Raw genomic sequence first — 70,992 nt, 5'->3', positions numbered from 1 at the left:
GATGAATTTTATACAATTCATAAATATGTTAGGAAGGTAATGGAAACAATATATTTAAATGTTATTCCATCTGCAACTCATATTATGTCAGTCCATCAGTATGTTATTTAAATTTTAATTTATTGTAAATACCAAAAAAAAATTATCTATGTCCCGTATCCATTATTTGATTTATTATACACAGCAAAAAAAAGTAATTGTGTAAAGGTTATTGTGTAGTCATTAGGCTTTACAAAAGAATCATCAGTCATAGCAGGGTTGGGCGAAAATACATTATTTCAATATTTCATAAACGCTGAATTATTATCTTACTAAGCGCAACATTTGAAGGAAACCTGGCTACAATTGGCATAGATGGTTAAGGAAATGGCTCACTAATGATATTTCTTGTTGTCTGTTGAATCATTAGCTTTTAATATTATTTCTATTATCTTCTTTTGTTAAACATTGACTGTATTTATTGTTCATGTCGTTCATGATCGACATGATCTAATCTTTTACTAAACAGTTTGTCTACGAAAACAATAATAGTAAACTGAAAAGCGCTTATGCCGATACATAAATCTTACCCATCTTATCTTATTTATTATAACGTTAGTACGTTATTTATTTTACCACAGAAAACTATTAATATGCTTTTTAATAGATGAAAATAAATTATAAAATTAGAAATATTTTATAAAATATGTAATTATTGGTAAAATATTTACGAATACGTTATATTTTATTCGGGATAAAATATATTTATTTAAAGTCAGCATTAAGAAATTGGAATTCAATACAATTATGTATACACATAAAATTCCATACGTTGGTGATTAATAATTATTGATCAACATCTCTAATTTATCGTCAGTGGTTGTGAAACATCTTGTTAAACAATCTCTATTTTAATACCCCGTGCCATGCCAAATTTTTTTTTACTCTTTCCGTATATTATAGTGAACAAAAATATTCTAAGTATTATTATGTATCAATAATTTTATTGCCTTTTTGATTTTTGGGAAATTCCACACTTCAAATTTAAAATTAAAAAAAAATGTTTATCAATTGTAATATAATAAAATAACACACGTTACCATTATCAAAATAACTAATAATATATAATCACTTAAGATACATAATAACTTTTATATTTCTAACCACAACTTTTACAATAAATAAGGTTAATTTTGAATTCATATTTACGTGATGGTATATATTTTTCATGAAATATTTTGATTTTATGTTAATTTGTCAGGGATTTTGACGTGTTGTTTTAAAAAACACCCTTAATTTTAAAACCTATACATTCATCATATATCTTTACCTTGAAGTTATATTTTATTGCTATACAACTGCCAGATATCGTAATAGATATTAAGTACCAAAAATACCAGAAAAATACATTATTTATTGTCAATATTATGATAAGTTAAAATTATATAATTTTAAAATATAAACAAAAAGAGACAAAGTAATTTATTCAAAATGTACAATACATAATAAAAATAAAAATAATAATATACAGAATAACAATTTAATAATTAATGGCATTTTAGAATACTATCTTAGTATTAATAACTAATAAGTATACTATTATTATTTAAATGATACGTGATGGTGAAATTTAAATATTTACTGAAATATGTTTATTCATATCAACAATCCAATGTGAAGGATCTTTTAATTCAACATTTTTGTAAATGCGTTTACAGATGCTATACCAAACAAATCCAATCACTATACAAATAGCTACTTCAATATAGTAACCGTCCACAATAGTCACACAATTATGGCTCTGTTTTGTATTACAAATCTAAAAAAATCATAATAAATATTTCATAAATATCGTACAATAGTTAAAAAAATAAATTAATAATACGATGGTAAACAAATACAAATTAAATTAATACAAAAAGTATTACATTTTGAAAATCTGTCGTAGAACAATCATGGCCATCGTTTGAACACTTCTTGAATGTTAAAATATCAAACATTTTTAGAATAACAGTATTTGGTGTTATCCATCCTAAGATTCGAAAAGAATTTAATAATGTTAAGTAAGTGCCTGCAAATCGTGAATCAGTAATCTTAATGAAGAAGGCCGTATACGAAATTATCATGATCCCGTTTAAGAGCTGAAATTTAAAATATCAGTGCTTATATTTTATAGAATAATTATCAAAATTATTCAATTTGATTTTTATATACATTTCATTATTAGAAACTATTTTTATAGGTATTTATGAATATAAATGTAACCTACAAATAATTGAAGACTTACATCATTTATTCCAATTATAAAACCGGATATTAAATAATAATATACAGATACATTCACAACCCCATTATTTGTAATTAAAAGAGGCGTATAATAAATCAGAAGAGCATATGGTATATTCCAGAGTAATCTAAAACACAAAAATCGTTTTCTTAAATTAAAATCAAAATAAGTTTGACTTCATAGTTCATATTTTTATTGACATAGCTATTGCTATTGATATAGCTGATCCAGCATAGTTTTGCCCATGTAAAATTATATACCCGTAGATTTGCCACAACTTAAACTCTGTTTAATGTAAACTGCGCACATTTTTAACACAGTTAATTGGACGATTTTGATCAAATATAAAATATAGGTCTAAAATTATATCCAAACATAATAAGAATTAATACTCTACAAACATATAATTATAAGTTTTTTATAAGCCAACTAATATGAGTCCTTCTCAAAATTCAAAATTTAAAAAATTGGATTCGATGTGCACCATCTTTGAGTACAAGATTTCAAAATCACGAGTGCGATAGACTCGACTATGGATCGTTTACAGTTCACACGCGCGCACACACACACAAACATTGTCTTTTGTTTATATAGATTTATTTATTTAATTTCTTTTTTAAAAAAAAAAACAAAAAAAAAACAATTATTTCATAAAAATTATTTTTAACATATAATAATGTGTTATATTCGTATAGAAAATTCAAATGAATATATAATATATGTATTAAACAAATAATTTTTTTTTTTGTACCTTATTAGCGTAAATTTAAAAATCAATTTGAGTGGCTTTGGTCCCCCAGTATACTTTGATGCTGGAATAGGTAAAATTATTTTCAAGACAATCATGGCAGTATTAATTATCATAATGCTGTCTTTTGAAACACCAGCATCAACTAATTTCAAGTACGATACCGCTTCCATTGTAGCATACCCAATCTATAATTTGAATAACAGAAAGACTATTATTGTATTATAGAATTAATTTTATTATATTATATAATATACTAATATATCTAAGATTAAAATATAATATTCATTATTAACATATTTGATATATAGCGAACATTAAACCGACATTTCTTGAATAAATCAATTTGTGTTAGTTATAATAGCACAAGGTTTTAGATTTTTCTTAGTCACGATGTAAAAATAATTTTTTAAAAGAAAGATTTTAATATTTATTACGTTGATATAAAACGTACCTTTATAATATATTTTATACGCGTCAAGAAAGATTAAATGATCATAGAAATTTTCAACATATGTACTAAGACATCCATATTGATCCAGGTATTGCAAATAATTGACAAATATCAAAAAACTTTAAAAAGAAAACCAAGTATAAGTCTATATAAACAATACCTAAGTTATATTTTTTACATAAAATATGTGTTTTTTTTTGTATGACACTAATTTTTGTTTTAAATTCATTATTAATCGATTTTATCTTTGAAAAGAAATGTTTTTAATGTACCTATATGATGACTTAATACGTAAGTACATTGTAACTTGTGGTTTCAATATTTTACGAATGTCCCAGAAATATTTCATGGTTGGCCTAATATTACTTATAATTTATAGGTTACAATTTATAAATATTGAAAAAAAAAAGATAAATAATGTATAAAATATATTATAACAATTTTCTATGAATAATGAAACTTTGAAAATATTTACTTTATTTTATATACTATAGCTAAAATTACACCATTATATGGTAGGTATATATTGATTTAAGAGTTCATAACATTAATTTGATATGATAAAATATTATAAAAATATAATACCGTATGCAATGTTTTTATAATGCATTAGCTCAACCAACCATATTATAAATAGAAAAATAAATATGTCATAAAATATCTTCAAAAATAGAGACAAATACACTCTGCTCAGTATCTGTTCATAATTATTTTCCAAAACAATAATTTATCATTAAATTCAAATATATTACACCCAATACAATGACGAATTGAACAGACGATACAGCAGGACAAGTTCCTTAATTTTTATATTTTGTGTTAATTGTTAATGTATCATTAGAATATTTATATGACTGCAATTCAACCAATAAATGAAAATCTAAATGTTTAAATTAAAAATTTCTCACATAATAAACTACTTTAAAATCTTGTTTTAATTATTCGAATACTATACATTTACCATACAACATTATTGTCAATATTTGGAAAAAGATTTATAATTTATTGGCTATACTTTACGTCAAAACTAATTGAGAAGTTTCATTATAGAAGTATATTTTAAATTCGTTTAAAATATTGGACAGTATAAATGCAATGCTTATAGTCACTGTTAATAATAATTATAACAATTTGATAATTAACTGTACTTTTTTATAAGATAATTTTGTAAGTTTGTAACAGAAATAAAAAAGATGTTAAAAATACAAAATTTTCGGAAAAATGTAATTTAAAACGGAGATGGTAAAATACCTATTTTTATTTTACTCATTAATGTATACTTATTTAATCATATTAGATAACATAAAGTAAAAATTTAAGCAAGTGAGACTGCTTTGATGCACAACAATAGATGTCTAGTGGGTAACTGTAATATATGTGTTGAATTTAAATTAATGATAAATTATTATTGTACACGAAAAACGGTCTTGACCGAAGACTGTCTGTCAGCCATAATATATCATATAATAGCTATATCATAAAATATACTTAATGACGCTCGTCTCCGCTCAAAATCTTTTTTCGCATACAATGATATATTATTGAATTCAGATTTAATACACCCAAAACTACAATAATCGACTTGGAACCTAAAATAACAGAGAGGTACCCACTTGCTTAGATGCGCCACAAAAAACTGAATGGATTTTATTTAGTACTTGTTTTGCGTATAAATTGCCGTTTTTCTTTAAATTTTTGTTGATTATTTCAGGTTATTTTAAAAAAATAACGAGAATTATTTATTTTGATTTCTTAAAAATATAAATTAGATTCAATATTCTATTTTAAACTACTCTCAAAGTTGAAAATCAAAGCATATTTGCAACTACCCATCGCGTATATAGACACAAAAACTTACACATAAATTAATACATTTATGATTCATCGTTCCGCCTAAAATCTAAAATAAAATCCTGATAATTTAACATACTTACGTCTTATATACTACAGATATTTCAAAATTTCATTATATGAATAATAAAAATAAAAAATATCAATGTTTAACTAAACTTATATTTAATACGTATTTACCGACGATGTTAGAAGAGCTATTAAAAATATGCCCATGCCAGGACGCTTTATTATATTCCATATTAATTTATAACTTTGAAAAATAGTGATCTTTACGTCTTCTAAGTTAATATCCTTTTCTTTTTTAAAAATGGCAACTAAAGTTGTAATTGATATCATTATGATGCTCCAAAAAAAAATAATATCTGTAAAATCAAAGATAAATGAATAAATACTCGCCATAAAATGTTCTTAATTTTATGAAATTATATCTAATTGATAATAATCACAAAATAATAAGTCATTCGTAAAGCGAGTAATCTACAATGATAAAATGATCTACATACAAATACAATATCAATTTTAAATATTACTAACATATATTATACTATAGTATTGTATCATACAAGTACATTTAATTACTTAATTTAATTGTTATAACTTATAAATTAATCATTTTGGATTTTTGTCAAGCAATCAGATAAAAAATTAAAAATAATTCAATTATTAACAAACTACAAAATATTAAATATACCTTATTAACTATTATCTTTAGTATCTTTAAAAACTTCGATTAAGTATCTTGTGTTGTGGGTTAACTCTCTTTTACAACATCCTATTCGTTTATAACGTTATTTTAATGCATTTTTTTTATGTTTTAAACTATTTATAAATAAAAATTATTTAATTTGTTTCAATACTTTGTTTCAAGTGTAATGTAAAAGTACATTATAAAGTATACTACGCAGTATCTTAAAAATAAATCCAACTTAAATTCTAACCAAAAGAATTAATAAAATTAAGAATATTGCTTATGAATTATATAAGTACCCATATATATGCTGTGTATACCATGATCAATACACACTATGTATACTTAGTAGCAAAAATTACAATACAATTTTGTGTTGTTTTTTTTTTTTTTTTTGAAACGTTGATTAAAATGTTTAAACGTTTATGTATAAAATGACTTAAACATAACCATGTGTTTAGTAGACATTTTAACCTCGACTATTTACCAAAAAAACTATTCAAAAAAAAGTGCTTAATCATCTGCTACGCGAATGCCATTAATGTAATATCATAGCCATTAGACATTAAGACTACTTATCATTTGCTTAAGATTTTCGTTTAAAACATACCCAGTGTTATCCATATCTTGCTTAAATTACAATACAATAATTAAAGTTTAGTTGATTTTTAGTTTCGACTTGGGTCAAATTAATGTAAATCCTCTACTATGTCTAAAATTAAAATTATATAAATCTATTTTATAAATCAGAAACAATAATTCTCTGGTGTAATGGCACATACTAATTAGCATCTATAAAACACAATTTTAAAGTCTTTGGTTGGAAATAAAAAACATATATCGTAATATTTTGTTTTTACGATTTTCTAGACATTTGTCAAAATAATACATAGAGCAGATATTTTAAAGTCAGGGGATGCTATAGTCACTATAGTATAGTGTGTTGGCCCTTGTAATTATTGACATAAACAATTATTTTTCTAAGGGTTTTATTGAAAAACATACTTATCAAATATCATTAACGACATTCACCATCTTATAATTACATAGAAAAAAAAACCAATATCTATACAGACTCTCTACACAATAGATCCCGTTCTCCCATCCTTTATACGCATCTGTAATCGAAGTTCTAAAATACGATTTAAACAATTTATAACATATACCTCTGATATTGAATATTCCTCCTGAATCGGGCGTGAATCGTAAATATTTATTACAGAATTTCTCGGATGAAAGAAGAATTGGGAAAACGGATCCAATGAAAACCCCCGCATTGAGACCTGCAAAATTGCAAGACCCGGCATAACTGGTATTATTTCTGTAAAATAAAAAATTAATCTCATAGTAATTTGTTATACATAACTATTTTTCTGAGTGGACCGTAGGTTTAAATATTATATTTAAATACAATTATTTATATACATATATAATCTATAATCATTATAATCTATGTGTAATATTTGTTTTATTTTAGTTCAACTCCTCGAGTCGACTGATTGGTGTGTCATGAATATACATATGGTGTTATTATCAGCAATAGTTATCTATTTAATTGTATTATACTGAATACCATGAAAAGTAATAGCATGCAAAACCCGCTTACACACACTAATAGAGAGGAACACTTAATCATAAACAATAATAATAAAGTTATATTTATTGTTTATTGGTATTATTATTATATTTATATGTTTTTTATTATTATGGATATTGACAGTCGCTATGTCGCTATAGATACGATCGCTACCCAATCGTATTTTATAAAAAAGATCAATAATTATTATCTCACTCACTTTTTCAACATAGTCAATGCCCAGCTGTCAACGACTATATCTTGAGTAGTATTCAAAAAGTTGATGACCAAAAACAAGCATACAATCATCGTAAGGTTCGGTTTTCCTGATTCAGGTAACCATTCATCCATATTATAAGCAAAACATAGTAATAACGCACCTGTTCCATATTTGTCATTATTATTAATTACCATTACAAAAATTAATACAAAATATGGACGATGGTAAACTCTTCCGATTTTTAAATCTAGTAGATTCTTCAATATTATCTTTACCCGAAAGAAATAATATGTAAACTCTCCCAAGTTTGTATGCCAATATTATTATAAAAATTAAATTAAAATCTATATTCAATTTAACCGATGTTTTTTTAAATTTAATTGGTACCTACGTCAAATATAATTATAACCAATTATAACCCATAGCTAAAAAAATTGATTTGTATTATTTACTATTATTTATATAGGTACTTAATTTTTTTAATTCGTAGTTTTATATTAGTATTGTATCATTACAATTCATGTATAATATACAAACGAAATAAGTATTACAAAATACAGACTCAAGAGAGTTAACATAAATCATATTATAATTTTCAAGTAATATTGAATTAGACCTGGAAAATTTTACCATCAGGAGAATTTAAAAGTAGATACTAACTTATTTAATATTTTTGATCGATAAAATCAAATTAAAAATAATAATAATTGGCATAATTGATGCAATAATAATATTTTATTAAACTGATTCGTACAATTTAAATTTAATTTAAAATTTAAATAAAATTATTTTATTAAACTATTAATATTGATCTAAAATATTCAATAAGTTTAACTAAGGTGCTAAAAATGTTGCCAATTTAAACAAACCTATTAAGTATTGAACAGGTATAAACCAAGATTTTCGTTGGCCTATCCACCGTATGTAGAATGAATCAACAATTGGTGCCCATAATATTCTTATAGAATACGGCCATAGAACAAAACTAAATGAACCCTTTAACATAACAATAATAATTTGACAATACTTCTAAATTGTGAATTGAATATTATATTTTCTCTTCTTATTAGTTATCGATGTTGAATTATTATATTGATAAAAACATAATTACGTAATATCGATTATACCTTATTTTAATTACACGCGATACATTAATATTAAGTAAAACATTTAAAATTTAATATTTGAATTTAAGATTTTATAATTGATATTAAAAACTAAAATATACTTAACACAATATTTATAAAATTAAAATAATGAGCATACGTTTAAACTTACTTGATCGTTATAAGTTACCGAATAATTACTTTGAATAATTATTGGTAAGATCGATGTTAAACCAAAAGGCACTCCTTGTATGATGTAAAGTAATGTTAATAAAAAAATATTACACCAATCTCCTTTCGGATTTGGTTTTTGCCAAGTTGAGTCATTTGGTGCACCTACAGATTTTTCTATTTCAATTCCATTTTTTGTTGTTTTTGACATGTTTAGTCTACAATAAATTTGAAAACTTTGTTACTTATTATCTATCGCAGTTCAATCGTTTCACTAAAAGAATAAATGTGAACATACTTACTTGATGTTGATTTTGTCTTATCGTTGTTTTCTGACCTTTACTACAATACAAATTATAATCTCAATAATCTCAAAATAATTTTTAAATTACATCCGTATTGATTTTATTTTGATCTATTAATTTTATAAGTGGGTAATCAGTTGAACTCAAAAATATTAAAATTTGCATTAATGAAGTTTTTTTAGGCAATTTCATCAACAACGAAGAATAATTATTTAATATCTACACAGGGTGTCTCACGGAGATCTGACAAATGAAATAATGAAATAACTTTTGTTCTAATTAATATTTTTATAAAATTTATTTCAAATATAAGTCATAGACACTTGCGCTACATTTTTGGTATATATTTATTATTTTTTAATGCAGAAAATAAAAAACTTAAAAATTGACTAAAAATAATTAAAAATATCCAATTTGTAAATCTGATTTAAAAAAAAATGTATATGGTAAAAACATTTTTTTAAGTCCAGTTGCTGATTGTTTACAACTTTTTTAAATATCAATATTTTCGTTAGATAAATTACGATCTAGTTTATGTTAGAAACATAATTTCAAAAAATTTAATTTTTTTTAAAAATATTTTTAAATAGGTGCGTGTTAAAGTATTTTTTTATTGTTTTACATAAACTAAATCGTAATTTACTCAACGAGAATATTGATATTTAAAAAAATTGTTAAAAATCTGCCACTGGACTTAAATAAATGTTTTTACCATCAAAATCTTTTTTTAAATAGATTCACAAATTGGCTATTTTCGAATATTTTAGAAAGTTTTTAGTTTTTTTATTTTTAATATTAAAAAATAAAAAATGTATAGTAATAATGTAATGCAAGTGTCTATGAATTATATTTATATTTAAAAATATTGATTAGAATAAAAGTTATTTCATTTGTCAGACATTCGTGAGACACTCTGTATCTTATATGTGTGTATAAGAGTATGACATGTATTATGAAATTGGAAGTCATAATAAAGTTAAATTCTATTCAAAACACTACTACACATCATAAAAATCATCTTAAAACACCATTATAAAATCATTTTCACTTCTTAAGTACACTATATTACTTGCTTATATCGTATTTTATATATCGTACTTTATGTCTAAAAAAACATTAGCATTTTTTTTCTCAATTTTTCTTTTGTAGGTGTAATATCCTTGCAAAATAATTCTACTAAATTACCATAATATCACAAATTCAGTTGTTCATTTACCATAAAAAAAAATAATTATTATTTTTCTTTGTAATTGCTACAAAATAGCTTCCAGTAGACAGTGTCATTACAAAGAAATATTTGCACAAAAAAATAAATGTATGTTCTATTTAGTATGCAAAAGTTTTGACTTCAACCATTATTAAATATATCATTACTTAATCACAGACAAATTAAGTTTTAAGAACAGTATATAAACATTTATCAAATAAGATTTTATACATCCTATTAACTTTTGATATTGTTTGTGAAAAACTACACTAACAAATAAAACTGATGAATTTTACCTATATTTAGGTAGCAAAAAAACAAGTAATCAGGTTATCACTTTTGGCCTTCGTATTGAACACGTGATATTACTTCGCACTCACCTTTAGTGATAGTGGCACAATTGACTAATGCTAACAAATCGATATTTAAAACAATCATATATTTGCATTAAAATATTTCAATTTCAAATAAATTATATAACAAAATTAGCATTTACAAAAGTATTACTTTAAGTAACTATACATACAATATTAAATTAGTGTTAGGTTTTAAACATAAATTATCCTTTATATAGGTATGATATAATATTGTACGTGTATATAGATATTCGTTAGATATATGAAGCGAAGGAAACTTAAACATTCCCTGGTCTGTTATAATCTAATAACCAATGAGAACGATCCTTTGATTCAAAAAATTTAAGATGCCTTTTGTAAACGGCATACCAAACAAATCCAATAATCAGACAAATTACTACTTCGACATAATAGCCATCCACAATTGTGTCACACTTTCCATCGTTTATTCTGCATATCTAAAGAAATTAAAAACAATAGTTTGCTGTAATCAAATATGACGTAAAATATTTATAAATACAGTTTTACAACTTATTAAAGGTTTAAATTAAATTACAGTCTTGAGTAAATTAATTATGCATTCAATAGGTATTTAACTTAACTTAACCTACACTTACATTCTTTAAATCTGGCGTAGAACAACTATTTGTGACATCATTCGAACACGAACTAAACGTCAACGTATCGACCATCTTAAGAAACGATGTATTTGGTATTACCCATCCTATGCTGCGAACAGTGTTTAGCAATGTCATGTACATGCCTCCGAACCGAATGTCACTAATACGCGAGAAAAAAGCTACCATACAGGTTACCATAATTTGAGCCAATATCTGAAATAAAACAAAATTTAATGACTCTATAATGTATTACATAACATTTATATAGATAAAAGTTTAATAAGAGAGTTTTCACCTACATTTTAAATTCCCTTTAAATATTAATTTAGATATCAATTAATAATTACTAGAACTGTTGTATATTAAATTATTTGAATAAATTAAATAAAAATTCATTAAATATAGGTAATGAAGGAACAATTTTAATGCCTGACTAGAATTTGTTAAGTTTAAATTTTAAATATATACATTAAAATACAATATACTTATTGGAATTTTCCCTATTGAATATTTGAGTTAGAAACGAGAATCCATAATAGACTTCAACGGCAAACGCGACCACAACGATAATATTATATAATTTTTTTTAGTAAAATAATTTATACAATTTGTTTATAATAAACTAAATGATATTAGAATTGAGATTAGCTAGAAATCTAGAAGAAAGCAGCTTCTCCTACTGATGATATTACTAATATTATATAAATTAAAATATATTATATTGAGTATACAAATTTTCATCATTATTAAAATATATATAAATTATTATATAATTAACTAAATCGATGTGCACTCGATTGTTTCATAACTTAACATAATAAACTGCAGCTATTGCATAATTTAGTGTTTTTTGGTATTTTAATATTTGACTGTTGGTGTCAAAATATATTATATTTGTATTACATTTTTATTGTTTATTTTTATTTGTCAATAAATCTTTTTTATGCCACGGAATTATTGGTTTTAATTAAATATATAAAACCAGCTTGTCTGCAATTTATACAATTATAATATAAATTATGTTTTTTTATTATCCTAATTTTTGTATACACATATTAATGTCTGAATGTATAAAATATAAACTAAATTAAAAATAATAATAATATAAGTAGTTTTACAGCTATATTTATAATCAGGTCAACTGATCGAACTACAAATAAAATAACGTAGTTTAATTTTTCCTATTATTCTATTTTATTCAATCAATTAACGCCAGACGACAATTACAAAGTTAGTTAATATATAAAAGTTATTGGACATAATTATATCAAGGGTGCACAGTATGTGCATAAGCTTTCAAGCTTTCTGGTGTAGAGACATCTAAGCTATCAAACAATACGACGTAATATATATTACATATACAGTGCTCTGTGAATAGATGCCGTTCGACATTAAAGTGAAGCACACGAGGTCTTGGTGTCCATACAACCGTAATTACTTGACGCCCATACAATGCTTATTGAATTTTTTAGAAGACATCAAAAAAAGTATTTTCTTAAAAATATATCTATTCTTGATAAATTTTAAATATAAATAGTAGGTACTGTACACATTTTTATCTTTGGTTTAAGAAGATAAATGATTTCAAAATCCCAGATTTATCGTTTAAATTAAAATTGTAGACGTACCCTGTTTACTGCAAATACAAGTCCCATAACTAAATAATAATACATTGGCACTTCATTACTTTGAATTACATTTGGAGTGTAATAAATCAACAAAGCAAAAAAAATACTCCAAATCAATCTGAAACATCATAATTTTTCAAGAAAATCTTATACATTTTAATCGTTTTATAGATTAGTAGATTACTTTCCGGTAATGTATAGATGACTTAAAAATATGAAGATAAACAATTAAATTCAACGATAATAAAAATACTAAGTTATTTAATAATAACGGACCAAACACATATCATTAGTTTTTTTTAATGTAAACACGTGCGTTTTCTATACCTGGCTGGCATCAGTTTTAAATACAAACTTATCGGTTTCGGGCCCGTAGTGTATTTGGTTACAAAAATCGGTAGACACATTTTCAGAATAAACATAGCTGTAGTTATTATCATAATGTCATCTTTGGATACACCAGCATCAATAAGTTTCAAATTTGTGACGGATTCTGATGTACACAGTCCAATCTATAACATTTTATAAAAAAATGATGCGATATTATAGGGTGGTCTAAATGATTAGAAAGAATATTAATTATAAAATACATTATTATAATTATATTATTATCACGTTATTATAATCGAATTAAAATTATTACATCCATTTATTTTTTTTATTCTTTTGATGTTTTTCATGTTATACACTTAAAAACAATATTAAATATCTATGTTAATAAATTAATTTTAATAGAATTAATAAAAATTGACAAACGATTATAATAATAATAAGTGTAATATTTTAATTATGATATTAGGTTTGCAAGCATCATATGATCTAGTTTTCCACTAAAAACTTTATAAACATATTTACCATAGAAGTCAAGATAGCCATTAATAATAATTTCATGTGTTTGATTTTGAAAATATCCCACAACAGTTTATAACTCTGAATAATATCGATCTTAATTTGGTCATCTTCTTCTAATTCGCTGTTTCTTTCTTTTTTAAATATAATTAAAACAGTGACAAACAAAAACACTATGCCCCAAAATAATAGAAAACCTGCAAAACAAAAATTTAATTTAATTAAAAAGATAATTTAGTTTAGAACTAACTCAGCTTAGTGTTTAAATTTTATGAATAAATGATTGCAATAAACAACAAAACGATTTTCCTGGTAATTTTTTTTTTATATATATATATGTACTACTCTTTAGAAAATTTACAAATATAGTCCCGTTGCAATATAAGTAGTATTATGCTCCTTATACCAACATTATTTTTTTATCTTATTATTTACTAGATATATTATAATAGACAGTAGAGATTAAAGCGGGGTAACACAAGAGGAGACTCATCAATACCCTTATCGGCCTTGTCTATAACTGCGCTTAAAATGCCCTTAACTAAAAGTATACAAAAAATATTTTTTACCCACTTTTGATGCTTAATATTCCTCCTACGTCTGGGGTGAATCTTAAGTATTTGTTGCAGAAGTACTCAGATGAAAGAAGAACTGGACAAACGGAGCCAATATACAAACCGAATGCTATACCCGTGCTATTGCACGTGGATGAATAACTCACATTATTTCTGTAAGAAATTTAAAGCCACGATTATTAGTATTTTTTATTTATGTAATATTATAATTTTAAATTCATTACTTACTTTTTCAACAAACTCAATGCCCAACTATCGACTACTATATCCTGAGTCGCAGCTAAAAAATTAATGAGAAACAGTACGCATACGATCATATTGAGGTTTGGTTTACCTGACTCGGGTAACCAGTCATCGATGTTATCGGCGAAAAAAAGAAACAGTGCCCCTGTTCAAATTTATAAAATATGTTATTATAATAATTAATAATAGTATTTGTATGTAGTACACTAGTATGTCAATTATTACTATATACGTAATATTATTTCGATTGACTGCTACTGATTGCATTAATGTTCATTTCGCTACGTCCGCCCAACACAAAGAAAAACTTTGAAATTCTTTTAAAAATAATTTGTTTAAATTCGTGTATATCCATTTAACCAAAAATTTTAAGAAAAAATCGTTAGATGAGAAAATATTTTATCAATATTATCAATAAATATGTCGTTCTCCTTTGCTCATAATTATTGAGGGTAGAACGAGTAGTTCTATAGTATAGAAAAATAATCGAACTAAAAGTGTACGTTAGTATTTTAAAAAAAACCAATCAAGAAAATATGGTTTTGTGGTATTAGGGGGTGCTGAAAATATGCGTACCCACAATGTTTTTTTTGTATTTGTGTTTAACCTAATACAAAATTGTAAAATAGTCACAAATCCTCACTAATTATTAAAAAAAAAAAACAATTATAAGACTAAAGCTCACATTTGAGAGACTGACGAAAATGTTCGTACTGCAGGATTAAAATCATTGATTTAGAAGGACGTCGTATACTCACAGCATCCGTATGTATTATCTCTCTTTATACACAATTCTTACTATAAATCATTTGTAGTTAATATGAAAGCAAATTGTCTTATTGAATTTTTAAATAATACTGTAAACTGTCAGGCGTGAACACACAAAACAATTTCGGGGGGGGGAAGATTTTTAAAAAATGTACATAAATATTATACTATTTATTTTTAGGTCAGGTCATTTATTTATTGTTCCTGATATTTCGGAGGGGGTTCAAACACCCAAAATCCCCCCTACGTTTGCGCTTGTAAACTGTGTTCGAGAGAGTTTTTCTTTTTATTGTAACGGACTTTCGAAATCTAAGAGCTTAATATAAATATGTTTATTTCACATTCAAAATAAACTCTAGTACGTAAACAACCCAAAATTGTATACATTATACTCAAATTACGATTATAATAAATAATATTTTGTATTTTAACGAAATTGTTCATCATAAAAATATTATAACTGTTTGTTTAATTACGATGTGACACGTCCAATTGTACCAAGTAATGCGCTCTCTACATGTTTAGATTATCTATTTGCAAATAAAAAAAAAACAATATTCACTTACGAAAAACAACTACAAATACATTAGCCAAATTTTAAGACTTCTGGTCTAGAAAGAGAAGAACTAGAACTCCATACTATGTGGTAGTCCGTAGTATAACACTTTCAGATGAATCATAATCGTCAAGTCCTTAGCACTTTCACGCCAATTGACTTTTACGATTACACATTTGACTTGTGTTCTTAATTTAATAATTGAAACTATTTTGATTCCAGATGATGAAAGTCGTCTAAGTAAATGAGTTCACTTAACCATAGAAATATTATCAGGATCACTAGCAGAATCGTAAACTAAATAATATTCAAATTATATAAGCTCATTCTATAATACAACTAATACAAGTATGAAATAAAATCTTCGTCCAAACATAGAATTTATTTTTCTTTATAAATTATTATTAATAAATTTGCTTACAATAAATAAACTAGCATAATAATCCAATACATAGATTTGAAATGTTACATGTGTAAGTGTGTAACATCACAATCACATGTGTTTTCGATAGAAACAACACATGTGGGTACGACGTTGTCTAATGTGTTATTTAAGATTACGTCTTTTTTTTTTGTTTTATTATATTATTTATTAATATTTAAAATATATTAATAATTATTATGATAATTTATAATTTAAAAAAAAATGAGAAACATACGTTCCTATTATATCATTAATTTGAATAGTGGAACTTACGATAGAATATTCTTTTTTATTTAGACGTTTATTTGGATTTTAAAATAAAACTAATCGCATCTAAAACAATTAAAAAAAATTTAAAAAATATGAATCACATACCGATTAATAATTGAATAGGGATATACCATGATTTCCTTCGCCCTATCCACTGCAAATGTAATGCGTCTACTACTGGTGCCCATAAAAGTTTAAAGCTAAATGGCCATAGTACAAAACTTAATATAGCCTAGAACATAAATTAATAAATATTTGTTAATTATCTATCCTAAAAAAATAATCAAAATCTTACTAGCTAATACTAATTTAATGTGAATCATGTCATTCTATATTAATATCATAAAATATTTATATGTATTAATTCGAACATGATTTCTAAAAGACAATGGAAATAATTTCAACTATATTATAATCGTCATAATTGCATTTTAGTTAATAATAATTCATCGTTTTAAATTTTTTAATTAAACAAATATTTATGAAATATTTAACAGTATTTAGAATATTATAAATTTAATAAATTATATATTTGAATTTTATACTAACATTAGTTATCAAAAATATAACTCAATATGTAATTTTAATATTGTATGTTTATTATAAAAACGAATTGCTAGATGTTTTTAGATTAAAAATGTTTTATATTATATGTTAAAAATTTAGACAAAATGCATAAATTCCATTAGGATAGTTATCTGTGAACTCCTAACTAATAATATTATAAGACTATTTTGTGCTAACATAAGAACCATTTTATTATTTCACACGATGATTAGATATATCTATAATGATAATTTATTTATTTTTTAAATCTGTTAATTATAAACATAGTCTACCCAAGGTAGGTAACTAAAAAAAATTGATAAATTTATAAATTTATATTTGTACTTACTTGATCATTATATGTTACAAATTTCGTATTTTGAAGAATTATAGGAAAAGCGTAGGACAAACCTGAAGTTGTTCCTTGAAAAGTATAAAGTAATATCAAAAAGTAGAAGTTTAACCAATCTCCTTTCAGATTTGGTTCATCCATTGCAGAGTCCTTTGGATTTTCTGATTTTTCTTCATTTTTTATACGTTTTGTCATAATATTTAGTCCGATGTTTCGTTGTAAAATAAATTGATGCTACTGTAGAACATATGGTAACTTTATTCGATATTACTAACGTTTTAATATACAGTATATACGCTTTGTTTAAATACTAAATACACCAACGCATGCTCCTGGTGTCACAAAATTAATCATATCATGGTTTTCTGACCTACAATATATAAATATATGTATAATAATCTATATAATACGAAACGATTTTTTGAAATTGATTTGTTTAGTAATCATTAATTTTAAACTACGTATTTGTTAATTAAACTCATTTTGATAACATAATAATTATAGCTACATTTAATACAATTATCGGTCCTTGGTATTTGATTGGAAGTTGAATAAAACAGCCTAAATAATCTAAGTTAATATAAACATACCATATTTAATTATAATTTCAAATTTTTTTTTTTTTGACATGTTACCGATATTTGATAACAATGACTTACGTCACTACTTGCGTCTTAATCCTGCACTTTACAGTCTATATTCAGGGTTCATTAATAATAAAAAAACACTAAAAATCTTAAATCATTCAACACTCCGTTATATGACATTATCCAAGGATATATTATCATATATCTGATGTATATACAATATTTCATTAGTTCATTACGTTAAATACTACCATAATATAATGATGAGAAAACAACAAATTAATCTGTCATATAAATCAATGTTCATATTATTATACTTTATCTACCCGCATTAACCAGGACCGGTTAATAACAACAAATCAATTCCAACAATAATCTTATTAATTTAAGTTTTAAATTGTTTTTAATAATATTTAAGGTATAATATGTAACAAGTAGGAACAACTAAACATTAAAAATTGTATTATTTTTTTGTTCTATTTACAATTATTAATACTAAAGAGAAAATCATTTTTTCCCTTTAATTTATAAAATATTTTATCATTATTTATATGAAAAATTATACTTTAATAAAGAAACTGTTCATAGTCGATAGTTTGCGATTTTTAAAATTATTTTTACCACTTTACATAATAATTATTATGCTAGGTTACTAATAAATAATACCTACTATATAACGGTAATTTTTAAGAGGCAAAACGTTGGCAATGAAAACTCGAATTATAATCAGTATTCTCTTTAATCCTAACACGAATGACTTCTATAATAATCTTTTTTATCATAACTGGATTTTAAATATTATTTTAAAAGTTGTTATGCTGTATAAAATAGGCAGTAGTCAGTACAGCATTCAAATGTACGTTGTGTCGCATCAATCATCAATTATCACTGATTAAGTCACAATAATAATTAACATTGTATACATTGTTACAGAAGTACTTCAACAGAAACTAAATAGACAGTAGTCACTGATAATAGTAGAATAACGGGGGTATGCATAACTCTAGTTTATTTTTGTAACAATCGTTCTAAATTTTAGTAACAGGCCATATCATATATTAATATCTAATTATAAATTTACAAATACCATTTTTTCTTTTTTTGGCGGGGGGGGGGGTGAATCGTTTTTGTTTAATTACAATAAAATTAAAACAATTTTTATTGAAGGTAAAATTATCACTAAAATATAATATAAATTTAGGACTCAGAAGTTGATGATCCTAAAAACATTAAAAAATGACTTAAAAAATGAAAATATGACATAAAAATGACAAAAAATATTAAATAAAAAAAATTACAAATATAGCAGACATAAACGAGCATTAAGCAACGTTTTAATTTTCAGCATATCGAAAATATTACGAAAAAAATAATAAAATGTAGGTACAATAATATTCACTACAACACGACAACGACGACTGTAATCGGTGAGATAAAATCGGATAGTTACTAATCTTAGTCCGTGGTAATTTAAAAGTTTTAAGTAAATTATCGGCATAATGGCAATAGACAAGAAACAATAAGAAGTAAACTAATGTGAAATCAGTAAAAATGACTTAAAATATGGGAAAATAACCTAAAAATGTTAAAAATGACTTAAAAAATAATAAATGCCAAAAAATGTAAAAAAAATTATAAAAGCTTGATAGTTTATTTACGTTTATGCAGTTTTGAGCATTCCTTATGGTGTCTTACAATTTTAGTGTAAAAATTAGGCCAAACACATACATTGGTAATTTAGACATAAGACATAAACGTTCACTGATTTACCCCTCTTCCTCTTGGAATTTTAGATTTCTCATCATGTAAATATTTTGTTTAAATTTATTTAACGTTCATAGAAGACTTATTCAATTTTTTTCACCATTACGGCGCTGTAGAAACGTTTTTCCAACCTCCTTGAAGTTAAAATACCTACAGAAATACCTACAGAGTAAGGCCTGAATTGTCACCATGTTACCTATAAAGCTATAAAACAAACTAAGTGTCATACTAAAAGTAATTTAAAGTATGTCACCATGTTACCTATAAAGCTATAAAACAAACTAAGTGTCATTCTAAATGTAATTTAAGTATTTTAAATTAATAATAGTATAATCCACCGATCGCGCCGAGTGAAGTTAAGTGATTGCCAGAATGATCTCTATCGGTATCGCGGCATTTATATACCTACTCGTTCTGGCTTTTATAATTTATTGTTTTATGTTAATTTGTTTCTAATATTCTATGAATATTAACTGTCAGAGAAAATGTTTCACCGTGCTGTGCTATCAAACAACGACCACAAGACTTATTTACATTAACATGCCATTGAGAATAAAAATATTTAACAAAATTCAGAAATACCAGTTTTTAATATTTTAATACTTTAATAATATTGTCATATAATGTATGCGATTTTTTTTTTTTACCAAACATTAGTTCAACTTATACTGTATTTCTCTAATTGAAAAAAAATACTTACAATATAAATAAACGACAAAATATCCTTAGAAATAAAATATAGACTAGGAATAGTTTTTGTATTCAATGATTTAAAATTGAATTCAAATTTTTGAACACATTTTTTTTTGACCTGACAATTATGAGATACAGTCAACACTTTATATACAAAAAAGTGGATTTGTCATTTTTTCGAATCGTAATAAAGATAATATAGTCAATATAATATAATTACATTATGGGTTTTTTAATATATTTATAAATGTATGCATACACATTAATTTCGCTATACGTATTTACAACTGAAGTAGCGTCACTAGACGGCCTTTCATTCAAGGCGTCAAATCTCGTGTAAATTTATTATACGTATTTCTTATTTTATTTTTGTTGCATACAGATTGTAAATAAATAAAAGGTATTTACATAGTTTAATTTAAGCAATTAATTAATCTAACAAAATACTTTTACGAATTTTATGTATTTTTTACCGACAACTTTTTCCAAAGTGATGATAAAGCTTTTTTAATTTTTACAGATAATTTTATTTAGAAAAAACTTATTTGTAATAATCGAATTCATTATTACAATAAAATTTATTACACATATATTTCTATATTAGCACATCATATTAATTGAATATTATTTATCAAAATTCATACGTTTATTTAATGTAAATTAATAGTAAAAATAAAATATTTAACTGAACCATTATTCTCCACATTATTAGAGTATGCATAAATATATATTAGATATATTATAATATAAAAACAAAATAAATACAATCATTAACAATGTTATTCTGATTTAATTATTCGATGCAGAGAACATTTATTACACAATATTTTTTAGTCTTATCTTTTTCAGCATCTATTATTTGTAATTAATTACCAGGTACGTACACGTGGGTGTGATTTGTATGTTGAAACTTGAAATATTTGGGTTTTTGTATAGTTATTTACCTATTCAATTTTAATGTATATTTTGTTAATAAAAAAATGATTGTAATTATACCTATTTTCATAAAAAAATGTATATTTATTAAAATTCTACTTTTCAATAACTGATCTTCAAAAACACTTCCCAAAACTTTTTTCTGCATACGTGAGTTTTACCAAAATGGGTTACCATTTACGCTCGAGTCCAAAATTTCATGTATTTTTGCTGAGAACTGAAGTACGCCACCACCTATCTATAGGCGATAGGATTCCATGTTGCTACATAGGTACCTACTCGATTTATGTTTCTATGGTTATTCTTCATTTATTTTTTACATCTCTTCGTAATTAATCTAATTTTGATCCAACGCAACTTCGTATAAATATATGTACTTACATACGTTATAGAATAATAGGTCTATTACAAATCCTTCTATACCAATCTACAAGACTACCTCCAAAATGCATCTCACCGTGGAAAACGGAGAAAAACATGTTATAAAGTATGTTAAAAATAATTACAAACATTTTAATTTTCATAATTTGTATCCAATGGATACACATGAATTACAATTTAAACATTGTTATCAATATTAAATCATAAAAACCATGATACCATACATATTCCAAAACTAATTGTTTTATTAATATAATATATAAGACGATGTATTTTATGTGTAGTAAGCAGTCGATAGGATTTTTTAAAATATAAACATATTAGGATGCAATTTTTAGGATTTTCTTTCTGTATTATTACATTATATCATTCTCCGAGTACACATAAATGGATTGAATTTCTGTTTATACACAAAAATATCACTATAAATAACAAATGATAATTTTTTACATTAAAATTATTAAATATTATATTAAAAAATAAAATTATTTAAACTCTTCGTCTAAATCTAATGAAAAGTACTTATCTCGTTCGTGTTCAAAAAATAAGATTAGTAGGTATAAATAAATAAAAGTTATGTTTACGAACGCACAAACTTCTAACAGGTTTCTATAATATTGCCTATTGTATAGATATATACACGATACAAAAAAAATACAAATCGTAAATTATTTACGAACTAAAATGTAAAATCCACACGGCTTTATGAAATCACTGGTTAATAATATCTTATTTAATACCTTATCTTGTTAATCTGAATTTTTAGAACAAATTGATGATTCAGCATACGAATAAATGACTCTATTTTCTAATGATAAACATAACGTATATTAACGAAAATATAGCTTTCCAATCATTATAATTATAAATACAAAGTGTAACAATCGTACCAACAGTATATATACTGTGATATTATTACTTAGATGTAAATATAAATATAAAAGCAACGGATTAGTCTTGATGATTTTTTTTTTTAGATACTCAAAAAGAATCCTACACTTATATTAAAATAAAGACAGGATAATATGAATTAATAAATGCATACAAAATTCATTAAAACAATATAAACACATTTTTTACAATTGTCGTCTCTCAGTAATGGACTTTATTTGCATTTCATCAGATATTCAGATGATAACCCTATTTTGGATGGGTGGGAGGGAGGAGGAAGAAGTTTCACGAGCTAAAATTTAAAATCTGTTTTATAATATTATGTTATAAATTATTATATAATGTAATACATCTCACGTATTCAATAATCCGATGGCACACAAGAACCGCCGAAGACTCGTCTACGTTGAACAGTGATTCTACAACTGAGGAACAACACAGTTTAATCAAAACTCCTGGTTCTGAATATCATGTCTCGACCGAAAACTACGGTTCTGGTTACGGCTCGATTGAAGACCTCGGTTCTACTGGTCACGGTTCGACCAAGGCTCGCAGTCTTGATCAACGCTCAATCAAAGACTACGATTCTGCCACGGGTCAAGACTCGACCGAACACCACGGGTTCGTGGATCAGGACTCGGTCGAAAGCCGCGACCGTAGTTTTACAACCACGGCTTGTCTCGAAGGATTGGTCCGGACAGACGGTCACGGACGCCAGCTGGTCCTGTTGGACGGCCACACCGTTTACTGGCGTGGACATCAGTCCGCCCCATCGGAAAGCGGCCGCGTTAAGGTGATGGCCGGTCACCGCGGTGGCCATTATCCCACATTCGCCCGTTACGTAGGCGCTGGCATGTTGGACGCGGCCGTTGCCGGCCCGAACAACGGTAGACATCCTACCGCCGCACAAGTACTGACGGCCATCCGGGAGTTGGACGACCGCTGTGGAGTACTGGTACTGGTGGCCAGCGAGACGGCGGCCATCCTCAACTATGGCATCGCAGCCCAAAAGGCCCGCACTCAGGGGATCGTCGTCAGAGTAAACATTATACGTTATACAACGACCCAGCCCGGACATCTCCCTGACCGCCATCCTGTCCCAAATTATAATTATATATATATATATATATATATATATATATCAAATAGCATTATTAGTACAAAAATCATTAACGATTTTTACGAAGTCATCATAATTGTAGACATTTTTTTTAAACGCTTATCTAAATATAATTAGATACTTTCAACAATTCTTATTATTTAATTGTATTTATTTAAGTCTGTTAATAATTATTATTTTTAATTTAAATTACCAATATTATATTCGTTTTTATACATATTAAATTAATCTCTACAACATACAATAATATAATATATTATTAAATCTTTGCGTAAAGCTCCTCAAACTTTAAAATTCTATGGTTATTATAACAAGTGGAAAAATAAATGACTTTTTTTTAATTTAGCGGAAAACAAAAAGTTCATTTTTTACGAAAGACGGTGACACCCACAGTATTTAATCCGAGCTTGCATTGCTTTATACCTACACTCTACAAAAATATATTTACAAATTTATACATAAGAGTTATTGGTGCACACCTTTCCCCTCATTCACTTTAATTTTTCAAAATATATAAAACTAAAAATATTTTTATCAGACATATAATATATTTTCACAATCATTTTTTTTTTAAATAACCTCATGCTACCAAATCCATCTTTATTACGTATATATTGTGTATAGTGTATGCACTGTAAAATTGCTTTTAAATTCCAAACATTAAACGAAGATATTTAATAACACAGCAATATTTCGGATTATCTATTTTACGTTTTTCATGCCTAACATAATATTCTTATGTACTCGTAACTTTACATTGAACACTTTAAATGCGAATCACGTACAATATTAGTTGAGAAATGGAATAAAATAAATACTTTTTTTAAAATTAATTAGCTATTGGCAATCGGCGATGATGTGATCAGAAGTCGGTCCACTGCTGGTGGCCGGCGACGTGGTGCTGCGGGCATAGTGTTGATATGCAAAATCGCCGGAGCCTTGACAGCCGGTGGCCATGGCCTGACCAAGATTTTTGCCGTGTGTCAGCGCCTGTCTATGGACCGCATGGCCACAGTAAATGCAGTGATTGGTTTAAGAAAGCGGACGTACCGCGAAGATGCCAGCTGCGAGTACGTACATATATGCATACGACTATACCTTAACCGCGGATCATAAATCTGAGTTCTTATTACACCGTATCGTGTAGAGTGGAATGCTTATAATATGGAGTTACCGACATTTTGTTATGTACCCGTGTATCAAATATATGGAACATGACACGATACGCGATGTAATGTGAACCCGGCTTTACACTTGCCTGTTGTCTCTATTATGCTGCCAAATGCATATTACCTATATATAAGTAGTGCATTTATAATCTTGCATGGATTGTTTTTCTCACGTGTCTATAATAGGCGTGTCGATTTTAGCACTATCCACATATTACGGTAATATTGGTAGGTATTAATTAATAGGACTTAGTAGAAATACATTTACATATAGGACAGCACACTAAGCACAATTCGTATATTTATTCCACGCACGCCGACACGTCCTTCGAGTATGCGCACTTGGACACTTACTTAACTGCCTATATTGAACTTCTTACAATAATTCGTCACCAGTCTCGAGATAAAATATAAATTTGAATTTAACACACCATTTCTCGAGAACAGTGCCATTTCAATCGTCTGTATTTACACGAAAAAACCGACAACGCATAAAATATGGACTACGTTTTGATGATCGATTTACCTAATGTCTTATAATTAAACACTTCCATGCGCTTACTATTATTAATCCATTTATATATTACGTATTTTCGCTAACTTAACGTACACTACAAATCTGCTGAACATATTTTAAATACTAAAATTAGTATGGATCCATATAACACTACGTTACGCTAATAATAATTGGCATTTGGCTTTCTTGTATGCAGAAATAAAATTTATACCTAACATAAATATTAGGTAGTAGAAACATTAACACTATTACTGTTTTGATACAATAATAGCTTTATCTATAATGTTAATTAATGGCATATTTTCTTAAAGACAATTATATATAATTGTAGTTACTACCAACTACCATAATAATTACAATTTTAATTAATTAATATATATATATATATGTAGTTCATTATATTATATTATATTATAGGTTATTAATCATTTTGTCAGTACTATCTTCCGATTATTCAATAATTTTTATTTTTTTATTTTTTTTAACTTTCAGTTAAGTATAATAAATTATATTAAGCTGTTTTTTTTTTTTGAATACAAAAAAATAAATGTATAGTAAAAAAAAATGTACATGTACCACAGTATATCGTTGTCGGCTTTTCGCTGTTTATAAATAAATTATGATTATTATCTAAAATAATTTATCTACGAAACTACGTGAGGCTAAAATTGTAAATATATCTTATTTTTTATATCAATTATAACTGAAAAAATAAATAATCCAGTCACTCCCTGCAAATGTCAAAAAAAAATGCAAAAACGTAGGCATGTGAATAAAAGTAATGATAAGCTACAAGCGCGCTTTCGTTTCATGTATTTATGACCACTTACATACACCAAACTAACAAGTATAAGTCGGTAATTATGAAGACTGACTTTTGTGTAGGAGTGAAGAAAACATGTTATTGCTGGGCACGGACGCGAATGGCAGGAATGAGATTCGGACCGTGCGAACGACAGATGTCGCGGAGATGGTGTCTGTCGCGCTGAACCTACTTACCAACGACGACCAGCACTCCATCCGGCGTTGGCGGGACGCTGACATCGTGGCCATGGTCAACAACATGGGTGGCATGTCGGACGCGCGGTTTTTGGCCATCGTGGCCGAGTTAACAGGTCGACTCGGCGTGGCCACCGGCGCCCGCGCGGTGCACCGGTGGTACACTGGCCGGATGTTGCCGTCATCCGGCGATACAGACAACGGGTTCTCCGTGACCATAATGGACGTTGGTGCCGCGGCCCGAGGCTCGGCCGCCGCAGACAGTCGTGTGTACGGTGGCCTTTGCTACTCACTGATAGCTTGTCTGGACTTCCCGGTGTCCGCTTCCGGTTGGACGTTCGTCGGCCTGGACGGACGTCTTGACCTGGCCCATCATCCCCCGCCCGAGTATGTTCGACGCCACCAAAACTGCCCCTGTGACCTCCTGACGGGTGGAAAGGACCGTGGTGGTGACAAATACGACCATGACGAAGACGACGATGATGACAACGATTTTCCGCCAAGCCCGATCGTGCCCGAAGACCAAGTGCCGTTTGTAACAGAACTTTTAAGTATACGATATTTTATTATATATTATACTACAACGTTATAAAAATCAAGCATAATTCACCAAACTCTAAACGAGCTCTCAAACTTTCTTAAGTTTACAATAACTTCTTAATTCCAACTGTTCAAAATTCGGCAAAAGTGTGTATGAATTTGAATTTAAACATCTCGAATAGTTCGAACGAAATGTTGGGGTTTAATATAAAAATGTTAGCCTTATTGGTACTATTTAAAATTATTATTTATTTGATAATTTCAATAGGTAGAATGTTTAATAATTCTTGAATATTTATTCGATTTAAAGCTAAAAAAATAAATTTTAATAAAAAATAAGACGTATATTATCTCAATTAAATATTTAAAATTTTGAAAAATTTAACTATCCCTTGCAATAAAATACTATTTATTTTTCACCCGCATTGCCCTTTCTTAAATGCATAGGTCATGATCGCATCCTATTTTTGACATCTGATGAATATTATAATTGTGCTGTGTATAGTTCACGTGTGCAATCGGATCGTCGAGACGGAGAGCCAGATGAACGTAATGGATGAGACAGACGACGGCGACTGCGGCAGCAACTGGCGACGTGGTGCGGAAGCAATTAGGGCGGCCGTGAAGGCGGGCAAGGTGGATGCGGCCAGCCCTGCAAGCACACTTCGCTCAATCGGCCGGTTGCTCGAGACCCACATGGCCGGAACTTTGGGCACACTGTTGTCCGTCTTGTTCCGCTCATTCTCACTGTCATTTTCCAAACACTCCTGTCGCTCGTCCCTGGGACCGGCTATGTGGGTAGACGGCCTACGCCACGGTATAACGGCCGTCGAGGCGTACGGCATGCGTAAACCCGGCGACGGCACCATATTGGACGCACTCGTTCCGGCCGTCCAAGGTATGGAGGACGTCCTGCGCAAGTCCAAAAACCCGGTAAGCGCTTTTGAGTAGAAGCATCGAATATAAGGGAAAATATTAATAGTAATAATAACTGATAACTCAAGTCCGGACTTGAATATATTAAAAAATAATGATATACTATGAATTCATCAAAAAACCTTTAAATATGTTTTTAAAATTTTATAAAATACCTTTGCATTCTCTGCCAAACAAATCGTCGATATTTCTTAAACTCACTGCATAATATTTTCAATAAGAATATGATATTACAAACAAACTACAATCCGTCACTGGCCGTTTTAAGGAGTCCGAAGTATGCAATACGACGTGTAGAAGTATCTGGTTTTTGTAGCGACGCCCTACAGAAGGCGATGTGAAAATAGTGCGTGTAAAACTTAAAATATTTCTCGACAATTGGAAGCGGGGGCTGATGTGAATTTAAATCGGCGATTTATTATAAAATATAAATAAAACATTTTTCCGTAATAATATAATCATATGCACAATTTGTGATATTTTTGGCAAATCACTTTAAGTTTGTTATTTTTAATAATCCATACAGTTCGAGCAAACGATGCGATAAGTATCTACTGCAGTATAACTAAAAACATATTTTTATTTAAATTCTAGTTTTCACTTTTTTAACATATTTATGTAGATAGTTAATACTAAAAAATATGTACTACACTACAATGTAGCGTTTCAATACTAGTTAAAAAATGTTAGTATTCGTATACATCATTTTCAATTCACTATAATATTACCGAGATTAGAGACGTTGTTATGCGATACACAGTTATCGTGCCGCTTGAAACAAAAATGAATAGTAAGAAATATCTCCGACGTCATACATGTTATCTACAAATGGTATTATAGAAAACACCATCTAACATAATTATGTAGATTATTAACCGTTTGATTTTCGACAAGAACGATTTTTCACAGAAATCTAGATGTTTTTAAATTTTTTTTTTCATTTAGCCATTCACATGGGCATCATCCTTTTCAGTCAAAATTTACCTTTCCTAAATAAGCAACTAAGGAATTTTCTTACAAATTTTCTTAAATACATTATTAATTATATTCAAAAATAAAATCATAGTATATACAACTATGAAAAAATAATAAAAATAAAATAATTTGCAATATCATTTGATGGTATATAGCCAAATAAAAATTAATAAAACAATATAAAATATATATGATGACTTAAAAGTAATGAATGTAGTATAAACAATAATTATAATGATGAAATTATGTCTTCATACGTATGTTAAAAATTAAAATTAAATTTACCTAAGACCTAACCTAATAATGGCTAATACCTAACCATAATATAATATATCGAAAACAAGTGTCGACATAAGGGACGTCTGGCCACCGGCAGTGGCAGCTGAGTTTAGATGGGCCACGTCGCCTTAAAATATCCTGACTTCATAGTTTGTCCATCCTGTTATTTCATAATATTTTTATTTTGTTTAATATAACAGTTTTTTCATGTGTCTGGGAATAAGAATCGAGATAAGGATTATTACTTATTATCAATTAAAATGTATAAAAATCATGCAAGTATATATAATAGACAACAAACATAATAATATAATATAACTTTGTTTGTTTCATAATGATGTGATACCTATATAGGTATTAAGCATAAACTAATTACAATGAAAGGTAAAATCATGAAATATTTAGATTTCTTTTCTTTTCATTATTATTAATACTATTATAATAATCAGTATGAACTATACCAATTGGTGATACTGGTGATAGGCGTGCACAACAGGAATCAATTTTTGAAATTCGTATTTGGTTCTTTCGTGACGTGATTATTACCTTTATATCATATAAATAAGATTAAATAATTCATTAGTAAATTTTCATAATCGTTTTATATTTAATTATTAAACGAAATGCATATGCATTGAGAGGTGAGGATTGAACTGACTACTAACTGAGTGAAGCGCAAGCTGTTAAATAAATGTTTATTAAAAGTTATTGACGCCATTAAAATGACAACAATATCATATAGTAATATTGACGGAACGAAAACCAACAACGCAACATAATTGACAATATTTTAAATCGTACTATCATACAGCTGTCCATATTATATTATACTGTATACAGCAGTGTACACTACACGATATGCGTGCGAACGGCGCTATTATTTTTACTGTTATTTTTCGTATTATCGCGTTGGTGGCGTCGGGAAAATTCCTACTGCATATCGCCAAACGTGTGCCTCGCTAAAGAGACCCGAGTCGCGCGCCCGCAATGACACGTTCGATGGCGTCTGCAGTTATGCGGCAGTGCGGGCGTTATCGTGGCGTCGGATTGGGTCTACCCCGCGGATCGGCAGTGTAGGTGGAATCGTAGTGGCGGTGGGGGGAACTTGATGATTTTTCCACAAACGGTTTTTTTTTTTGAAAACGTCGGAATAATACAATGGACGTAACATGATATTGACAAAACGTCGGATTCCTAAGTTTGATACCGGCAGTGTCGGGTTATTAAATGATAAAGAATGATGTAAAAAATATAGCATCATTGAATTTGACAATGCCTGTAATACGGGTCAATATAGCGATATAAACATAATATACGCAATATATACATTTTGAAGTCATGTAAAATGAAGCTAAACAAAATTATCATGAACAACGATCGCATTTTTAATGATTGGCTAAGATGAATTTCATAGATTAGTTATTTTTTCGGATGACAAATTATATTTGCTTTCACTATTAAATCAATTTATACTTTTTATATCCACCGACCGCTATCGTTATAATGTTTCAAGTCGGACATTTTTAACCATCAGATAGAAATAATGTTACCTACCGGGCCCCCCAACCCTTAGTTCTTAGTCAGTATCGCTACGATTAACAAATCGAATGTCTTTACAAAACACACAGATTAACCTACTGAACAGAGCGGTTACAGAAGCGGACAAAGGATGCAAGCTGACCGGGCACGTGATTCGCAGTGACGAACGGACCACAAGTTATGTGGCTGACGCGGGTGCGTACGGCGTGAAAACCGTGTTGGCAGCGATACTGGAAAAATACGCCGAACGATCGGCTGCCGCGATGTTGACAGCGACGACAAAAAATTGTTTATGTTCGACTCCGACGTGATATACACGGACAACAACTGATATCATATTATGTAATAAAAACTGTTGTTTCCGCAAGACGAGTGTGTAGAAATAATATGTTGAAAGGATCGGGACGAGCCAGAGAGACGTGTGACGCGATCCTGTTAGTACAATTTCCCCGGCGAGTTCGATAAGAACAGCTGTCTCCCTCCGAGAGTTGGGCAATAAATTACTCGTTTTTCCGGTATGACGGTCTCCTAACACGCAAGGAAACATGTTTACTGTTCGTATCGTTCGATTCATCGGGTTAGATACACTAATAACGGGAGGATCGTGGGGAGAAGACTAGAAGAATAGGAAAGCAAAAACACACCACTTTTAATATTTTCAAATTTCATATAATTTATTTATTCATTTTTCCTAGTCAATTATATTACCTTATACAATATTAAACTAATTACGTTATTAATTTAAACTTAATTCATTCAAAAGATGGGTAACTTCAAACAACATTTCGCCAAGGCGCGAGACGAATACGCTTCTTCAGGGCCTTACAGACTAAAGAACAACACCATTTTACACAGCATGTAGAAATAAGACAAAATCAAATTTTAATATTAGCTACAAAAAAAAAAAAAAAACTAATTACAATATTAGAACGTATCGGTAGTATATCAAGTATTGGTATAATAGGTTATTGCATAATGAACACACCGGTTTTACTAATGTAACTTGTTATTCATTTTTTAAATTTTTTTTTTTTTTTAATCGTCTTTAAACGCATAGTTATACATATATACACGCACACTTATGCACACTAACACACACACACTTTACATAAAACAATTTATAGTGTTGTATACAACATAATACATATATAACTATGATTTAATTTACAGAAAAAAAAATAAATTAAAGAACTTATAATTATCATACACAATTTTACTATTTATTAAGGGTTCATTGGACATTTCGGTTGATACATTTATTTAACATTAGATAAGTGTCCTGCTGTATATAATAATAATATGCTATTTAATAAAAAGAACAATATTTTGGCTCTATGTAAATGTATTTTAATCAACAATTTATTTTAGGAACTAATTTGATTAGTTTAAATCAATTATTTTAAAAATTAACTAAAATTATCTTTATCTAATTTCAAGTATCATTATTACTTTTCAATTTGAATACGTACAATAAATATATCACAGTAAATACTGCATGCATGCAAATAAAAGGTGTTTAGAATAGTGAGTGTTCACAAAAAATATAACAAGATAAGTTTCTACAAACATTATACCATAGAGGACGAGAATATGGGTTAATTATACAACATAAGGCTAGAATAAATAAATACAAAATAATAAAATAAATTATAAAATTTTAGTACTTTTTCTTTCTCAAAAATAGTAATTCAAATGGCGCAGAATTATTTGTGTAACTTGATTGAAAATGCACTAGATGAAAAAAATTTAACTAAGTTATACAGAACTTATCATTGTTTAAAATTAGTTAATAAAATGTATATAAAAAAGAAACCTTTAATAATAACAGAACCACTGAAAATTGAAATAAACAAATTAATAAATTTAAAAAAAGCACAACCAATCGATTTTGAGAAAGAAAAAAATGTTTAAAATAAATTATTACTATAAAGATATTTATCGATCAAGCACAGCCTGTTCCAAGGGCAAGGGGCAGTGTTACCAGCCGTTTTTATGTAATATAATTAATTAATAAATTACTTAATCTATCTTAATCATTATAATTACTATACATAAAATTTCATTGTTTCACGCTAAGTTACAATTTATTTAAAATTAAAATTTAATATCACAGATATGTTTGCAGATCATTTTCATTAAAACAAAATACTGCAATATATTATTATAAACTAAAAATTAAATAATTATTGTAATCAAAAAACATTTTTTTTTTTTAATTTAAAGAATTATAGTGTATGTCAAAATTATACTAAAAGACAGTCATATCAATAACAGTTTTGTTAAGCGCACGTCGTAGGAGATACACCGTATGTGTTAACTCTCATTTCTTCAATTGCTTTACACCATTCCAACGCAAAACCTTCGGGGTCCTCTAGGTAGTAAGTTCTGTTGGGCTGTAAAAGAAAATTTAAATAATCAAAATAAAATGTCAACACAGTTGAAACAACCAAGTTGGTTAATTTTTATAAGCTACTACATAAAAATATAATTATAATATTTTAAGACAAAAATAGTAGTTACCGTGTGAACAAAAAATATCCTGAAGTTTTTAGGTTCCACGCGTAATTGTGGACTCCAAGGTATTTCTCCTTTTAAAGTCATAGTTACTGGATCAGCATAATACAAGTGTGGACCCATCGTTAACATCAACATACGTCTTCGAGCAAAAAGACCCTGAAAAATAAAGGATACAAATTAATATCATAAAAAAGATAGAATGTCCTCAGTATAACATATTGAACAAAAGAAACTCACTTTTCGCTTGTCGACCAGTCCTTGTTTAACGATCAGATTTCCCTCAACCAGACTATGCCATTTACTGTTACACTTTTGCTGGTGTAGTTGGTGTTGCTTTTCTTCATCATTCATATGAAGAATGCCGGACCGTTTGCGCGGTCTAGGTGCAGGTGCAGGAGTGGTCGTGGAACTACTTTGGCCATCCAAACCCAGTAACCTGGTTAGTTGTTTGTCATCCAGGCCCGGTTCCAAATGATCAGGAACTCGATATTGGCTACGAAGTTCTTGGCCTTCGCTATTGCCAGGTAGGTAAGGGTATATAGGTGGTGGAGTTGTTATATGTAAAGTGTCAAAATCCAAGCCTTTGTAGAACGGATGTGAGCGGATGGTAGTGTACCGTTGTTCGTCCTTAGTACCCAATCGCTCATTTGGATCGAGCACTAGCAGTTTCTGCACCAGATCTTTGGCATCTGCGTTGAATCCATCCGGATACACATAGTCGAGGTTCAGAATTTTCTTAAACAACATGTATTCACTCCTACACAAGAGTAATTCAATTTATAAATAATTGTTTTACTATTATAAATTAATTTGTTATAATATAACAAAACATGTAATGCACACCAAAAACAGTGAGGCGCATCAAATATTTTATTATATAAGTACGTACCTAGATCTAAAAGGAGGTAAGCCGGCAATCATTTGGTAGATAATGCAACCGAGAGCCCAAAGATCAGAACTGGGAGAAATCGTTTTCTCGGTCAATAGTTCGGGACTGACGTATTGGGCAGTTCCGACGAAACTATTACTCCGCTGCCGGGGATTGCTTTCATTCAAAATAGATTTGTCCACAGCATCGGGCTGTTCGAGTATCTTTGAACACCCGAAATCGGCCACCTTGATGTGCATATTGTGGTCAAGCAATATGTTTTCCGGCTTCAGGTCCCTATGCATAATGTTCAGATCATGCAAGTGCTCCAGAGCGCGAAGGATTTCACCTGAGTAAAATCGCGTGCAAGCCGCGTCGAACGAGCCCACTTTGTTTATATACGGCAGTAAGTCACCGTTCTTTGCGTATGACATAACAAAGTCTACAAGTGAACGTTAAGGAAAAAACCACAAAAATAGACAATCAGATATACAAAATATGCAGCCTAATACATAGAATTTGTGTTCAAATTAATATTCATTTAAAGTATGAAAAGGATACAGAGTCGTTCGGCGTCTTGGAACGTGCAGTACAGCTTGACGAAAAGACTGGATCCGGAATTGCTGAGAATATTAAGGGCATCTTTTTCGCGACGTACTTGTTCGCGTTTCTTTTCTCTGATGATTTGTTGTTTTTCGCATACTTTAACTGTAAATGAAAACATAATTTATTGTCAACAAAATGCTCATCAGTATTATGTTATTAAAGTACACTTGGATAGTAGAGAGGGTCATTATAATGAGTATGGGGATGGGGGATACGATAACTAACTACAACAAATTTACATAATTTTCAGGGGGTTTTCCCTTCCTCTGCAACGAAGTGTTAACACTCGCCAGTTAGGTACATTTGAGTACAACGATGACGTTGTATACATAAGAGGACGATAACAATATCGACCGAAATTAACACCAATACTAATTAAGCGAAGAAGTCGTATAAATATTAATAGCCGACTAATATGCGTGCGTTTCATCGTTAACGTCCGTTGTTCAAGGGTAATAATACACGTGCCCGAAAACGAACACAGTACGCCGACATCGTAGAAGGTTGACACGTGGAAGAAGCATCCTTGTCGAGTACCGAGTATAGTATAGAGTATATTGGACTATAAAAAAATTATGCTCATATGACAATAACGGAATTTTGAGGTCGTGAAATTTATTCCGATAAAATGCAGTAAAAATGAACGCGCGCACGTTGGCAAATCTAATGTGTGCCACTCCATCGCCCCACCATTATTTGTACTCCTAAGACACGTATCAGTACCAGACTATCACGTAGTTAATAAGTATCTATATTTTCCCAATTGACACATTTATTGAATCTAACTATACTTATAACCATAGAGGTGATGGTAATATAGACAATAATAGTACATAAAATCTTATAATATATTTGTACATTGTTTATGTGTTATTAAACATATCAAATTGACACTCACTTGCATGTTCGCGATTTGTATGTATGTCTTTGGCCAAATACACCTGGAAAGATAAAAACAATGGCATTTAACGTAAGCGTTAAGAATGATATTATGATAATAAACAATATTAATGTATTGCTGTATTTATAGTGTTGTGTGTGTGATGATGATGATAACACGTCGGTCACTGAACCGGTCTAAAAACAGTCGTAGCCAAGGTCAATGAGTTTACGCCGAGCGTGTTACAATGTATATACCTAACCAATAGGTAGGTAATACACTATTACGATACCCGAGTCAAAGGTCTTTTTGAGGACATACGGGTTGGTAACATGGCCCGACAACGACAATGTTTTCGGACGCGAGAAATGGTTTTTTTTACCCGATAGAATAACGTATGTGCGGCCACGTAAGGTCCCCACACACACACACACACACACACACACACACACACATACACACCACTGTGCGAAATGAATGGCGCGTGTCGATGATAATGGGTTTGGCGAACCGGCAGAAAGGTCGACGACGATGTAAAAAAAAACAGCATAAAAATAGATCGTTCGAGTAATTATGTTAGCGGAGGTCGGTATGACGATAAGGAATTTTGCATTCGTAGGTGTTGTTTGTGGAGAGCGTATAATAATAAACAAATTACCTACACGAAAAACTTGTGATCGTCAAGGTGGTGCGCTGTTGGCAAATGTATAAATTAGTTTGCAATATTATGTTGGTGATTTTTGATATCAGTTAGGTCAGTAATTTTATGGAGGCAATACACAGTGGATCTAATGATATAGTGGCCGCGGATCGTGATATCATCATTAATCTTTTATTAACTACTATATTATATTTTAGCGGACAGTGGTTATTATTTTAATACTTACAGTTGAATAACTGCCCTCGCCGATGACCTTTCCAAAAATGTAATCTTTTGGATTGCGTTTTGTCACTGGCATCATGTTGGCGGTCATAGACTGACCACCACCGTTGACTTGCACCACCTGGGACGTCTGTGTGGTCTGAGTTGACGGTGTCGGTGGCGTGGACGTCTGCATGGTCGGAGGTGGCGGCATGACGACGATTTGCTGCTGCGGTTGGTGGTGAAACGCGGCGGTGGACGACGATTTAGCTGCTGCTATCTGTGAAGAAAAAGAAGACGATATAATACAATTATATGTATATACAAAACTGAAATAATAAAAATCGTGAGTTGCGATGTGCACGCGGAAAGAACAGCCTGTTCGTCGAGAGAAAATCTAACACCCGCCGTCGTGGTCTCCACGACATACACACAAATTAAACTTAAAAAAAAAACATTACACCGGTGCCGGCAGTGATAGTTGCGGAGGCCTCTGACGTCATTTGGCACGTCGCCCAACGTCAGAGAGCATCTCTTTCCGCCCGATGGCGGCGGCGGCGACGACCGAAATACTAAACGTAATGTAAAAAAAGAAATAAAAAGAGACATAACTGTAAAATTCGCGAAAAAAAATCGGACTGTCGTCTTTGCAAATTGTTATTACCTAAACGTGTTAGTATTTAATAATATAGAAACCAGAATACGATAATGATAGTAATAATAATAATTTAATAAAAAGATTCGGCTACAGCAACAGTATCATCGACATCAATGAGACGCTATGCAGCGTACGCTCGGCACCCGACACGCGCCCTTTGTTTGGAAATCGTGCACATTTTAACGAGGCGTTTACGTAACAGAATACGCGATGATCGAAATGCACTCGGCGGCTTCGGCGCATAGTTTGCAAGGTTGCGACCATAGCACATGGCGGCAAAGTTATGTATATATTATAATGGTTCATAACAATAATAATAATATGCGAGTCGTTTCCGGATGGCGTTGGGCGAGGAGAATATTGTAATAATATGGAAAGTAGGTACACACGGGTTTTTACACATCACGCAATACATAATGCGAAAAGCTTTCAAACATTAATATTGTGTTTCGTTTCTCACATACGTCGTATACCACCATAGTTATTTTTTTTTTTTTCGGGAGGAGGGTCAAAACTAAATGTCAACGCTGACCGGACGATCGACGCAATCTATATATACACCCATTAATATAATATTATCGTTTGACAACGGCGTCAAGTCGGGGGACGAGAGGAAACGAGACGATTTTTTTTAGCGCGACGGAGGGCGCTAGAGCCGCATCTTTTGGACGGCTATCAGACGGCGACCCTGTGACCCGGGCCAGACGGTGTGCAGTGCCAAACACGCTCGGCTCGGCCCGGCCGCCCAGACACGCCGCGCCGGACCCGCGCGCGATTCTCTATTTCGGAACGATAAAAATGTTATGTACGCCGCGAGGCGCTGCCGCTACTGCTGCTGTTGGCGACGGCCACCCGCGATCACATCACATACTTTTCCATACGGCGGTGGCGACGACTATGTATACACACATGTATATAGGTGTATCGAGAAATATATTATATATATATATATATGGGTTTACGTACGCACGATTTGCAGGCACGCACCCGCAGGGCGATGTCCTGTGCGGAATGCATGCTGCACGGACGAAATGTCGACGGACGATATATAAGAATACGTGGGGAGGGATGGACGAGGGAGAGAGCCAGAGATCTAACAGTCTATGAATAATAATAATAATAATAAAAAAAAAATTATAAGAAATTTTAGAATGAAAAAAAAAAATACTGACGATATTAATTTATTATTATTTAGATAGTAGGTAGGTAGGTAGGTAGTATAGTATTATTATGATGCATTACGTACGGAAGTGAAGAGGTTTTTGAAGAGGCGGCGACAATATTATTGCACAACGGCGCGCGATATCAACTATTACTGGTGCTCGGCGCTCTGTTGCAGGACGACGACAACGATGTCAGTGTGTCGCGGGCGTTTTCGTTGGTGCGTTACACTACACCACAAACACAGGCGCGCGCCCGTGACGTAATTGCGTGGGATTCGGCGTGTACGCGCCGCCGACGCGGGAGTAAATAAAACAACCCTATATCCCTCTGCCACTCGTCCGCCCGCCCGATGTCGTGGATTATGACGTAAACGGACGTTATATATAATGATCGCGTACACCGCGGTTCTGATTCATTTCCGCGTATCGGACGGGAAGACGAGGAAACTGATGGAAAAAATTCGTCGAAGAAAAAAATCACACGGTCCCACCGGAGTACAACATCCGCTTCGTCGGTGTACATATACCTATTATATAATATATTATATTATATGGCCGTTCGATCGGAATTCGTTTGGAGGGCCACACGCGCGCACAGGCAACACGTTTTTATTTTTAAGCGCACAAACACGGAAAACCCGTTATATCCGCACGACTACTCGGCTCGGAGGACTCTACGGTACATCACACAATATTGCCAATCGCCTCGTGTTTCGGCGGACACCCAACAATCTCTCTCCCCTCCATCCAAACACCCCGGGGAAGCTGCGTTCGCAAAGACGGCGACCTCGGTTAGACCCCCTCTCTCTACTACACCCCCACTAGAGTGTTAGGGGTATCCGGAACTACGCGATCACATAACCATAATAAGTGTATAATGTATATAGAGTATAAATTATATTAAATTATACATAGTCAAATTTGTTTTTGCCTCTACACGTTTTCTACGAACGTAGGTCGTCGATGGAGAAGGGAAAACGATATTTTTTAGCCGTCCAGCCGTCTCGGCATGTGCGTGCTTGTGCGTGTGTGTTGTTTTTGACGATTATTACATGCTACGCGTTTTGGTGGCAGGCCAAAAGGCTGTTTTTTTACAGCCACTGTCGCCTGTGCATAATATGAGCTCATAGTGATTGCTGGCAGAGGAGAAGTGAGAGAGCAGAAGGGAACGCCGTTGCCTTCCTCCACGTGCCGGTCGTTATGATAATAAAAATAATATTAAATTTCGCTACACCTGTACACAGTACATAACACTAAATACACACACCACAACACACTGTAGCTGTTTAATCGTAAAACTTTTTTTTTAAACAGTTTTCGTCACTCTCCGGCGCCCGTCCAATAGTATATATAGGTCGTTTTATGTATGTACATTAATGCAACGGTTGACCTATATTTTCCGAGCATTCGAAATCCGGCGGCAGCTCGACGTAAACAACCGATCGCACAAACAAAAACGCTGCTATATTATACTACCGTTGATACTTCCTATATCATTCGTACTCGACAATCGTGTATATATATACAGAATAATATTCTATGTATTATATAGTTTGTGAAATTTTGCAGTAAAACTCGACTTGGCTATTATGTTGGTTTTTTTTTGCAGTTAATTACGATTGCGTTACCGCCCGCACTCGACGACGTGACATTAGGCTTGTTTCTCCTGTTTCGGATAGGAGAAAAATATAATCGCACATTACCTATTTATACTACAAGCTTCACTGTGTAATCGGCGTGCATAATATTACCATCATACAATAATGGTATGATATTATTTTGCGTACAGTTTCAACAGCGGTGGGGGCGGCGCACAACCTTCACCCACATAATATCGTTGTTGTTGTTATTGTTGTTGTACACGATGACGACAACGGACAAGTTGTGGATTTTGGGCAATGTTATTCGTTATATTACAGTGTATATGAACATTGCATAAATCGATAAGACTTTTTGACGGTCTGTGGTGGGTCACATAGCTGGTTGGGAAGAGTGTGCTACGAGGCTCGATGAATTCTGTGTATATCCAGGTTTAATACATTATATATGTATATAACAAAGGTTTTTAAAAATGCGGAATTTCGGTCGTTCACAAACTCAACTACAACACGACGGGTAGGTTTTGTGTAGGTGTGTGTTTACAGGTAGCGGGGGTGGAAAAGGTGTAGAATCGTTATTAAAGAGTAAAACCAATATGACCTTATTCTTTGAAAAATCTCGTTTTAAAGGTTTCGACTTCAAGGAAAGGCATGAACGACGTTACACGCATCATATATTTATCCAATTCAAAGAATAAATCCTTTATTTCGTTTGTTATTATAATGTTATCGTATCGTCCATCCATCGGCGTGTGTCGCGCTACTAGGCGTCCTGATCGAAAACAAATTTATAAAATGGCGCACACACGATACACTTCAGTTGTATTATCTACACTGATACACAGAGGCGGTGTGTTGTTGTATAAAAACGTCCGCCTCGTAAATATTAATTAAAAAACAGAGTAAAAAAAAAAAAACGACTATACGTCGTTTGTGTGACACTGGTATGCAGTTAGAGATAAAATAATACTAAAAAAAAAAAAAAAAACAATAATAATAATCGTTATAATTCGGCGGCACCGAAAGCGCCAAGTGTGTGTGCGTGTGCGCCAGACGCCCGAGTTTCGATTATGTATGTGTGAGTATTGTTTGTTATCGCGGGCGGCGGCGGCGGCGGCGGCGCATTTCATTCAAAACATTGACGCGATCGGAAACCACACGCACGCACACGTTGTTGTAGAGTGTACACAGTGGTGGTGTGTGTGCATCCGAATTGCGTCATTCAACAATTTGTGGCGCGTTATCTCTCGCGGGGATCCGTCGGCGGCGTGTGACGTAACAAATATCGTCTCGAACCGGACGCGCTGTAAAGTACCGACGCCACACGAGATAGCGGGGGTGTACACGGACCGGGCACGCCGACTAACAAACAAATAACAAAAAAACACGACGATGACGATAAAACAGAAACTATCGGTGGAAAAACCGCGGAGACGATTATGCGACGCTCAATAGAGTGTATATGATTAAAACAGTAGAGACAGGAAACTAAAAGAAACAACGACGACGACCTCAGAAAATGCTCTATTAGACTGAATATTATAAATAATAATATTGTCCTCCGGATGTGCAAAGAACGACGGCCGCAGCAGAGGCACTGATGGCGATGGTGGCGGTGGCGGCAGTGGTTGTAGTGGTGGTGGTGGTGGTGGTGGTGGCGACCTTGCCAACGCCCAAGGCAGTCTCGTCGACAGCAGAGCGGTGTGTCCGTGTCGTCGTCGTCGACGTTGTTGTTGTTCCGTTGTTTACGGTTTGTTTAGAAGTCGACGAGGCCGACTTTCGAGACACGTCCGTACGTACCAATCATGTAGCCATTGGCGATTCGAAACAAATAAAAGTTTTTGCTCATACACATTTCACTCCTAAAACGTCCCCCCCCCACGAATAACGTCGTACACGCGTGCTCTAACGACAATAACAACTAGGTAGGGATTACGATATTTTTTTTCGCAAATCCGTTTTCTCGCGCAACTCGTTTCGTACAATAACACCGGATCCTTGTATTTATATAACGCGTGTACGCACAACGCGTCAAGGACACCGGCGGAGCACCTACCGGGCTCGTCGTTTGTTCCCCCTCACCGGGGCGAGCGTCGGTGACGGCTGTTCACCCTGCAACGACGACGATTCCGCCGCCGCACGCGAGGACATATGGCGGCGGCGGTGTCAACGGCCCTGTTGGGGCGGCGGAGCGGCGTTGAGGAGGAGGGCCACCGGGGTCGACGACAAGTTCAATGCCATCTTCACGGACGCGCGCGCGCGGGTTCCTTGTGTATAGTAGTAGTAGTAGTAGTAGTAGTTGTACTCAATATAGTATAGTAGTACACACACATACACACCGCGCAGCCCGCGTTTTTTTCCCTCTCTTTCTTCGGTAATAATAATAATAATAATATATATTTACGCGGTAATATGTATAATACACGACTACGGCCGCCATCGGCCGTGCGTGCACGCGCACGTTTGTGAGTCCGACTCATTGAACACCGGTTTTTCCCACCGAAAATAGCTCGTTCTTGTTTTTATCGGCAGCGGCGGACGGCCACGTAATAACAACAATGTAATATTAATATCGTTCGCAAAAGCGCAAATTACGTGTATAAACGAGCCGCCGCCGCCGCCGGTCATTTCTTCTACAGGCGAAAACGCGGTAGTGAAAGCGTGCAATACACCGCCGCCCGGTGAAAGCAGGTGTACGGCGCGTAGTCTGAGTAGTCATCACCGTCACAGCCACCACCGCCGCCGCTGTCTCGCTCGCACCTGGCTAAGGGATCAGCGGACGGCCGGGAAGAAAAACGAATTCGGCCCCTATTGTTATCGTCGTCCGCCGCCGCCGCCGCCACCGCTTACTATTGCTTAGCGATCGAGACAGGGCGGCACGACATACGCGCACCGGGCCCGCCGCCTGCACCTGGCTAAGCCGTCTGCGACTGCTGTCGTATAACGACGACGACGACGACCATGATGATGATGATGATGATGATGATGATGATAATAACAACAACAACAACAACAATAAATTGCTCGGTGCAAACGGAGGTCCCCGCGCCCGTCGGACACTCATCGACGACGCCCCCCCGCTCATCCTCCCGCCGAGGAACCAGACGATTTCCCCCTCCCCCTACGCCAGACGTACATCCCCTCCACGGAGACGCAGTGTCGTATGGCGATGATTCGCAACGTGAAACGCAAAACCTCTCTCCGTCTGTTGTACAAAATAATAATAATATCTAATAATATCTCTCTCGGTCGTAGACACAACACGACCCATTTTTACCGCGAAATCGTTCCGCCGGAGGAGGCACGACGGGCCGCCAGACGGCTCCACCGTTATTTCGTAATGATAATGCTATTATTATTATTGTTATTATTACCTATTATTCGCGATCTCAGTGAATAATCAAAATATTCACGACATTGTGAGGAAAATAAAAATTATTTGAGGGAAAAAAAGCACAGACACCCTTCGATAGTACACAATACGCGTAACGATAGTAGTGATCTGGGGGGAGGGGCGAAGGAAAACCCCTACAGCCGGACGTGAGTATGAGGTACATAGATATTGTGTTATGTCGGCAAAGTGAAAAAAAAAATAGCGGCGGTCGCGTTTCTCGTTCCTTCGGTATGTGGGTCATTGTCCACGGTGTTAGCGGCGGCGGTACACATGCATGCACGCACGCCGATCGTTATTTATTATTATTATTATTATTATTAGAATATTACACAACGCGCATTCCTCGCACGTTGTTGCACGAGACGCGTACACGGTTACGGGTCCTGTCGGAGCATGGATTTTCGGTATCCAATCACACGAGGCATAGAAGTATGAGCGTAAACGACACAGACGCGAATTTTTCATAATCGATAAACCACCCGCCCGCACGACGGACGGGACGGAAAACGCGCGAACGCGGGGAACTCGTAAGAGGGCCAGTAGGTCAAACCACATCCCTCCGGAACGAACGAATTGTCAAAGGTTTATTGCATTTATTTTCCTCTAAGAGTTGCGAGTCAGACCGAAAAGAATACGGAAAAGATAAATAATAATCGATGTCTGGACGACCCGGGCACATTCCTGCGATCCTGGGGGTGAACCGACCGGCTAGACAGCATCCGGTAATGTTTACATACGTCACACACCGAGGTGTGACGTAACGATAAGCGCGAAGGGTTACGGACGACGACAGTGTGTAGGCGAAAGCGCGGGCGCAAGCGCAAGCGCCTTTGCGGGCTGTCGTCAAGGGTGCCGCGCGTTCTGGCCATCGGATTTCAGAGGGCGGTAAAACAGGGAGGAAAAAATATGGACTCGTGCGGGGCGTGAAAAATTTCAACCACGCTATAAGTGGACACACGTGCGCACCTCCGATAGTGGCGAAAAACATTTGGGTGGGAAAATGTTTAATTATTATCGGTCATCTTGCCCACATACCTTGTTGGCGGCTTTTTTAGATATCTTCTCTTTGCGGCCGATACGGAACACCCTGGCCAATGTTTGTGCGAACTGCACTGGACGAGACCGGACGATGACTGCTGCGGCTGAAGTCTGTTTTTTCGTCTGCTGGTGTAGATGATGGTGGTGATGGGTTAGATGATAGGTGGACGTCTTGGTATCCATTACGCGGTAAACGGCGCGGGCGAAAAGCGGCGAAACGGACTCAGCGGCGACGGCGTCTCACCATGGCGTGACGACGTGATTCTCACGATTGATGAGTTGATTTTGATACGGTGTAGTGTAGGCGGTATTTTTTTTTTTTTTTACCCTTATTTCTATCGGTGTATAATACACGAATTTAAATAACAATAAAAACAAACTGAGGGTGTGTTGAAAATCACAAAATAAAAATCCGATCGGTATACACACGGGTATGATGTTTGCAACTTCTACGTGCGGCGAATTGGAATTTATAATAATAATAATATTATTATAGTTCGAAGATTGATAAAATAATAAATTTGTCTAAATAGGAAACTTCACTAAATTCAAACGATCGCGAACGGTGGTATTCGAATACTGACTGAGTAGACTGCCGTCTGCCGGTGGTCGCCTCCGATCGAGCTCAACGCACTCTTGACGGCGGCGTAGTCGAAGGCTATTTAGGGGGGGAGGCGGTGGGGGAGGGGCAAAAGTCCCCCACCGCCGCGGCGGCGCGTACGGACCTGGCCGCGTTATATGTGTGTACACACGCGCCGACGCGCGGGGCGCGTTTGCCACCGCCGCCGACCGTGTGGATCCTCCGTTCAAAGTACCCGCCAAAACGGTTATTCTCTTTTGTACGACGCGCATTCCGTTCTATCCGTACGGTTTCTATTAATTGTTGTTTTGTTTCTTTTCGTTTTTTACAATTTTTCACTTCTCCGTATTTCTTGGTTTCGCACAATTCTTCTTTTTTTATTCCTGCGTAGTCCGTCTCGCTTACCGGTAAACGGAAACGAACGGAAGTCGCCACCGTTCCCGGAGCACACTAGCTCTCGCTCGGGAGTCGGGATTATAATACAACGCGTAATCGCGCGAGTGAAATTATTTTTCTTATTCAAGGGTGGGATACACCGACACGATTTGTGAATGAAAAATTCTGCGAGAATCGCGCATAGTATAATTTATAAGACAACTCCGTGCGTGCACCGCTTCTTCCGCACCACTACTATAGAGTACCGAGTGAAATTTATGAATGTCAGACGTAGTTCTTCATTTTCAGCACACGTTTGATTTATCTAATACATTCTGCCTTATTATCGTACCTTCACGTGCCTTATTACACGTTATCCAAAACTCACCACCGGACATCGATCTAAACAATTTTCGGCTATCATAATGCCGGAAAACGGAAATGTGATGCCCGTATCGTGATACAAAAATAATAATATGAGAAACATTTTAGCTATTAGTTATAGGCTTATAGCCATTGATTACGTTTACTTATCAACAGACAATAATAATTAGGAATTTTAGATGTGCCTATAGTAAGTGTTGGTACTATCAATTATAATACCTACCAATAGGTTATAACATTACAGATAACACGATTACAAACCCGATTCTTTAAATATTATGTTTAATTGATATGAATGGTATTTGAAATGAACGGACGTAAGTGACTACATTGAACTATACCTTCAAGAAGGTCGTAAAATATTACAATATTGTGAAAGTACTAGTGGTCGAAGAATACAAACGTCAAACAAAAAGGTTTTTTTTTAAGAGAACACTGAAACGTGAAAATAATATAATACAATAAACTACATACCAATCATATATATATATATCATAATATTTACTTGTACAATTATTATTATTGTTTTATTACGATAATGTATGCAGTGTACGACTTAAACAATTAGGTAATAGGTAGGTAATGAATTATTATCAAACACGTGTTTCGGCGAACCACCATAAATTTAGAAATCAAAATCATTGTAGACGGTGTGAACCGTTTGGACTGTTGGGAGGATACTGTTATTAAATTATATAATACATAATTTGTAGTTTGTACTGTAATATTGCCGGTGCGTAGTGTCCGTTTGCAAAACGAGATTCGTTGTAAACATAAACACATTGGCTACTGTTACCAATAATAATTGTCATGTGTACCCGGGCGAGTTTTTAAACACTATGTATAGAAGTATTTTTGTTATTATATTCGTCCGGAGAGTTGTAACAATATGATTCACGGACACACGCGCTGCCGAAGGTCGTTGGTCGCCGCCGCCGCCGCCGCCACCACCACCCCCACCACCACAAACCTCCGTGACTTGTTGATTTTTGACACAAACGTTTTGGCGATTTTGCAGCCACCGCCCGGTGGGATTTTCCGCGAAATACAAGTCTCGACGAGAATAATATAATGTCGTGGCATACACATGGTTTCTAAAACCAAACGGTCGACCGCCGCCGCATGGGGTGTGTACACGACAATATCACACGCCAATCGTGTATAACAGCGGCGCGGCGATCTCCTAAGGTTTCCTCGTCAAACAGTTAATTTCAAACAAAACACGCGGATGCCGTATAATACAGATACAATAACAATACGTTAAAATATACCTATGCTGTAACACGTAAACACAGCAATAATTGGCGGGCGTTCTAACCCTCGGCCGTGTTCACCAGACCGCCGAAAACGAAAGCCGCCGGACTGCCGAAGCCGTCCAATCATCGTTATAATTAATATTCGCCCGAAATGTAGAGCGTACCGCCAAAATCGTAAATCGTATATATTATCGTTCTGCAGCCCTCCATCATATCACATTATTATTACGATATAAAAAAATCGGTGCGACGCGTATTAACGAGTAGTCACGGCGGCGACAATACCGGGCGATTTGATATTGAAAAATTTTGCCATCCGGGGCGGTTTTCCAGTACGAAAGCCCCGCACCACCACGTGTGTGAGTCACTGGAAACGAGGCGGCGTACTTGTGCGACGCGGTGGTGTGACTCACAGAGCTATAGGCTGTTGACCTCGGCGTCGGCGGCGCCTGTACACATCACATAACGCGCGTACACGACGTACCATATATTATTATTATTATTGAACATATTATATATATATATATATATGACTTAAAACAAAAAAACGCATTATATAGGTATTATTACGACCATGCCACTGTCGCGGGGTGTGTGTGTGTGTGTGTGTGTGTGTGTGTATTGTATATACGCTGAATGTCTGCAGTCTGCACGCACGGCACACCGGCCCAGACGGTCCTGCCTCGCACACATTCGTGATGTAAAAACGTCGCGACCGCAGACTCTCGTCCATTGTTTCGCGTACGGCGGCGGCGGTGTCCGACTTTCTATGAAGAATTTCCGCTCTTATAACACCGAGGAATGCGAAATAATACCGCCACACTCTCTCTCTATCTATCTATGTGTCTGTTTCTCTCCCTCTTTCTCGTTATAACTGTATCTCTCTCTCGTCGTCTTGTTTCTCTGTGCAAACAGCGGCGCGAACGGACAAGAATGTGCGACGGTGGCGAGTGAATGAAAACGCGCGCGCAGCATTCTCGACGTAGTCGTCGTCGTCCCGAAAGGGCACACCCGGCGGCGGCCCGACGGATTTGTAATACGGTACGCGTCGCATGTATATATAGTCGGAGAGGGGTGGCGGAACCTTCCTAGGGTCGTTGCACTCTCGCTCGGAGGGGTTAAAATATAGCGTTCTCTACACACGAATATAATATATAACGTGTTCTGTACGTGTATATATAATGTTATATACGTCGGGGGCCGCTGAGGGAAAGAGAGAAAAAAGAGGGCGCGCACCCTGTTCACGCGGATCTAATGATAAATGGTCGTCGACTCGGCGGCGGTAATTTCTCGTACCATCTAAGCTGGTCACGTGAGGGATTTCCCAGACCGGGGGCACCGAGTTATTGTTGTCGACGCAATATGTACATAATATGATAATATAATCTATAATAATTAATATTATATAAAACATTGCACGCACCACGACAATGTGTTATTATAATCATAATTTATCTTGTTTTTAGTTTTTCCCGAGTCCAACAAGCAATCACAGCAACCACAGTCGACCGGTTGCAGTTATACAATACGTACGAAAATCGATTTAAACCGTAAATAATTTGCAAAGACACACAACCGCTATAAATACCACGCTAACCAAACCTAAAACCAGAGTATGGAAAAATTATTTTTTCTTTCACCCATACACCGATGCACTAACATTTGAAACAATCGGAGTCGACATAGGTACATATTATATTATATATATATACATACTATTTTATGAGTTCATTGGCACGAGTCGATGATAAATATTTACGCATTCATACAAAACTACAAAAGCCATGTTAATATATTAATATCTAATGATATTATATCGTTTTACTTTACGAATAGTTCTTACCGCATGTGAACACGTCCATGCCGCTTGTTTAAACAGCTGTTTATAATAACCTATACCTACTTGATAAATAATTTCACACAATATCACTTTTGTCTAAAATGTTATACAGAAACGATTTTCGATAAACGGGCAGGCGTTTTATTGGTTGTTATTTCACTAACTTGACCAACAAAAATCACATCGTCAATCGCTTATTTAGTAATATGCGTTAATTATACTCGTTCGAACACTATAATATAGAGATTATCTATGCATGTATATTGTAAATTCATCGACGAAACTATGTTCGTGCAGTTATTTGTACCTATTGCATATTTTGGCAGTAAAAATGAACGCGTTTTTAAAAATTTACACAAAAAAAAAATAGTTTTTCTTCAAGCTTTATCAAACCATTTGCATCAATTTTTATATTTTGTATATATTGTTATGAGTTATCAGTTAAAACATTTATTTATTATTAGATTGATAATAATAATTAAACAATAATAATAATAAATGATAAAACATTTCATCTATAAAAAAAATACGAATATAATTTACATTGTACCTTCTAAGAATCTATATAATAATATTATATTATTATAAGCCGCCACTAAATTTTCCTAAACCAAATTTACGAAATAGCTGCGCGAAAGAACATCGGGACATTGGATAAACGCAGATAACTGATAGAGTCTAATCATCTTCTACAATTAAAATGGTTTCGCGCAGGAAATAACTAAGAAGGGTACAATAATAGTTAAAAACTAAATTTCCATCATAATAAGAAGACGCTGTACTATGTAATGTCGTTTGTATATTTTCAATAAGAAAAATATAATAAAAATTATTCATATTTAAGTTTGAAAGCATAAAACAACATATTTTAAAACAATAAGAGCAGTTTTTTGTATTGGTGATATCGAAAAAATAAAAACAAAATAGTTCGAGTAGTTTTCTTTCCCGCATAAAACAATTTTTAAAAACAATTTATGGATAAAGTAGCGTCCTCTTAATATAAAATACACAATGTCTTTTTTGGTAAGTTTGATACAGTTTTTTTCAAAAATGCGTTCTGCGGATTTGAAGCAGCTAACACAAAATTATAAATTATAAATTATAATTTATAAGTAATAACTACATTCAATAATGATATTACTTTATCTCCTGTAGATGAAACGAAATATTTATGTACATACATATGATATATCGTATAATACAAATATACATTATCAATTAATAAAAGCGTACACGACGGTCGATGACTTTCTAAAAGCTGAACAACAATAGCGTCGTCGTAATGGTGCAATGTGCGGTGGCGGGCAGAAAACGAAAAGCCGTATAATAATATTATACAACGTTGCGACGCATATGGTCGAAAATCGTTCTATTTCTAGAGTAGACAAAATAAAAAGACTACCGACCTGCAGTTTAGGTTTTGTATTTTTTTTTAACCAGTCGCGTTAAGAATGTCATACAGTAGTGTCAACGACCCCAAACACTTGTTTGGCGACAATTGCGAACGGTCGAAACTCAAAAGTTTTTATATACACATTTCTCGCGCCGGCACCCTGTCGTTTTATCATAGACCAAAGTTCCTAGTGTATACATACCATTGTGATATTGCGATTAGAACGAGTTCGTCACTCTTCAGCAGCGACTGGGAGAAAGCCTAAAGAGAATATGTAGGCGCACTTTCAATACATTTGAACATTTTATAATTCTATATGTACTACATATTATACTATAGGATTGTCTGATGTGCAGTAATGACGTAGTGTATTTAGGGAGGTGTCCTTGGAGTTAATCCCTAACAGAAAACAAAAAAAATGGACTGCGATCATTTTAATACAAAATGTTTTAAGGCTTTTTTTAATTTACTATTAAAAATTATTATATACCTGACAAAAACTATACGAATTATTACTGAAGTCAATGGATACATATTTTATCAACAAAATAAATATAGCTTAAAGTAAAAGGATATACTAAGTAAATTATGTACATATAATGTATTTATAAAAGAACAGATATAATTTCCTGCCGAAATTTCGACTATAGATTTTTTTTCTATAGACCATATATAGGGACATCGCGTATATATTATTAATATTAGTGTAGTCTCATACACTACGTATACTTTGATTACTATTATTTTAGTTGTAATAATTAGAACAATTACCAATACCAAAGTTTTAATTAACAATATTAATATACGTTTTTGTCACAAATCTCACAGCAGTTCTTATATAATGCCAATATAATATTAAAAATATGTTTCACGTTTTATCATCGCTAACATGTGATAATAGCCGTATGATTATTTATTTATTTTTTAATTTTTAGGTTTTGGAAAATAAATCAACATGTTTTCCAATATTATTATTTTTGTATTGGTGTAAAGTCTTTTAAACCAACTTAGGGTCACGTGACATCGTATTTGACGTATGAATATCATCGTTACATTCAGTCGTAAATTAATTTTGTTGATATCTGTTTAAAGTGTTTATTGACTAAAGTCTATTATCAATTTATCATAATATTATAATAACAATAATAATATAATGTACAATGTATGTTTATGCGTAATTATAATATGTTGTACTATAATATTATGTACTTCAACAATTCCGTTTTATCGATAAAACTCATTTCTCGCAACACTCACCACTAACTACAATGTATAATAAAATTTATAGAATTCATATAATATAACGTACATACACACACGCGCGAGGCTCAACGACCAGGACTACTGGAATGCTAAACACGAGGAAAACACGCCGTGGCACACTTAAAAAATGTACTCGTCATTGATATACTTCACGATTACTCAATGAACCGACCGCGACGATAAAAAAAAAATTATCATCGCACAATACGCCATATAAAACATTTATATACGGCATATACGCCACCAATTATATTGTGTGGGCCCCGCCCGCCCGCCTGCTAACTCGCTCTAGACGTCTTGTGGGCGGTCGCGGGGTGGGAGGGACTGACGAAGAGGGGAGGGCAAATTGGAGTAATTTTTGTACAAGTATTTAGGTACGCGTACGACGTGCGTATAATAATTTATATTAATTCTGTGCGACCCGAACGTCTGGAACATTTTTTTTAACGACGCGCCGCGCACAATATAATATTTAAATATTACACATATTATATAATATGTATATATTGTAACTTGTAAGCACCATTAAAGTACCTATTATATACCTATATAACGCGTATATAGGAATATAGGATATTATAATATTAAACTCAGAATGACGACATTATATTAATAGCATACGTATTATACAAACGAGGAAACGAAACAACACCCGACTACCAGAGTAATAATAATGAATAATAAAATTTATTGTATTGTATAATGTGTAATGACTGTAGTGCACCTTAGGTTGATAAATGTATTATGTTATAATTACATTACATTATATTACCCAATTTATTGTTTAAGATAATTTCGACACGATACCGAAATCAATCGCACGCGAATAGTTATAATTTATAATAATATTACGTCGAATCAAAACGAAAATAATGACCAGACATTTGTTGTTTGTGTATTGTTTTATGTTTTCAGCAACCATCAGACCATCCGTACACGTCATTATCACCCACTTACCCCGCAACTCGTAAAAGGTCGCAAGTAATTTTCAGTTATCAATAATATTTTAATACTACGCCAATTATACGGTATTTTAAAATATAATAAACGTACAGATTACAGAACATATTAAATCGAAATGGTCGTTGTCATAACTATACGTGACCGCGAAAGCAACTCTGGAAAAACATAAATATTACGAATTAAAACATTGTTAAGACTCTGAGGTTAAATTAATGGAATTTTGCGGCGATTCCTAAGAATTACTGATTGGGGTATCGACATGACGCACTCGGGAGTTTCTCCGTTGTGAACATTTTTGGTAAATTAATTCATTTTTAACGACAGTTTTACATTACAACACTACTACCACCACCTCTTACCGAGGGGATAGAAGCTAATTCGAATTTCACACGAAACAATTTTATCGTCTGCATATTTGCAGTCAAATTTTATTATTATTCATATGTAATATTTAATATTTAAATATATATAATATGTACAGTGCTGCAAACATATTTAAAATAGATTAAGAGCCCTTTCCCGATAGAAAAAAAAGCATATAGGGTGTGACTTATTAGCCTCCTTATTCAAAATAAGCATCCTAAATTTAAGTCGATAAAATGTTATTTCCATTAGATGTTATGCATACTTATTTTGTTTTTTTCAACCCAAAGGTTTGTTTATTAATCTTTTTCTCCACTTTTACTGACTATTCATAATTTTGTTATTAAGTTCTGGCTCCCTCATGTTTCTTAATTCGACTGATGTATGAATGGTGAAGTTATTCTGGTGTTCTTATTCTTACTATTATATCTCAAATTATTATAACATTGTGGAATTCTTCTGAGTAATTAAGTACTCATTCGGTCATTATCTATCATCTCTAATAAAGGTATTTATCGTCAAAGAACATTCTTCTCGTGACTTTTTAAAATAAATTTCACATTTGTCTTTCACTCTTTCGAAAATCAAAATGAATATGTGTGCTGCACCTCAGCATGTCTATAAATGTTGATATCTGAATCACGAATGTACCAAAGAACTGTTGGAGATGGCACGTCATCGATAATATTTATACATCATGAATAAAATTATCTATAGGATATTCATCATAAATTGTATTCAAATAAGATCGAAAAACATACTAGGTAGTTATTAAATACAGGTCTCGGATTTGTTATCAAGTTAAATTTACTCTGAATATCCAAGTAACATATATACAAGTCATTGTACATAAGAACTAAGAAGTAACATCAAATCGCCTACATAAGTCTTTACTAGGAATAGAAGTGTTATATAGAATAAGTTTAATTTCGCATCTTACCACCTTCATATTATTAACTATTCATCCAATCTTACATTACTGAATAACTATTTTCCGTCCGTTATCTCACAAGCATGTAAACAATGTCTATATAATAAACGCCAGAGTACCGCAGGTAGAGGTGGAAGTCACTGCAGCAGTTGCTGAATATAATATCGTAAATGGCGTAAACAAAACTATACTCTTTGCGCGGTTATGGAAATTCGCAGCTTCAGATAAACTTCAATCACATTTCCATAACCTACGAGTAGAGAATCGTAGTACCAAAAATGAAAAGTAATAATTAATGAAAATAAAACTTGCTATATCACTCAAAAATGACTTCTGCGCATAAAAATTCAAATAACTCAAAACAAAACCTTCTTGACTAACTAAATAAATGGACTTATGCACCATGTTATATCACAAATCAAACATCAAACATTGACTTAGTGACTTATAAAAAAAACAATTACATACTCTGTTCAAAATGAGATGTGCGATATCTATCTGATTGTGCGCAGGGGCGTGGCTTCGGAACTAAACTTTGACCGAAACGATTGACGTCATTCGATCGTCGCCGCCCAGTATTGATATCATTTTGAATAGAGTAATGAAACAGCTATAAACCTTTTAGCCGTTATTATAAATATTTAAATCTCCGCCCAAAAATCTTTACATTAATCTGAACCTATTCATCATTAAATTCTATAATTGTCATCAATGGCTTTTTCAAAACAAGTAATTTTTAATGTTATATTGTAAATACCACTTACACTTATAATATCTAATTTAGTATAGATTGTATAAACAGAAAAAAAAATTAGGTGTATGCCGACCATAATTTTTATGTATAAAACAGCCACTCACAGTGACATGCCGATATCGATACATATCCTCTTTTGAAATTTTTAGTTTTTATAAAAACCCTGTATGAACTACATTACTGAGATGTCGTAACGGCCGCATAATGAGTGAACGAAACCAATATATTGTGTATACTATCAAACAGTACTTGCATCGAAATACCTAACCTACACCTAGACAATGGGCAATAGCAACCGTTGCATCGCCTGCACTTACAGTAGTTATGGAACTTTATAAATAAATATTGTTCAGTTCGTGCTTGGACAAGGTAGAAGTTACGTATTATTTCCTAGATACGTTTTAATACCTCTTGATAGCAGTTATAGTATCGCAGCAATTACGCTGTGCCGTCATAATTCGGTAAATGTATGTTACGTCATTATACCTAGTGAGGTATAAAGTCCACCAACATAAATACCGTATTGCGAACCAAACTCGCGCTTACGGGTGATAATGCACCCTTGATAAAGGACCACCCACCACAACTTAAAAAAACAGTTTTGAGAAAATTCAATTTTAAAAATGTACGATAATGTAATGTAATGATAAGTCCGTTATCCATACGTTAATTACTACACACACTAACATAATGAGCTATACATCTAAGTACTTATCAAAATCAAACGCTACACGCGAATATTTTAATAAAGAACGCAAATTACACTTAATTCTTAATCATTATAAACAAATAAAAAAAAGTGAGAATAATCTGAAGGAACACCAAAAATCAAGCCTTAAAAAGAAGACTTAACCAACTCATAAGAATACTGAATAATTCAATGAGAGCTTAGCAACATTAGGCACAATTCGTACCGTAATTACCTAGAGAAATTAATTCAAACTATATTTAAGGAAAAGAAACTAGAATCCAACAAAAGTGCTATAAAAATCTTTACCTTAAAACGATGAAAAGATCTTCAGTTCATTCTCATAGACAACCAAATTATAGAATGGAATAAAAACGAAGACTCAGTAATATTTTCTTAGGCGAAAAACACTTCATTTAAACAAAAAAGTTGTGCAGGATACGGATAAATGATCATCTTCTATGCCCGAGTAAACTACAAGTCTAAAAATCTACGCTCTAAATAGCATTATCAATTCTACTATATAATTATCTATCCATATTATACATATAAACTTGCTTAGTATGGACAGTATTTGCCTCTTCTATAAAAATAAATAATATCCAAATCCTCTAAAATAAGTTTTTGAGGATATGTCCTAAAGCCCCATAATTCACGAGGACCAAGCAAATCCACAACGATAAGAGAATACCATTCCTTCAAGTCTGGATAAAAACCTAATTCCAAAATTTTCACACCAACTTCGAAATCTGAAAGCGCACAGTTTTACAAAATAGGTACAAAAAAAACATAATGGCGATTAAAACTATGACCTCCAAAAAACTTACTATTATCAGACGACAGCAAAAACCATGAAGAAAATCTTATAATCAAAAATTCAATATAAAAACTATTCATGTATATTATTATATATTTATAATTTGTAAATTTGTAAAACATGTATGAGCATGAGATATTTTGACACATTTTGAATAAATTAAATAAAAAAATATACAATTATATTGTTATGAATTTATGATGCATTTAGAGGATATTCGCACAAGTAGACACGGTTGTGGTATATTTTATTATATTACGCAATACTATATTTTTATCATATGATATAATATCATACTAAAATAAAAATCTAAGAAGTCGCTCTGCTGTATAGTACCTATATTTTAAATGGCACCTCTTATTATTGAGTAAGTTACTGTATTGGATATACGTTTGAATTCGATTATGAATCAATGCATACGAAAAACGATTCTAAGCAGAGACGATGTGTCGGTCTCTATTTTTAAGAATATTGTATCATATGTTTATGTATATATATTATAATATTTCAGTTAATATAATACCAATATGTTACAGCCTATAGGTACCTATTATAATCAAGCTAAAGCTTAAGACTCGTCGTACATTAAACACGAAATATTATAGTAAAATGCATGAACTCCGACATTCGTATTATTAGTCCATATTAAATAACTACAAAATTTAATTACTATCGAATAATATACATTGGTTCTCGTTAGTGTGCGATCGTACGAGCAGAGCGTGAGTCATTCGAAATACGGAAAAGTCTAAAATTGTAGTAAATATTATGTTGTTTTTTCGGGTAAAAGTATTTTTATTATCCACTGTAAACATGAAACAGTGTATTATTCAGAAGACAAAAATATGGTTTATGATTCTCGGTATACCACTACTACTTTGACGACGGATATTTCGAAACATTATTTTGGCGTGCACTGACGTAATCTGACAAAAAAAAAAAAAAAAGCTAACGTTTCTTGGAAACCGATTACTAAAAAGCGAAAAAAATTCACAACCGTGAAAACTTTTAACGTTTTTCTCGTTAAAAGCGTAATGTATACACTGCAGCAGCACCGCTCGCAAACATAACTATAAAATGTAATGGTAATACATTGGCGTCCTTGGTCAACATGCAGCGACTATATATATACAGGGCGGACATTAGTTAAAGTTTTCCCCCAATAGTCCACATATATCCTTATATTGTTTACAGGATGACACGAAAAAGTAAAAACACCACACCTTGTATAAGAACATATTTGTATTATGTTATTATGATTTTGTTTTATGTGCAGTTTTATAGGAGATAAGGTCGAGTCGAGTCACTTCGGAATATCTCTTGTTATACCTATCGCGTGATTCGATCACTCAGTCATTTTACAATTTTAGTTATGCTTTAATAGTCAAACTATTAAGGTTGTTGTGAATCATACCGTTTCCGTTAATTTACATAATTTCGTAATGGCCGTAGCTTGCAGAAAACATTTGAATGGTAAAAATATATTTCAATGTAAAAACTTTTGAATCCAATAAAAAAATTCTTTAAACTAATTACGTTAGTCTAAAACGTTGACTCTTGTCGGATTTTTGAATACAAGTGATAAAATCACTATAGTGAAAGGCGTCTCAGTGCAAACGCATTTAAAAGCCAGTGTCCCAACTTCATCTCCTAAGATTTTGTTTCACGCGGTTTCATGCGCCAGAGAATATTATAATATTTTGTTGTTGTTTTTTTTTATCTGTCAGAATAATAATAATGGTGATGTGCATCACATATACGTGTCAAAGTCGCACTCAGCTGGAATTTCGATCGTAAATAGTATTTAAAAATACATTTCAGGCGAATCAAGGTTGCGTATATATGGTACGTCACGCACCACAATGATTTATGTTGTTATTTTAAGATTTATAGAGTTCGCTCGCCGTGTGCGAATACGCGCGATCCGATCGTCCGCGACGTGAATAACGAAACGGGACCCTGTATTGCCGACTAAGTACGATAAAATAACAACTTCTCCCCTTCTACCCACTAACCCGTTCAAATGTTCCAGACTATACGACAACGATTTTCGTCGTTATTGTTTATCTTCAAAGGCTACTTACATCACCTATCCCTCGCCAATATAATATATACATTATTGTAGGTACCTATCTAACCTAACTACAAAATTAAGCAACTCAACTCAACTGTAATCATTTGTCAAAAAATTAACTTTTTTTACAACGTTATGCAAAATCATTCCAAACAAATACATTCCCGGGACGTGTGGTAGTATAGGATACTGAATGCGCAGTAACGCGTGGTTCTAACGACCAGTCAGACTATAATATAATATATTATGAACGGAAGATAATATATACAGCAATAATATAACAATATATACAATACTATATTATTATAAGGAACATATGGGCCGATGACCGGACATGCGAACAATAATAAATTCAGATTATTGTGCGGGAGGGGAGGGGGGTGTCAAGACCCAGACCGGAATTCAGCAGAAGTCACTTACGCACTCGATACGTTGCATATATTATGTAAATTCATGACACACTAAAAGTACATTCCCGGGTAGTATATATAGGTATATTGAATTATTAAAATATGAATTTGCTCCTGGATATTTTACATGTAACACATACAAATAGGTTCCGATGAACTTTCAATATAATAACAAAAGTTGCAAATAAAGTATTAACTTTTTCAGCTGTGATTGAAAAATGATTGTATACTCAACAGACCATAATTTCCTTTCCATTCTACACAGACTTGAGAAGTGTTTAGAATATGCCTATAGCCTATATGTATTAGATTAACCGAGTCGTTATTACTATAAACAGTAATCTATTTACGTATTTATCAATACTAAATAATATTATTATAGTTATTAGTTATTAATAAATAATAGTAATAAAATAGGTATATAATAATAATCTTAATTAATTGAAAATAAGTTAAAGTTAATTTTTATGGAAAATTTTTTTGACAAAAATGATTTCTGTATTTTGTTATAATTTTATTATTTATAAAATATATATGGTATAATTTTTAATAATCTTTGAATTATTTATAAAGTTTTATTTTTTTTTCAATATTATTAAAAATGTTTTCCTTTGGTCAAAAACTTAAGAAATTTAATATAAGATTCCTCATAAGTCGTTCGTACACTAATAACCAAATATTAAAGATATATATTAAGCATAATTTTATTTTACAAGCATTTCAAGCTCATAATTTAACAAAATTCGACAAAATTATAAAAATTTACAAATTACTTTGTTCTTAAAAATGTACATAATTTTTTATAGCCAAGGCTTGATAACTGCAAAATAGCGAAGGTTTTCCTCGTATGTAATTCATACTGAAAGCAATAAAATAAGAAATATATACCTAATCACTATTATTTTTTATAGTAATTTGAAGTTCAAATTTTTACAATATAATATTTTTTAATAATAAATGAATATGTTAATTATTTTCTTTTAATTTAAAACATTATGCGTAGAGACTTGAGAGTTTAAGACTATACATATATTATAAACTTTATTATACACAATGACATTTTCAAAATCTGTATATTAATTTTTAAGATTTACCAATTTATTGTTTTATACCTATTCATACTGTTTTAAGATAAGAGGTGGTATTAACTCAAATATTAATAATAATATAATAAATGCAAAGTTTTTGCTAAAAATTAAATCAACCTGTTGTATAAATAATAATAGTAAAATAAATTACCTTAATAGCAGTATTAATAAAAATATCATAAAATATACTTAGGTGGTGTAGACTGAATGTCTGCTCAAAATCGTTTTTCGTGTCATACAATGATGTATAATTGTCAATTGAATTCAAATTTAACACATATATTACAATGATCCACTCGACACCAACTGTACAGCAGAATGGTACTTGCCCACCTTTTTTTTATTTGTTTTAGATAAAAATGTACGCATAGAATCGTTTTAAAAAAACATATACTTGGCAGGGCAAAATAAAATTTTGAATTAGGTTTTCAGTTCAAACGAGATCCTTTGAATTACACCTTTAGTTTTACGATAATAACTGATGAATAACTTTTAACGGGAACCAGTTCGTATTCGTAGGTACGCTTAATATTAACCCGGTAACCAATTCCGTGTTTCCCATTACGGGGGCCGTCGAAACAATTTACGCACAGTGCGCTGTGCAAGGTTGTTTACTAGTTAAAACAATTTTAATCGCATACATTAAAATATTAAATTGACGGATAATTGGATTCTCCGAAGCCGATAATGGTATAATTTTAAACACATGGACGGCGGTGGCAAAATAGGTGCGTATACGGCGATGATTTTAATATAATACTATATTTTATTATTATAATATGCGCCGCACACGTTATACTCGACTATTAAGTTCTGCCTATATGTATGGTGACCAGACGTACTCTTTTTCGTAGGACAGTACTCTGTTTTGACATGTGTCCTAATGTCCTTAACAATAGTGTTAGGTACATGATATTGAACTCTTTTTTTTTTTAAATTATTATGGGCTAATACGTGTTTATGTGTTTTTTCTATTTTTTCTAATTTAATTATTAATTTATATTATATGGTTCGACCTAAAGCATTATTATTGGTTGGTAGCACGATTTAAGATGTACTAAATCGTATATATTTAAATTTTACACTTGGTATTTTACGTTTAAAAAATAATTTATACATTAGTTTAAGTTTACTTTAAATTCTTCAGTATCAAAGTATTTTCATCGTAAAGACACACACTAAATGAGTTGACATTATGATTTCAAATAATAATAAAATAAATAGAGTAATCAGATGAAAAAAAAAACAATTTTCATAGATGACCCATGGAGATATGAGTAAAACGGGTAGAATAGTATACGCATTGGGCAATTACGACAGAGAAGGAACTAAGTTTTACAATGTACTTTTTTTTAAATTTTTATATCTGGTCACCATACCTATATGGAATTAAACAGTGTAGCGTATTCAATAAAAATACCTTCAAACATTACTTATACTTACACGCGTAACTCGTCGAGCTAGTCGGGGTACACAAAAAAATACCGTTATACGCGTCGTAATATTATTTAATACAAAAACAATATCGGGAAAGCAAATAATGATGATACTGCGTACCTATATATGGTACTAATAGGTTTAAAAACTAACATATCGTCGAAATTCCTTCGATCGGGTGAAAAAAAACTCGTTAAAAAAGTCAACACGTATCATATGATATCATTACGAGGAGTACAATAATATAAATTCTGAGGCATAGTACTAAAATTGTCGTCTCGCCGTGTGCGTATATATGTATATATATATATATACGTAGACAGACGATGGTATTTTTGTTTATTATTATTATTGTTGTTGCCAGTAAACGGATTTACGTCGTCGGATAATCATCGCCGGTGAACCGTGGTGCCCCGCGCGCAGTGGGAGGGGAAATAATAAAACTCGAGCGGGAAACCTATATAATATTACAATATATACCTACATATACGAGCGGTGAGACGGCGCGGCACTATCTATACCTCGGTCACGGTTACACACCGCGCGTCTCGGCGACGCTACTCCGCCGCCCCGGCTCGTCAACATCCCCCTCACCACGCGGGCTCGCGGCCGACCGTATAGGTGTATTATTATTATTATTATTATTGTATACCACTACATGCAGGCCTACGATATGCGTACGGTGTACACATTATTGCACGAACGGTTTTGCCGCGCGTATTGATTTTTCACCGACCGAGCCGCCGCCGGGGTGTGTCTGCGACGGCATTATACAAAACTGACCCGGGTACGACCGCGCCCTTTTCACCCTTACCGCGGGCGCGTTTTGGCGGCAAACACGCAGCCGACGTGCGTACGTTACACACGGCTCGGCGCGGCGGGCTGACGGCAGCGCCCGCGACATGAGGGGACGACCGAGCGGAACGAACGCCGCCGCCAGACGAGAGTTCACTGAACCTTTCCCCCCGGTCGTACGGCACGCCACGTGCAGCAGCAGCAGCCGACGGGAGCGGAGGTGACGGTGGCGGTGCCGGTGCCGCCACCGAGGGGGGAAGGGGCGCCGTCTGGGACAGTATTACATAGTGTATACGGCGGCGGCGGCGGCGGCGTGGCGGTTAAATACTATACACTCGTCGTCGCGTGTGTACAGCGCGTATGCCCACGTATGTATATATATATATATATACATATACCTTCCCCATAAATGTATATATATAATGATCACCACGTGCACAGAGTCATTCAAAATTTCAAATTGTTATTATTATTACTATTATTATTATTATTATACGAAACGGTCGTCGGCGGCGCGCGTCACTGTAATAACATCACACCGCATAACAATAATTTATGATATTTTTATCGTGTTATGAATTATCATAACATTACGCACTAAATACGGACTACAGGTATAAATAGTAATGATATGGATATCGGATACACCTCACACGAGTCGGACCGTCGTACGAAAAAAAAACCCCCAGCAAACTGGATTACTACATTCGGTTCACCACCAGCACAATAACTGTTTTTTTGTGTTTGTTATTCGCACACAGACTTTGCAGACGAAATTTACATTATTATTATTATTATTATTGCAATCGGTGGCTGTGCCGTCGTGTGATCGCGCGTTTTCGATTGTTGCGGCCTTACGTCGGGACGTCTGTCGAAGCCAAACATTGAATTACACCAGACGTTTCTGGAAACGATATTTCCTGAGAAGTTATTCGATTTCGATCGCAGAGACGACGACAATATATTATTGTAAACGATACTCGGTCATAGTTATTACTTATTATTGGTATAACAGCTCGACATTTCGGTGAAATGCTTTCACCGTCGAACCGTTGTAAATTCACGAAAACACGCGGTGTATTCTTGTCCTTGGCTCTGACAAAATTATTATTAGTATTTCGGTGGGGTATATTTCGGCAGGGCCGTCGAACTCGAGTTCCAAAACCAGAACCTACGTTTTCAGAAACTACATAATATCTTTCGAGGAACTTTTTTAAAAATTTCATTTTATTAACGGAATTGCACTAATATTATCTTTTATTTATTTGTACACGGATTAAGAAAAATCGGCAATGTCTTTTTAACGTCTTGGGAAACTTGATCACAGGAGTCTACTATATGATATCTCGACGAATAGAGTGCCGAATGAATGAAAGCACGTCAGTAGAAGATATGACAATATGATTATCTGGCCTACTCTGAATAGACATAGCTAGCTTCGCCGTTTAAAAAAAAAAAATCAGTTAGCTTTGGTACAAAGGTTTAAAATTTCACATCAAAAAATATTTTCTCGCTAAAGTGTACAATGTGCTGGTACAGCGGGCATGACTGTAAAAATATTTGCATACAATATCCGGGCGATATTTCATTATTTTTAAAATAAAGTTTTACTCAGTTGATCCTATTGCTGTCTCTTTCTCTCTCTCGATAATGATGATTTTTTCCCAGAATTCAACGCGCCATGTTTTTGGCGGGAACACAATTGCAAATTCATAAAACAGTTATTTCTATGAATCGAGTATTAACTTTTAGAAGTACGGTCGGTTACTCCCAGGAAACGCGTCGACCGAGTTTTCGACGAATTGTAAGTATATAAATATTTGTTTTATAATACACTGCATGCGCACATAATAGGAGAATAAACAAACACACACACACACACACACACACATATGCATATATATAAAAATTTGAATAAATTACTCGGTATGTATATTACGATTTTTGACAAATTCGATTTCCCCACGCACTGTTGTTGTTTGTACACGGCGTATCGCGTATATTATGTATACATAAAATACTAAAATTATTAAAATATTCGACGAAGCCCAATAACCTCGACTAATACGAAACGCTGCGGAGTTTTCCTGTTATTCACGAAAGAGTAAACACGCTACTCATACCAACTAGCATTAGCTACATCATAATGCAAACACCACGAGAGAGAGATTGGATTTCGGTTCGGTACCACGCGTCATTCGATTTGTCCGTAAATAAATGTATGATAATAATAATAATATATATTATCGCATCATATATATTATTGGTGTATAATAGGTATATTATGTGTTTAATATAATAAATACACACGATAGTTATCCGTGTATATAACAGAGAGCAATCGGTACTAAACATAATAATATTATACATACTATATAATACCTACGCGCGGCCGTGGGAATACCTGTTTGTTTTTTTTCTCAGGGGCGGTAAAGTCGAGAGTTGGTACATATTATACATGTAGGATATAAGCGCACGCGTGATTTTTTACGCGGTCGTAAAAAAAACAGCAGTATGCGCTAAGACGCGTTGCTGCGACTGAGCGACCTCGTCGCGTCGGTTATATTATCGTGCACGCACATACGTATATGTGTACAGGAACATGATATGTATATAGGTACATAATATAATAGTGGGTACGACACACGTGTATGCCGTGTCATCTCATCTCCGTGGCACACACGACGAGAGGTATCTTCTCGCTTACTCCGTCTCTCGCAGTGCAAATTTACCATCGTCCGAAAATCATACACGCTTTTGATTTGTACTCTCCAAAAAGTTTGGTGACGAAAATAATTGTACACTTGCTGAGCGCACAACATAAAACTATAAAAGTATAAAGTTTCTAGTGAAATACAACTTCTGCACAAAGATTTTTGATATTATGTATATTAATGTTTAATACGCATAAAAATAATAGATTTGTGAAAAGTGCATTATATCTATTTTTTTCGATATATTACATGAACGCCATTGCAGCAATCGAGCAATTTGAATTTTACTTTAAATTCCCATCTCTGTAGGTTATATTAATCAATACATATAATAAGTATTCTAGGTTAAGACTTTAATGTTGAGGTGGGTTAATTGACAAAACGTGCGGTTTTCTTCTCGTCTGCAAAAACTAGTTCAATACGCCACTAAATATGTATTTTCCAGATGGCCGAGTGGTGTGGGAGGTAGGTGTACGAGAAATCGTAACTTCGATTCTTGATTGCGTAGGTATTACATTTTAGACGAAGATTGTTGTTAAAATGATATTATACGTGCGCGTATACTGTTTGTTTATAAATTATTGTCGTCTTTTATTGCGAGCCTACCACAAAACCTGTATAATTTGCGCGAAACAATTGAGTCGCTGCAGAGATACGGTATAGAGAGAGAGGCGCAGACGACTACATTTTACGCGCTGCACGTGGAAACGCAATAATAAACGTGCATCGTAAAAATTTCCGTTTTTTTATTTTATAATGGTTAATGGTGGGAGGGGGGCGATTATATGATGCATATTGCATACGTATGCACACGCGCGCTAGTCGATGACCGCTAAATTGTTACACTCTACGAACAACCGTGTTCGACCACTAAAATAACGCCAAGTAATTACTAAATAAATACACTAATATCATGTTATGCCAGACGTACAATTGAACCTAAGTCCAAAATTATTACTATATAACGTGTACCTGTATTATACGCAAATATTCGTCGCCTATTAATCTATCCTCTCGGGTGCTAGTTTTGAACCACACCTGCTATCCCGTTTGATCGACTGACTGTAAACGATTGAAATAAATGTATATGTATATATTTTTTTTTTTTTTTTGGGAGCGAAAATTACGAATAAATAATGCACGTATAATACAGTTTCCAAGACAACCATCGACAGTACGTTTCGACAACTCTCCGTCAACTTGGGGGCGCATTCGGTTATCGATATAAATATATAATAGTATAATACTGTATAAGTATTATATTATACTGTTTGTTATAAAACATTTACTTACGCAATTCGATCTGATATACGTGATCCAAGTGGCTTGCGAATATTGTGGAGTTTATAGGCACTTATATATTTTTGTTTTGCCGACGCGGTTTGAGTGTTTCCTGAAAATAGTTGTTAGTCAGTAAATGATGATATTTAAATGTTAAATATAAAATATAAATATATTATGATCGTATATTGTACAACAATATTATCATAGTTCGCTTTACGAAGGAGTAATAATATATTTTTACAGAACTTGTGTAATGAGCAATTATAGCAATATGAAGTGGGTAGGTTAGGTATGCGCATATACATATATATATATATATAGAAACCAATGATCGCATGTCCATGCCCAAGATAAGTATAAAATTAAAACTATTTATCAATAATAGTTGTTTTTCTATCATGTTTGTGTGTAAAAACAATTATACCTATATTACATATATATATATTTATAGTAATTGTGTGTGTGTTCATGACTATATTAGTAACGTGACTATACGTGTTGTGTACACTTGTGTTTCCTTAACAGAACAAATGACAGTGTATAAATTACTATCTAAGGGCTCCAAAAATAAAAAACTGTTACTGTTAGTTTGGCTTAGTTTCAGGTGACCTTTTATGGTATGGTCTATAGACATATGGTTACGGATTTTTAACACAATCAAGTAGCGAAACCAGGGACGGATCCAGAACGAAGACCCGAGTGGGGAGGCGTATTCATTTGAATGTATGCCACACAAATACTTATCTTTTACATTTTAAATATTATATAATTATTTAAATTATCACCGGCACTAATTGTTAGGTAACTTATCATTTAGAGAAGGTGTAATAATAATGCATATAATAATAGATATTATCATTACATAGGTATAATAAAAAAAAAAAAAAATGAATAAAACTATTGACATTCTTCACCCTGCATGCTCTAGTTTTCTCCCGACTACAGGAACCAGCTACCCTTGTTTTACACCTCTATGGGATTATGTTCTTCACCTCTCCTTAATTAACACCAGATATTACATTATATAATATTATAGTATAGTTATTAATTTTTAGTTCCATATAGGTATATACACCAATGAGTATATAGGATGTTTCAATATTGCAGTAAGCCAGTAAACGCCAAGTAACGATTCGGAACTCGATAATCTTTATCAACGAGACCAACAACTTTGGCTCAAGTACCTACATAAACATAATACAAATATTTATTGTTTTTGAAATCGTACTGTGGTTTAGTGATGATAACACGGTACAACTGAGTCAACTGACCCACTTGTACAACACAATATTGTAATAATATAACTATAACAAAGAAATAGTGTTATAAAACACCCAATATCCTAATAACCTAAACTTATATAAATAATACCTATTAGCATAATATTATATAGTATGAACTTACAACGAACACGGTGGGACAAGACCGGCCGGCAGGCAACGATTGTGCAGAGCTATACATGGGATATGAAGTCATTCTAGAACGGGAGAGCCGATGAGGTCATTCCTATACGGGTTTTTACTTTTTTTTGACAAATGTACGTTACAGCCGTTACAGGGAAACGCATTATGTTTGTTTGTTTTAGTAATTTACGTGTTCGTATTATTACACAAACCAATAAATAATAACATGACACATTAATATGAAATTTAATACAGGCACTGTTAACACCGTGTACCGTATTTAGTACATCCGTCGTATAAATAAGATGCAGCGTCAAGTACATGGGTATTTACGAAACAAACAAAACCTATTCGCTTTTATGTTACACTGAGGCAGTAAGACAATTCTGGTAACAGATATTTTAGATTTAGACGTACAGTGCACACACTCCATACACAGATTAGAAAAATACCTTGAGAAATACATAGGTAATACAAATTTTTCAAGCATTTTTATTAAACGATTTTCCTTAGTATCACCAAAGAAAAACTTGAAAAATATACGGTAGTTTAAACAAGCAGCTTGTTATACCGTTTTAATTTTGAGCGTTTCTAAAATATTTATTAAAACGTTGATGATTTTCTTACAGGGAGTCAAAATAAGAATGATGCATGAGTGGTATTTAATTTGGCAATACACAACAAGTACATTTAAAGCGTATTAAGATATTTAACAACAAAGATAAACGTTTTGTTAAACACGGTTTATTATATTATTAATTAATGCACACTTTTATGTCTCAAATCAGACCACTGCTAAATCGAAATAATGCTATAGTAATCAAATAAACCTAATAAGACTCGTTTCACCTAAACATGTGGTCACGTGGATGTGGTTTTTCACAGCAAACCAAACGAGAATATTTTCGATTATCTATCGAGTGGTGCCGAACACTCGAAAATTTTGGTGGGAATAAAATATACATCATACGAGTAAACTGCAGGGAATATACCATTACTGCGTGACGATTAAATGTTGAATAAAACAACGGTTATATTAGTGATAAAATAATTTCTATGGTGTAACTAATAATAACTCTCTGCCTTCTACACACAAATGCACAAGCTCTGCTTTCAGAAAGTAAATAAATCGATTAATCGTATTAACTGTATCGCATTATTGATATTGCAAGCCTAACAAATAGTTAAAAAAAAAAAGTCAAATGATAAAAAACGATTTTCGAATTTCAGATCAGTAGAGCATTCCGATAAGCACATTACTTCTAGTAATAGTACAGCATTACTGTTAATACGCCGCAAGGGACACGTGATATTTTTTACGACGATTTATTGAAGACCGCAAGTGTACACAGTGTTTGTTTCATTATCGGGAGTAACTACTACTGTGAACGGAGAAAATCGATCTGTTCGACATTCGGTTCGAAACCGAGCGCCTACATCACCGCTAAATAATACATCGAAACGTTATGATTAGAGTCCGGATTTTTATGCAAAAACATATTTTTAATAAGCGTATGCTGTTTGATGCGAATAAGAAATGTTTGTATTTCATAACCTGTAGAATCTGTCAAAAAAAGTTTTTATTGCATATTAGTGCATATTTTGACTTCAGAGTATATTTCAGAATATTTTAGTTTATTGTACATATTATAGAATATTTTAGCATATTTCCGTTATATTGGATTATATTAAGGGAAATTTAGCATACATAAGACAATAATCACGGACCACCGTACTAACTTTACTTCGGAAAATTTGGAAAAATATATTATTGTACATTTCTTTTAAAATCATCGTATAATTATTTTTTTTTTTTTTATGGCATAATGTAACATAAGATATACTTATTTAAAAAATGATAAATTATAAATTCATAATCATAATCAATAATCATATTGCATTTTTTTTTTTTACTCATTAGTTAGTATTATCAATATTTTTCAGAATATTTTGAGAATATAACGAATATTTTTGGGAATATTTTATCAATTTTTGCTGCGTATAAACATCATATTTCAAACGTTTTAACAGAACATAAATCCGGACTCTAGTTATGATATTATAACGACATACTTGTACGTGCGGTGCGCCCGGAACAGCGGATGTCGAGGTTCGCAAAAATTGCTTTCCAAATACGTACACACAATACCTATTGTCTACAGCGATGGTTTGCAGTAATACAGCTAAATAATACACTTTAATTACCTGTACCCCTGAACGCAAATTAAGCGGTACCGTACCTGTGCAGACGCAATACGGCGAATTACGGGCAAAGTATACAAAATCGATTCATATCGCTTAACGGTGTAAACAACACTGGGTAAAATGTAATGTATATATATATATATACAAATGAAACACTTTGCGCATAAAAATATGCAATATATAATGATATCGATATTATTATACAAATGGAGTGATATCACGAGTGCGTGAAACATAACAACATAATGTAGGCTGTAACATTGTTTAACGATTATAATAATACAATATCGTTATTTATTGTTACAACAACTGCGTCGGCACAAAATACCATTATAGAAACTATTCAAGAATTTGATTTATCGGGAGTAAAACGCACAAACGCGATAAACATCGGCAACCAACGGTATACATCGCGGCGTTTCTCGATTTCAACGAATAATTAAAACAATTATAATAATAAACGATAATACACATCGATGAATATTGAACACGGTCGGACGAACGTTATACACGTTGATAGAGTATCCGCGTCGTTTGCGGCTGTGCCTGTGTACAAGATACAACAACTACAACAGTTAATATGACATAATGCAGTGGTTGTCAACCTTTTCGGGTCCACGGCTCCTTTTGATTTTGAAATAAAATGTACGGCTCCCATACGAATATTTAAAAATAAACAAATTTAAATTATTTATAATAATTTTAATCTAACTTTATTTTTAATGGGACGGCTGTGCTTGTTTTTGTTGCATTATATCATCAAATAAATGTAAATAGTAATCGAAATATGCTATTACTCGATATCGCAAACACGGTTATCGACGGCCGATCTGTCTCACACACCCAAAATGTAATATGTATTGGTGCGCGGAAATTGTATTTTTAGTTTCTATTGCGAACGCGGCTCCCTTAATAATGACCGGCGACGCCTTTGGGAGCCGCGACGCACAGGTTGAAAAACACTGACATAATGCGTAAACGTATTATATTGTATTACGCTGCTATACGTAAACGCGCAATGTTTGTATAATAATAATAATAATAATAATATTAAAATCCGTACCGGGTAAATATAATAACAACGGCAACGATAATACATAATATTATAGGATGGAGTTGAGGCACTGAGCAAAACAAGGAAGTGAACAGGTGGAAAGGTGTTGCCGCGTCGGGTTCAACGGCACGGCGACAAGGCTATATTTTCGATTTTGAGATGTTTAATTTCGAGGATACGAATCTTGTTAGTGAGTGTTGCACAACTGCGGTCTACGCGATATAATATG

At 32.6% G+C, this 70,992-nt stretch overlaps 4 protein-coding genes across 6 annotated transcripts; 1 reads left to right on the top strand and 3 right to left on the bottom strand.

Moving 5' to 3' along the window:
* Positions 1 to 1,499: 1,499 nt before the first annotated feature.
* Positions 1,500 to 9,344, bottom strand: LOC113548802 (acetyl-coenzyme A transporter 1-like). Its single transcript, XM_026949874.1, has 9 exons — positions 9,085 to 9,344; positions 8,676 to 8,802; positions 7,807 to 7,966; positions 7,177 to 7,331; positions 5,500 to 5,684; positions 3,018 to 3,202; positions 2,267 to 2,393; positions 1,908 to 2,120; positions 1,500 to 1,798 (listed from the first exon to the last, which is right to left on the bottom strand). The coding sequence occupies exons 1-9, from the start codon at positions 9,292 to 9,294 to the stop codon at positions 1,610 to 1,612; spliced, it is 1,551 nt and encodes a 516-aa protein (XP_026805675.1). The 5' UTR covers positions 9,295 to 9,344; the 3' UTR covers positions 1,500 to 1,609.
* A 1,669-nt stretch (positions 9,345 to 11,013) lies between these two features.
* Positions 11,014 to 17,977, bottom strand: LOC113548659 (acetyl-coenzyme A transporter 1-like). The gene is made up of 9 exons (XM_026949655.1): positions 17,780 to 17,977; positions 16,990 to 17,116; positions 14,852 to 15,011; positions 14,622 to 14,776; positions 14,055 to 14,245; positions 13,527 to 13,711; positions 13,200 to 13,317; positions 11,569 to 11,784; positions 11,014 to 11,409 (listed from the first exon to the last, which is right to left on the bottom strand). The coding sequence occupies exons 1-9, from the start codon at positions 17,975 to 17,977 to the stop codon at positions 11,230 to 11,232; spliced, it is 1,530 nt and encodes a 509-aa protein (XP_026805456.1). The 3' UTR covers positions 11,014 to 11,229.
* Positions 17,978 to 22,208: 4,231 nt separating this feature from the next.
* Positions 22,209 to 31,419, top strand: LOC113560677 (dihydroxyacetone kinase 1-like). The gene is made up of 6 exons (XM_026966706.1): positions 22,209 to 22,249; positions 23,419 to 24,073; positions 24,992 to 25,224; positions 26,726 to 27,390; positions 27,885 to 28,312; positions 31,198 to 31,419. The coding sequence occupies exons 1-6, from the start codon at positions 22,209 to 22,211 to the stop codon at positions 31,417 to 31,419; spliced, it is 2,244 nt and encodes a 747-aa protein (XP_026822507.1).
* A 1,942-nt stretch (positions 31,420 to 33,361) lies between these two features.
* Positions 33,362 to 66,210, bottom strand: LOC113549217 (3-phosphoinositide-dependent protein kinase 1). Of its 3 annotated transcripts, none has more exons than XM_026950423.1 (8): positions 66,111 to 66,210; positions 36,867 to 37,121; positions 35,998 to 36,040; positions 35,055 to 35,201; positions 34,515 to 34,935; positions 33,863 to 34,382; positions 33,629 to 33,781; positions 33,362 to 33,501 (listed from the first exon to the last, which is right to left on the bottom strand). In XM_026950423.1, the coding sequence occupies exons 2-8, from the start codon at positions 37,053 to 37,055 to the stop codon at positions 33,388 to 33,390; spliced, it is 1,587 nt and encodes a 528-aa protein (XP_026806224.1). In that variant the 5' UTR covers positions 37,056 to 37,121; positions 66,111 to 66,210; the 3' UTR covers positions 33,362 to 33,387. The 3 variants fall into 3 exon arrangements, with proteins under 3 accessions (XP_026806224.1, XP_026806215.1, XP_026806233.1); XM_026950414.1 differs by lacking the exon at positions 66,111 to 66,210 and adding an exon at positions 44,690 to 45,279; XM_026950432.1 differs by lacking the exon at positions 66,111 to 66,210 and adding an exon at positions 38,746 to 38,895.
* Between the last annotated feature and the right edge of the window lie 4,782 nt (positions 66,211 to 70,992).

This window comes from Rhopalosiphum maidis, chromosome 1 (genome assembly GCF_003676215.2).
Source record: "Rhopalosiphum maidis isolate BTI-1 chromosome 1, ASM367621v3, whole genome shotgun sequence".
Lineage (NCBI taxonomy): Eukaryota > Metazoa > Arthropoda > Insecta > Hemiptera > Aphididae > Rhopalosiphum > Rhopalosiphum maidis.
This window is presented reverse-complemented; position numbering and strand designations above follow the sequence as displayed.

Coding starts and splice junctions, on each gene's coding strand:
- LOC113548802 (XM_026949874.1), bottom strand. CDS start 9,294: ATGTCAAAAACAACAAAAAATGGAATTGAAATAGAAAAATCTGTAGGT. Junction 7,332..7,806: donor GCATTGACTATGTTGAAAAA/GTGAGTGAGATA, acceptor TTTATTTTACAG/AAATAATACCAGTTATGCCG. Junction 2,394..3,017: donor TTTAAATTTACGCTAATAAG/GTACAAAAAAAA, acceptor TTTGTGTTTTAG/ATTACTCTGGAATATACCAT.
- LOC113549217 (XM_026950414.1), bottom strand. CDS start 44,875: ATGGATACCAAGACGTCCACCTATCATCTAACCCATCACCACCATCAT. Junction 37,122..44,689: donor CTAAAAAAGCCGCCAACAAG/GTATGTGGGCAA, acceptor TTTTCTTCACAG/ATAGCAGCAGCTAAATCGTC. Junction 34,936..35,054: donor CCAAGACGCCGAACGACTCT/GTATCCTTTTCA, acceptor GTTCACTTGTAG/ACTTTGTTATGTCATACGCA.
- LOC113548659 (XM_026949655.1), bottom strand. CDS start 17,977: ATGACAAAACGTATAAAAAATGAAGAAAAATCAGAAAATCCAAAGGAC. Junction 15,012..16,989: donor CCCTATTCAATTATTAATCG/GTATGTGATTCA, acceptor AAATTTGAACAG/GGGCACTGTTTCTTTTTTTC. Junction 11,410..11,568: donor CTACGCCAGATTTAAAGAAT/GTAAGTGTAGGT, acceptor TAATTTCTTTAG/ATATGCAGAATAAACGATGG.
- LOC113560677 (XM_026966706.1), top strand. CDS start 22,209: ATGCATCTCACCGTGGAAAACGGAGAAAAACATGTTATAAA. Junction 25,225..26,725: donor CGCGAAGATGCCAGCTGCGA/GTACGTACATAT, acceptor ACTTTTGTGTAG/GAGTGAAGAAAACATGTTAT. Junction 28,313..31,197: donor TGCGCAAGTCCAAAAACCCG/GTAAGCGCTTTT, acceptor CAAAACACACAG/ATTAACCTACTGAACAGAGC.